Raw genomic sequence first — 54003 nt, forward strand, 5'->3', positions numbered from 1 at the left:
CCCCATAAGCTGTCCAGCTGCAGAACCTGCTGTGACCCTTTCCTGTCCACCTGAGCCGGCGGGATGCTGATTGTTCTGCTTTATTCCCTCGCTTGGCCTAGTCCACGGGAGTTCACTGCAGCCATCACCCAGCTCTAAGTCACGGCTTCTACAAACACCCCCGGCGGCTAGTGCAACCACTGGGTCCCCCTGCTCCCTGGCCCGCTGCCTTCCTCAAAGGTCACCTCCTCTCCGAGCTGGGAGCCCCGCTCCTGGAGTGGGTACCCCTCCCCCAGTTCACCCTGGGCACGCTCAGACCGCTGTCCTGCTCTGGCCTAGCGCCGTCAGCCCGAGGATCTCCTGGCGCTGTCCCCACATTGGTGGGTGATGCCCCTGGGAAGAGGGGCTAGGAAGCACCCTGCCTCCCCACACACTTGACACAGGTGGAAACTGAGGCACGGCGCGGTGAAGCCACTTGCCCAGCTGTGGCTGTGAGAGCCGGCGTGAGCGCCACATAAAGGGGGTGGGGCACACAGCACCGACGACTCAGCCTGAGAGAGGGGTGCAGCCCCTCCTGCAAGGTGCTGTCCCTGCCACCCATCCCGGGTCCCGGGGAGCTGTAAGTGAGGGTGCTCACCGGATCAGGCCCTGAGACTCTAAGCTCCTCGCGGGTGGGGACAACGGGCCCAGATCTACGTCCTTCGCCCCCACTGACGCCCTCGCTCAGTATCTCAGAGGACACCGCTCTCAGTGGGGATGGATCCCAAACCCACTGAAGCCAATGGGGGGGGGGTGTCTTTCCATTGACTGCAGTGGCCTTTGGCTCCTGGCCCTGTATGTCTGTTCATGCTCCCCCCAGCCCAAGGTTCAGTGATAACAAATCACGTCCCTGCAGAGCAGGCAGGGCCTTGGGTTCGAGGTTTAAGCCAGAAGCCCCCCACTTGGCCAACAGCCTGGAGCTCTGGAGCCTCACCAGCCAGTCATTATTATTTGCTATTCTAATTCGCTGAGTCCTGATCTAGTGCAGCCTCTTTCCCCGTTTTCCACGTGCTGCGAGTGATGCTAATAGCGACCCTCCGTGCCATATGCTACGCCAGTGAGGGCACGAAAGCAAAGCTACAACCAGGCAGAGGCAACAAGTCAGCAGCGCGCGCTCTGAATTCGGCAGGCCGTTCGGCCATTTCAAGCCACGCAGCCCTGTTTGTGTCTGGTTTGGCTCCTGTCCGGTATTGTTATAAAACCGGATGTGACTGTGTCTGGTATCCTGTACAGAGGTTGGCGTGCAGCACGCGCTGCTCCATCCCTGTTGGGGTCACCTCACCCCTCACACGTGAGGCCATGCAGCAGGGGCGGGAGGGGAGGGGAAGGGCAGGGGAGGCACGCTTAGGCATGACCTTGCATGCTCCCAGCATGCTCTGCACCCTCTGCAAAACAGCATCCTCCGTGCGGCACATGCCTCTGGCGCGCTCAGCAAACGAGCAGCCTTTGTGCGGTGTGATCTCGCACACACCGTGTGTGCCCGGTCACGCCAGCAGGGACAGAGTCACACACAGGGGCGAGGCTCAGGGCCGGCTCCAGCTTTTTTGCCGCCCCAAGCGTCGAGGAAAGGGGAAAAAAACAAAAAACGATAAAGCCGCAATCGGAAGCACTGCGGCGGCAATTTGGCAGCCGGTCCTTCCCTCCGAGAGGGACTGAGGGACCCGCCGCCGAAATGCCGCCGAAGACCCGGACGTGCCGCCCCTTTCCATTGGCCGCCCCAAGCACTTGCTTCCTGCGCTGGTGCCTGGACCCGGCCCTGGTGAGGATGACCAGGGGACATTGTCCTTCTGGGGCTGCCTCCTTGGCCTCCCTCCTTTGAGCGCTGCGTAGCACGCTGGTCGGAATCATCTCGTGGTTATCTTGGGCTCTCCTGGCTGATTGTTGTATCCACTTGCCATCTTAGACGTAGAGTCTGCACAGCCTGTCAGCTTCCAGGGGGCAGGGTCTGTCTCTGTGTTTGTGTAGGACCTAGCGCAACACCGATACCAACAAGAATGAGAAGCTGGGAATGGGCGACGGGGGATGGATCACTTGATGATTCCCTGTTCTGTTCATTCCCTCTGGGGCACCTGGCATTGGCCACTGTCGGGAGACAGGATCTTGGGCTAGATGGAGCTTTGATCTGACCCAGGATGGCCGTTCTTATGCTCTTATGTGACGAGAAAAATCAGCTGTTCCCTTCTGCTGTGGCTGCGAGAGCTGCTGGAGCTCTGTATAAGGGTGTGGCCAGGGCCGGCTCCAGAGTTTTTGCCGCCCCAATCGGAGCCCTGCTTTCTTCTTCGGCGGCACTTCCACAGCAGGTCCTTCCCTCCGAGAGGGACCGAGGGACCCGCCGCTGAATTGCCGCCGAAGACCCGGACGTGCCGCCCCTTCCCCTTGGCCACCCCAAGCACCTGCTTGCTGTGCTGGTGCCTGGATCCGGCCCTGGGTGTGGCAGTCTCACTACTTGCTGTCTCCAGTGCTGTGTTACTTGGCGAGGCAGAGGGCTAGTCCCATTTCCCTGTCATTTCCTCTTCAGGGACATGTGGGTGTGGGACCCATGTCCCTGTTACTGTACAGGATGAAAGAGAGAACCGATGTATTCAACAACGCCGGGAGCCTTTCAGGCTGAGCGCCCTGCTGCACTGCGATTGGCGCACCGGACGGTCCTGATTAACACCCATGCTTCCCTAAGCCTCAGCCGGACCCCTGTCCTGCATCACTGATGTCAGCAGATGTTTCCCCGTTGACATCAATGGGGACAGGAGCCGGCTCTTAGTATAATTAACGTTGTGCCTCTTATTCCGTACAAACGACTGAGGGCTTAGAGCTGAACCCAGATCACTGCCGTGGTGTCTGGGGATTGACTTTTAAAACCAGATTTGCCTCTTCGGTTATGTCCTGGGGGCCCAGTACGTGGTCAGTGAGCCGCATTCTCCTCCTGCTTATTCCAGGGGCCCGCAGAGCTCAGTTCCTGGCCCGGTGCTATTTAACCTTATCAACTCCACGTAATCATCATTGATAAAGGCTGCGGCTGATACAAAGTGGGGGGAGTGGGAAATAACGGAGAGGAGCCGTCTCTGATACAGAGCGAACGGGCTCGCTCGGTAAGCGGGGCACATGGTCCCAGTGGGATGTTATGGACTAATGAGATCTTGGGGTACAGACCCAGGGGAATCTCAAGGAGGAGCAGAGAGGTTATTTTAACCTCAGGCTTTGGCCCTGGGGTGACTGCTGCTGGAACCTTGTGTCCAGTTCTGCGGCCCACAATCCAAGTGCTAGGAGGATAACCGGGACAGACGGTGAGGTGCACAGATACCACAGTGAGGCGGCCCCTGGGAGGAGCTTAGAGAGAAAGCTAAGAACTGGCTTTCTGGTGCATTTTGATGGCGGGTGGAAGTGTGGGCCCATGAACAGGAGGCCTGGGTTCAGTTACTGACTCACTGCAGTATCTTGGATAAGTCACTTTGCAGTGTTGTGCCTCAGTTTCCCCATCTGTAGAATGGCGATTATAATATCTACCCACTTTTGATGCCTATAGCTGAAGCACTGTATAAGCTTTAGCATTACTTCTTGCTTGTCGCTGGCCTGGAAATGTGCTCTGGACAGCAACCTTCCTAGGGAGATTTTGGGCACTTGAAGTGCCAAAGAGAAGCTAGGAGTGCCGGCAACAACGGCCAAAGGACTGGGGAGAGGCTAAGGTGTGGGAAGGGGGAAAGGATCTTATCACCTCCAAACCTGTTTACCCATCCCAATGTCCACCTATTAATCCCTTCCCTGAGCCTCAGGTGAGACACCACATCCTAGTCTGGTCGCTTTCAATTTATACGGAGCGTGGGAGCATTTCCCGTCTCCTGCCTCCTCCTGGCTTAGCCACTGGGCTGTTCAGTCCCTTCGTGCTCACTTTGCAAAGCTGCTCCCGGGGGGCTCGGGGCTTGCTCGGGTCCTGTCACTTCTAATATCCTGCCTGGCTGCTCCTCAGAAGAGACGGAAGCCGCGGCAGAGGTGATGGCTGGGCTGCATTGAGGTCTTAGTGCCACCGTCACGGTCAGCTGGCGTTTTCTGGGCCAGGTTCAGCCGCGGGGGAAGTTGACACAGCGTCCATGCAGTTATTGGTCTGGCTCCCAGGTTGCATTTGGCCCTGGCCATTTCAGTGCCGGAGAGGCCATTCTGGAACGGTTTTCCCCTGCCTGATGCAGTGTCTGAGCCACAGACTCCCAGCGGCTGGGGGTTTCAAGTGCGGGAATCCAGCGCTGGGCTCCTGTGTCTGTGAGCGTCTGGGCTGTGCCACCCCAGGTTGGCAATGGAGGCCGGAACCAGGCCAGATTGACCTGGTTGCATTACGCACACATTGTAGCAAAGTCCAAAGTCCCAGCAGCCCTGGGTAAGCAGCTAAGGCCCCGACCCTGCAGGCTACTCCACCCAGACATTCCCTGCACCCACGCCCGGACCCACTGACATTAACCGGGCTCCGCCTGGGCGCAGGCGTCTACCCTTACAAAATGCATCACGGGCTGGGGACCTCAATCTGTGGCCCGTGGCACGACGTGAGCTAAAGGCCGTTTGCTGAGTTGCCGGGTGAATGGTTAGCCCGGACGTGAGCCCGTCTCGGAAGGTCAGGCTGCGATAACACTCTCTGCCCTAGAAACACCACGCCCGGGGCAGCGATTTGATACCACTGACCCAGAAGCCTGGAGGTAAAACTCTAACCAGCTCCCAGTGCGAGAAGGGACCTGATATCCAGCTGGCATATGCCCAGCCTGTCGCCCTAGGCTGCCAGCCCTGCCTCCACGTCTCCCTCCTCCGTCCCTCCATCCTCCCCCACTTGCCCTGAATTAACTTTTGCTGCTGCTGTTTGACAGGCAGCTTCTGAACCAACCCCCTCTGTAGTGCTGATCTAAAATAAAACTATCTCCAGCCTGCCGCACTCTGCTCCCAGCTCAACTCACTCCTGAGATCCACCCCAGGGGGGACTGGCAGCCAAGAAACCAAGGAGCCACCGGCCGGACAGTCAGATGCCTCAGCGGAAGGACAACTTGCAATTTCTTCCTTCCCACCCAACTTACAGTGCTGGGATCCGGATTTCCAAAGGAATCGTCTGTCCCCCTGCTTTGCCTCACTTCTGAGCTCCGGGCTGGTGCTGCATTGTGCCAACTGCTTGCCAAGGTCAGTTGCAGGGAAATGCATGTTCAAAAAGGAGGCAAGTAAATCAGGTCATTGTTAAACGACTTATCTGCATGGCACGAGCGCGCCCCTTCTTGCATTGTGTTTGCAACCCGTCCCTGGCACCGCGGCTGAGCTGAAAGTCTTGCTGTGTCTGTGGCCGGAGGCTACTGTTAACTGCAGTTGCGGTGGATGGGACATGAGGACGGGTTGCTTTCATTGGCCAGGGCGCAAGCGCTGTATGTAAGATCGACCGCTTGCAACAAGATTCAGCCACAGTGCAGAAGTGCCGGTAACGCAACCGTAATCTGTGGCCACCGCGTGCAAAGTGCACGTCCCCTAGCACGTCCGCACGCCTCCCAGGTGTGGAGCGGAGCAGGGAGATGGGCACGCTGAGCTACCTGTGCGTGGGTTTGTGCACTCACCTACCTGCAAAGAGGGAGCGGAGCCAGGGACAGGCACCCTGTGCTGTCGCAGAGGCCTGCAGCTGCAGATAGGGCAAGCGCTCAGCTAAATTTGGAAAGGGCTCCGTGTTCTGCAGACCGAGGCTTTTTCCCCACCTCGGCCTCACACCAGCTTCGGGGGCATTGCATTCCCGTTTACGTAACTTTGCTCCATTAACCTTCTCCCGCCCAGCCCTGCTGGGATGCCCTTGAAAAACACCCTGTAAGTGCACAGTGGCTGAAGTCGTGCTGAGTGGGGGGCCTGCTTAAAGAGACGTCCACAATGAGGAACAAAACACCAAGCACACCCTCCAAGTGGGTTAAAACTAGACAGTGCAAAGCAAAGACACTTTGATCATAAGAAGGGTCTTGCAGTGGAGGCAGGACGACACACAATGGGGCCTAGTGGCTAGTGAGCCAGATTGGGACGCGAGAGATCCAGGTTCTACTCCTGGCTCTGCTGCTGGGTGCGCTTGGGCAAGTCACTTCCCTGCGCCGTGCCTCGGTTTCCCAACCTGCAAAGTGGGATAGTGGTGCTGACCTTGGCGGGGCATGTTGAGCTGTGTGGCTGACAAGTGCAACGTAAGTGCTGACCCTGTCTCAGAAGAGAAAAGGCACAGGCCCCTAGTGTAATGATCCAGGCCACTTAGTGATTGCTGGGGGCCATCCAGCTGCCAATACGCCAGGTCTAGCTAGCAGCGGGCTCTGCAGGGTTCACAAGAACCATGCAGCACTAGTCAGTTCATTGTGATCACTGCAGCAGGGGCTAAAGTCCACCCTGGTTTATACCCATGCAACCTCCCTGGCAGCACCACTGAAGGCAGCAGGGGACCCCGGGGGACAGAATTGGGCCTGGATACCGTCTGACTCTCCCATAAGGGACAAAACTGCAAAAGCCTCACTGCAGAGTCACGGCAACCAGCGTTGGAAAACAGCTGCCGTGTTAGGGTGGTGAATCCCCCTTACTGTGCCCTCGGCTGTATTCCCCGGGGCTTTCGTCTGGTTGTGAACGTGCCCATCCCTTGGGAGACTGTTCCATCTCACTGCCAGGAAGCCCAGCCTGATATTCCAGCCGAATGCCCCATTTTCCCAGCCAGATACGTCGTTCCCCCCCTGCGGGATGCCCGGCCTTTCTTCATGGTAATTGTTTGGAGACTGTTAGCCCGTGTCACCCCCTGCAGAAACACACACTGAGTGCCATGAGGTGCCCCCGAGGCCAATGGCGACTTTCCCAGGAGCACAGCCTGGGAGTGAGTGTAGACGGCCTCCCATTGCTCTGGGAAGGAGGTGCCTGGGACTGAACCCAGGCTCCCAGCAGCGTCAGCCCAAACTGCACCGACTTTGCATCATCTCCCGTCAGCAGGTTCTTTGACTCCTCTTTCCTGTCTGGCCTAGGCACGGAGATGACCCTCTTCACCCCGCTATCCCCAGTTCGTTGCCCAGGGTTGCCAACTTGGTAATATTTAAAAACCGGACACTCCAGCAGGAGTGCTGGAACCTCCCCTGCCCCGCCTCTTCCCCTGAGGCCCCGCCCCCTTCCACTCCTCTTCCCCTCCCACCCCCAACCCTCCTGCCCGGGTCAGGAAGGACTTGCCTGTGGAGCTGGGGCTGGGAGCTGCAGCCTCCCAATGAAGGTAGGAGGCGGGCCCGGCTGAGAGGGGCTGGAGCAGGTGATGACCCGGTGCCTCCCCTGCTCACAGTAACCGGACTTTGGGGGTCCTGTCAGTAAATCTGACCGGACACTGTCAGGTCCCTTTTCGACCGGACTTTCCGGTTGAAAATCAACTGGCCACCCCATCGTTGCCACTATGCGCCTCCAGCTGCACACACGGAGCATCTCACAGTCTTTCATTCCTCCTCACAGCCCCGCGGGGCGGCAGGAAAATGCCACTGGCCCCATTTAACCGGTGGGCAGAGGAGCAAGGAGAGAGCAAGGGCTCTCCCCACAAGGGGACTCAGGCGTCCCAGCGCTCACTGGCTAGCTTCCAGGCGCCCCGTGGAATTCACAGCCCCGAGCTGGGCATCCCCAGGCATTGTCGGGGGACGCAGAATGTGCGGCACAGATGCCGGCGAGCTGAGGGGGGTGCTGCTGAAGCAAGCCAGTGGGAAATGCCCAGGCAATGGGTGGAGCCTAAGCACTGCTCCTCCAGGGTAGCTAAGGCTTTTAGCTCTGGGTGGGAGGGAGATACCTTCCTCCGCTTGGGCTTCTTAGCTGTAAACCCTCCTGAAGCTAGGAGCCTAAGCCAGATTGGTCCTGTCTCCCATGGGAGAGAGCCCTGCGCTAGCCCCTAGCCTGGTGGGTAGGCACTCAGTTGGGAAGCGGTGGCCCTGTTTTCCAATCCTGCTCCGCCTGATTTGGAGCCAGAATTTGAACCCAGATCTTCCAGCTGACTGCCCAAACTGCTGGGCCCTCAGGGGTGTGGGGGAGGAGAAGCCTTTCTCCATCTCTTCTGCTGAAGCTTCTCATTCACTATGCCTGGGGCGAGAGAGCGGGTGAGAAAGAGAAGGCAGTCCTATTGCCTGGGGGCTAGGGCACGCTGCTGGCATGCAGGAGAGTCAGGCTCACGGCTCTGCTCCAGACTGGGGCTTCAAACTTGAGTCACCCAGCTCCGAGGGAGTGCGCGAACCACTGGATACAATGGGATGTACGCACACAGCCCGCCTGCTCCCGAAATTCCTCATCTGGCTGCCCCCGGCAGCCTTTTTGCATGGCCTGTTCCGTGCTCTGAGCACACCTGCAGGCGAGAGACCCAGAGGAAGGCGTCGTTGGAGAAAGCCCATAGGCATGACCTCGGGTGCTGAGCGATGAGGCAGCGTCAGGCCTGAGGTGGCTTTGTCCAGGCCCATTAGCAGACACTTAGGTTGCCTAGGGGATGTTCCTGGAGGAGATTTAGGATTAGTTTAGTTTGCAGCTGAGCAGGAGTTTTGAGGAGCTTGGGGGCACTTAAATGTCGGACTGAGAGTGGCCATGGATCTAGCCCTGAAAGACTTGCCCAAGGCTACACAGGAAACCTGCAGCAAAGGAGGAACGGGTCTTGCACATTCTAGGCTAACCACTGGCCCATCCTTCCTTCCTCCGCATTTGGGCTGAATGGGAAGGAGGTTTAGGGCCAGGTCCAAAGACTCCCATGGACTTCACTGGGCTTTGGATTGGGCCCCAGGTGAACCCCTTCAGTCGGAAAGCCAAGCCGCAGGTTGACCCGCGCTTTTGGTGCAGTGAGTGATCTGCCTTGATTGGACCAAAGAGAGGCTCCAGCTTTTAAAAATTCAGTAAAATAAAATTAAAAAAAAAATAAACCCACCCGAGGCAAAAGCTTTACAAGTCAGACATTAAATCAGGGGCCGCCAGAGTGGGGTTTTTTATTGCTTACCCAGTGACTCTGCTAACTGGGTAAGGGTTTTTTTATAGACAAATTAGAGGATTGGGCCGAAAAAAACCTGATGAGGTTCAACAAGGACAAGTGCAGAGTCCTGCACTTAGGACGGAAGAATCCCATGCACTGCTACAGACTAGGGACCGAATGGCTAGGTAGCAGTTCTGCAGAAAAGGACCTAGGGGTCACAGTGGACGAGAAGCTGGATATGAGTCAACAGTGTGCTCTTGTTGCCAAGAAGGCTAACGGCATTTTGGGCTGTATAAGTAGGGGCATTGCCAGCAGATCGAGGAACGTGATCGTTCCCCTCTATTCGACATTGGTGAGGCCTCATCTGGAATACTGTGTCCAGTTTTGGGCCCCACACTACAAGAAGGATGTGGAAAAATTGGAAAGAGTCCAGCGGAGGGCAACAAAAATGATTAGGGGTCTGGAGCACATGACTTATGAGGAGAGGCTGAGGGAACTGGGATTGTTTAGTCTCCAGAAGAGAAGAATGAGGGGGGATTTGATAGCAGCCTTCAACTACCTGAAGGGGGGTTCCAAAGAGGATGGAGCTCGGCTGTTCTCAGTGGTGGCAGATGACAGAACAAGGAGCAATGGTCTCAAGTTGCAGTGGGGGAGGTCCAGGTTGGATATCAGGAAAAACTATTTCACTAGGAGGGTGGTGAAACACTGGAATGCGTTACCTAGGGAGGTGGTGGAGTCTCCTTCCTTGGAGGTTTTTAAGGCCCGGCTTGACAAAGCCCTGGCTGGGATGATTTAGCTGGGAATTGGTCCTGCTTTGAGCAGGGGGTTGGACTAGATGACCTCTTGAGGTCCCTTCCAACTCTGATATTCTATGATTCTATGATTGCTGCTCACACAGGCAGTCCCCTTCCTGATCCCCTTTAAAGTTCACTCAGCTAATGTTACTGAGTACACAGGATTAACTGCTCCTCTGCCGAGCTGTATTTTCTGCATCTCCCTGCAAGATAGCCCAGAGTGGCTTCCATCTAAGCACATCTCCCTGCCTGAGCCAGGAGCCTTTCGGCTCACCTGCCTATGGTTCATCAGGGTCTGGCTGCTGAGTCTGGCCCACATGCTCAGGGTTCAAATGATTGCCGTATTTGGGGTTGGGCAGGAATTTTCCCCAGATCAAACTGACAGAGACCCTGGGGGCTTTTTTCCTTCCTCTGCAGCAGGGGGCACAGCTCACTTGCTGGTTTGAACTAGAGTAAATGGTGGATGGATTCTCTGTAACTTGAAGTCTCTAGATCATGATTTGAAGACTTCAGTAACTCAGCCAGCGGTTCGGGGTCTGTTATAGGAGTGGATGGGTGAGGTTCTGTGGCCTGCCATGTGCAGGAGGTCCGACTAGATGATCATGATGGTCCCTTCTGGCCTTAAAGTCTATGAGCCTCTGAGCCTCTGCTGCTGTAATGGAGGCGTTTGAGTCACTGAACGAGTGACTCTGCTAACTGGGTAAGGCCCCTCCAGGGGAGAAATTCACCAGCTACTACTACTAATGGGCACGTCTACACAGCTCACGGCTCCCAGGCCGGGTTACCAGGCTTGGGCTAGCGGGGCTTGCACTGGCGCGCTAAGAAGAGACAAGTATCAGAGGGGTAGCCGTGTTAGTCTGGATCTGTAAAAGCAGCAAAGAGTCCTGTGGCACCTTGTAGACTAACAGACGTATTGGAGCATGAGCTTTCGTGGGTGAATACCCATGACATGACATGCATCCGAAGAAGTGGGTATTCACCAGTGAAAGCTCATGCTCCAATACGTCTGTTAGTCTATAAGGTGCCACAGGACTCTTTGCTGCTTTTAAGAAGAGACAGCACTTTGAAGTTGCAGCTCGGCGTCCCATTGTCGTAGGCACCGTGAGGAAGAGACAGTCCCTACCCCACAGAGCTTACGATCGTGGGAGACCAGCCACGCAAAGGGAGCGGAAGGAAGTACCCTGTGACAGATGGGTAACTGAGGCACAGAGAGAGGAAGTAAGTTGCCCAAGTTCACCGAACGCCGTCCTGCCTCTTGGACAGCTTTGACTGAACAAGCAACGCTGCCCTTAGCCATTCCCTCAGCGGCGTCTGCACAAATGATGCATGGAAGGCGATCATGTTATCAGACAAGCAAATACACTCAGAGCAGTCACTAAATCTCTCCAAGCCATTGGAAACCACATTGCAATCCTACCCGCCCCGCGAGATCCCACCCTAGCAGGCCTTAAAGCAAGTGCTGGGTAGATCAGCCATGGGGAGGGGGCGTGTTTAGATACAAATGTTCCAGTCTCTGATCCCAGAATAGAGAGTGGGGAATGCAACATACAGGAGTCCCACTTGGCCTTGATGGCTCTGGAAGCTCTAAGTCTAGCCCTGAAAAATGTGACCCTGTTTAACATGACAAGATACACATAAAAACACTCATCTCCTTCCCTAGACTAAATTGCTTCACAATGCAGAGGACACTACCAGGGACCTGCTGCACACAACACATTGTCACTGGTAACCATATGTTGCCTGTATATTGACAATGATACCAAGAACATTACCCACCATTCATTGCCAGCTACATACACTACACTGCCAGCGATGTAATAGCTTCTTGTCCATGACTATGTACTGCCAGTTACATCCAGTATCTAGCATCCAACACGCTGTGCAGTTATCAGCTACATACAGGACATAGAATCATAGAATATCAGGGTTGGAAGGGACCTCAGGAGGTCATCTAGTCCAACCCCCTGCCAATCCCCAGTTCCCTAAATAGCCCCCTCAAGGATTGAACTCACAACCCTGGGTTTAGCAGGCCAATGCTCAAACCACTGAGCTATCCCTCCCTATGTGGGTGTGTCTTGCCATGGGACTTACTAGCACAGAACCAGTCAATGAAGTGGAAAGGGAGTAGCAGAGCATAGTAGCTCTCTGCCAATTTCCCGATACAGCTTAAACTACCCAGACTTACGTTGTTTATTATTATTTGTATTATGGCATCTTCCAAAGGCCCCAATCAGAAATCAGGGCCCCATCCTTCTAGGTGCTGCACAGACACAGAGAAACACAGGCCCTGGCACAAGAGATTCAGACCTGTTCAGAGGGGTTTTACCCACCAGACCCTGACCCGAGTATTCCTGGGGAACCCCAGGCTAAGCGGAATGGGCAGCGTTTCCACATTTGATTGCCAATGTTAGGCACCAAAAAACATGCCTTTTTTTAGAATTGCTCAGCTCCCTCCAGCTCTCCCTGACTTCAGTGTTTAGCGCAAGAATCCTGCCTAGGTAAGGACTCTCTTGTATAATCCCTCTATCGTGCGCCAGTCACCATTTCCCATCTGTGCCTGCGTCACAGAGGATGGTGACTCTGTTACAGCTCTAGCCGAGAGCCCAGCTCTGGAGGTCCCAGGTTAAAATCCCCAGTGCTGGCCAAGATTTCAGCTGTCACCCTTTCACGCTCCATGCCTGTCTGCCCCTGTGGGGATCGGAGAACTGCAGTCCGCTTCTGGTGCTGTCCCTGTGCCAGCATGCTGTGGAAGGAGCATCGCCACAGGGCAGGGCCTGGACACACACAGTCCTACGTGCCTTCAAAAACAATGTCTGTGCCTAGACGATTTCCCAGCCACGGGTTTGTGATCTTTAGCTTCATTGTGGCAGCTCCTCTGCAAGGAAAAGCACCAACACAGGTGAGTAGGGGAGGGATGGTTTAAATGAAAGGAAGTGGCCAGAGGCCAAGCAATGTAATCTTCTGAGTCAGGGATTCCCAACCTATGGTTCTTTGAGCTACATGACATTCAAGGCGCCCGCAATATCCATCCATTAGATAGGTGTTCCATGTCCTCTGCCTGTATCACAGAAGTACCCAATACTCATAAGAAGGCAGAGGATTATCCACTAGGCCGGGAGTCAGGTGAGCTGGGTTCGGTGCCAGGGGAACGATGATACCTGCCCTCTAGTACAAAGAGCCCTGAGATCTAGGGATGAAAAGTACGGTACCACCCAGGGGGCAGTAAATGAGGTAGAGGCTGGAACTAGTCCACAGGAGGGGGGAGACAAAACAGGGGACCTCCTCCCTCCGAGCAGCTGGGAAGGGGTGGCAGAGAGGCTGTTACTTTGCAATGGCATAACGTGGCTGTATGGGGACAGCCCCACACATGCACGGTGGGGTTCTGCTGTGGCTCACTGCCTGGCCGTCCCCAGATGAGGATGCTGGCCTAGCCCATCAGCCCCGTCTTGCGGAAAAGGGATAACAGCCAAGTGCTCTGCAACACTAAGGCGCTGAATGCAATGTGCCACTGACCACGCTAGCTCCCAGCAGAAGGCAATGGGGCAGCATTGGCAGTGACTGACTGCAAGGGGATTTTGCAATGGTGAGGCGCATTAGAGTCGCGATATCATATCGGACAATGAGGTGAATCCCATTCCCTGGGATATTTAAAACCAGACTGGCCTGAGCGCTGTAAGGAGCAACGCTGCTCCGTCAGAAAGAGCAAACACATGACCGAATAACCCTTCTGATTTCTATGGTCACGTGCTCTGCTGGAGACGGAGTGGAATAGATGGACCATTCTTGTGTTGAGTCTAGCAGCTCCTGTGTTTGAAAAATAAAGGCAGGCTGGAATCACAGGGCTGAGGAAATTCCCCTTCTTGTTCAGGAAGGGTAGTAGAAGGATATGTCAGCCCATGGGTGGTAGATAAAGGAGCCCGTCAGCTGGTAGAACACTGCAGACAAAAGACGACAAAATGGATCCAATCCTCCAATTTCAAGTCATTCATGTGTAATGAGATCCCACACACAGTGTGGGTGTGAGTAGCTATGAACACAAAACGTTTCCTTTCGTTTTTTTCTCTGCCAGATCTGGAGACCCTTGGCTGTTGGGGTGGCAACCCACCAACATGGGTATTAAAGCAGTGTTACCGAGTTATGAGCTGGGTTTCTACGCTCTGATCTTGACTTGTGCGGTGGTGTATAGTGGAAATGGGATCTTCGACGCATCGAGAGGTAATTTTCCTAATCCAAGCTAGCCAGGTGTGGGTGCGTAAGTGGTAGGTGTATTCCAAACAGGTATTCTTACCATCCAGAATTCAGAAGGAGCCAATTTCCACTCATTTGCAATATCTTTTCCTATGATCATAAGTATAAAGCTCTTGGACTTGATTCTCTGCTGAGAATGACCTTGTGAGTCACTTACACCTGAGCAAAGTAGGTGTGAAATGCTGCCCAATCCGAGTGGAACTATTCCACGCTCACTGGGCACAGATTTAAATGGCGACATCAGGCGCAACGCAGTGGCGAAGCCCATATGTCAACGTCCTAGACAGGCCGATACATTATCTTCAAGGGCTCTGATTGTCAGTAATGCAGCACATCTTTTTATGGGACAACGGCACTGCTGACCGCTGGGTCCCCCTCCCCCTATGAGAGCTCCCAATTCTTCCTATCTACAGCATATCATCTCATGATGGTTCCTCAAACAGGGCAGGGGCAGGATGTTGGAGAAATCCCTGGTTGGAGGCTCTTTGCTCCTTTCCTCTGGTTTCTTTAGCAGTGCAAACAACCCGCATGGGGATGATCTTTCTGGGTTGAGTCTGAAGCACATTGGTGAGGTGATGCAGGTGACGCTTGGACTGCTGCTGCCTATGATGTATCTGTCTGGAGCATAAACAGGGGGCTTCAGGCTGAGGGTGGTCATGCCAGCCCCCTCCAGCTAAACCCTAAATCCACAGTTACCTGGACGTAGCTGTGAGTGAGACGAACACTGCCCCAATGGACAAAGGAGCCATCCAATCAGCTGACTGAGAACCTGCCCCTAAGCCCATTGAAATCAGAGAAGCTCTTTCTAATGACTTCAGTGGGCTTTGGATCAGGCCCATAGGTTTCAGAAGAAGGGCTCCACTCCCAAATCCCATGGGAGCCGCAGGCGGTCAGCACCTCCCATGATTGGACCCTTATGGGCTGGCTGAAGGGGTAACAGAGAAGCTGTCTGGGAGCCCCCAGAAGTACCCCACCCTAAGTGCTCAGGGGGTGACTCGAAAGAGCTGGAGTGATGGAGGAGATGGCTCCTTGGGTTGAGTGGGATTTTTCAGAGGGGAAGAAGAGCTGTAGCTACGCAACTCCCGTTCGTGCCAACAGAAGCCATGCAGTAAATCCCATGCCCGGTCACTTTTGAAAACCTCAGCTGCTTTATCTCCCCTCTGTTGCTTTTTCTCCTCCCATCTACCAGAAGGAGGCAACTAAGCCGGGGAAAACCCCTCCCCTGCTTACCCCGATGCTCGTCCCCCATGCTGACCAATCCCAGGGAAGAAGTGCAGCAGCATCACGGCGCAGGCCCTGACTCAGCAACGCCCTGGAGCGCATGCTTCACTGTAAGCGAGTGCAGTGGCTTGAATGGGAGCTGCACCTGTGCTCAAAGTTAAGCACGTGCCTAAGTGCTTGGCAGCCTTGGGCTGTGTACAGAAGACAGTCTCAGCATCAGAGTGGTTTCTCCCCGGGTAACACCTGTTCTTTTGCAGATAATGTGAACAGAAAAGCCTTTCGGCAGGGCATAAAGCCGGGCTGGCATTACTTCGGCAGGAAAATGGTAAGTAACCCAACAGTGGGACACTGGTTGCTTAAAGTACCACCACGAAGGCTGCCAGCGACAAAAAAGAGCCCTGACTTTCCCGCCGCTCGGGTCTCTTTGCACAGTCCGCGTGAACCTTTCTGCTGCAGGTCGGAACGACCGTGTCATCAATTAAAAGTTCACTCACTAAGGAATATATTATTTACGCAACACAGAAAGCGTGCCTGGCGTTTACGTGCACCTATAGACACAAGTGATCCCAGCAGAGCCCGTACAGGGTTGATAGAGCTAAGCTAATATGCTTTGAAATCCACAGATGGTAGAAAGGGCATGAAAATAACTTGAACCGTGGGCCTGATCCTGTGAGGTGCCAAACGCCCTCGACTCCTGTTGAAGTCAATGGAAGTGGAGGGCCTCCAGCACTGAGAAGGAGCAGGCGCTGTATCCGTGCTATCCGTTAGAGAAGGACATTTGGGGGAGCTGAAGGCTTGCGCGGGAGGAGGGTTACTAAGCAGGAAGTCAGCGATTAGGGGGCCTTGGAGCGACTGCAGTAGCCTTTCCGTGGCTTGTCCGTGCTGACGTGGCTCTGTTCTGACAGGACGGAGCTGACTTTGAGTGGGCGATGTGGTTCACCTCGTTCAGGAACATCATCGTCTTTGCCCTTTCGGGGCACATCCTGTTCGCCAAGATCTGCTCCATGGTGGCTCCTCAGGTGAGCAAGAGCCCAGACACAGCTTTAAAAGCACCAGGCCGCGCATGGTATTGCAGGGCAAACGCAGATCCCTTTCCTTGCTTAACTGGTGATGGCGTCATTTAAGATTCCAATAAACACTGTTCACGGGGCATATTCCTTGGACCTAGGGGACTTTTTAAAGGGCTGCAAATACCTCATGATCTGACCCGCCCTTGTAGGGCTCGGGGCTTGTTTACCCTCGAAACGCGACAGCGGCACAGCTGCGACGCATTAGCGCTTCAGTGTAGACACTACCTACGCTGATGGGAGGGGTTCTCCTGAGGGGAAGGAGCTAGAGTGACAGAAGAATTCTTCTGTCAACCTAGCACCAGCTACACAGGGAATTAGGTTGGCTTACTGACGCCACTCAGGGGTGTGGATTTTTCACACCCCTCAGTGACATAGGTACGCTGACCTCATTTTCTAGTTTAGACCAGGTCTAAGACAAAAGAACACAGCTGGGCCACAGACAATCCACAATCGCGATGGCATGGTGGGAGCTAAATACTTCGACCTTTGGACAATATCATAAAAACCATCTGTGTATATTGAGAATTTGACGAGAGAGGGGGCTCCCCCAATGAATGGCCTTCCAAGTGTGTCCCATTAAAAGCCTTTCAGGGCAGGGACTGTCTGTCACTTAGGCACTACCATAAAACTAACTAACAAGTGCTGTGGGTGATCAGGCCAGGAGTGGCTGTGACTGAGAGATGCTGAAGGACTCTTTGGTTCTCGACTTTCCAGACAATGTTGCTTTTTTCAATCACACTTTTTGGGGACGGTTTTCTACCTCTTCGTCCGTCTTTCATTTAATCAGGGCAGATGCATAAAAGCAGGATCATTGCTCATTATTTATGTAACCCTTCTGCCCCTCTGAGTTGGCAGCAACAAGGGCCGGGTTCAGTATCTAGGGGTTCTGTTTCAATAACACAATGCAAAACCAGCTCAAGCCCCAACCCAGTGACCTGGGACAATTACATCCCACCCCCCAGGCACCTCTAAGAGACAATACTTCCCCTCTCGCAAGCACAGAGTCTGAGTGTAGCAAAAGCCTTTTAATAAAGGAGGGAAACGATGCGGCATTATGTTGGGGAAACACCACAAACAGGATTCATAACACAAACCATGAGCAAAAGACCCACCTCCAAGTAAGTTTGGCAGTGTCCTTTTCCCCTCAAGGTCTTAAGTCCAATCACCCCAAAGTCCAACAACCCAAAAGTCTCTGTCCCTGGTCATGCCGCCCCAGATCAAAAGTTTATCTGCAGAGTTTCCCCCCCCCAGCCTGGGTGGAAATGGGGGGGGCACACAGGGTGTTAAGGGGTACCTTACATGGTCTGAGGCCGACTGCCCCGCCTCTCCGTGGAGTTCTGCTGCAGCTTTCACCACGAACGGCTCCGCTCTACCAACCGCTCCGCTCCGTTCCTCTCCTCCAGCCATCCCGTGAGCCGCTCCAGCCGTCTCCGGAAACTGCTCCGCTCTGCCAGCCACTCCACCAGCCTTCCCAGGAACCACTCCAGCTGCCCCCGCAAACTGCTCCACTCCACTCGCTGTTCCATGGGCCGCTCTAACCATCCCGCAAACCGCTCCGCTCTGCCAGCTGCTTAGTAATATATCTTCAGGTTCCCCCACTAGTTAACACAGCACTCAGTAATCTCAGCTGAGTAATTTTAGCTCTTTTAGTGATTTCAGCTCTTAGTGACTTCAGCTTGTAGTAGGGGAGTCCCAGTGCTGGTGCACTATTGGCCCAAAGTGAATTCAGCTCAGCAGCCTCTACCTAGACTCCTAATAGAATCAAAATTAGCTCTGATATTCCACAGTGGAGAGAGGAGACAGTGCAATTAGTGTTCCATGCCCTCAAAAGGAGCCCATACCTGTCCCCAACCTCTCTCAATTCACTGGGTTTTGGAACCCATGTCCCTTGTCTAGCGAGTGCTACTTAGGTGATGGTGAGACCCTCTGTCATAAAACAGTTTCATTGTCCTTGATTCACATAATCAGGGTAACAACACTTTATTCCTCCTGCCCCAATAACAGAGAAACTGGGGATCCCACAGCTGCCAAAGTGACCATGGCTGCCGTGGGCTCATGCTAGGCGGGGTGGGTGTGCCTATGCAAACAAGATCAGCCCCTGAAGTTCTTTTCCACACTCACCATAATTCACCACCAGATGTCAGGGTAGAGCTCATCCTGACTCTGCTTACATTTACTACAGCTGCTTGTGTGTGTGCATGGGGGGGACATTTCATTAAAATTGTTTTCCTTTCCTAAAAAGTGTCATAAAAAATCCACAAATCTGAGACCTCCTGGCTCAGTTATTGCAACTCAAAGAGGAGGGACGGTCCAGTGGTTAGCATACTAGCCTGCGACTCAGGAGACCTTGGACAAGTCAATTAGGGCCAAATTTTTTTAAGGTGTTTTGGTGCCTAACTCCTGTTGATTGCAACACAGGTTAGGTATCTAAATACCTTTACAATCTGGGCTTTCGTCTTGCTGTGGCTCCGTTCCCCACCTGGGAAGTGGGGATAACAGCACTTCCCTACCTCACTGGGGTGCTGTGGGGATAAAGACATTAAAGATTGCGGGGTGATGGGAGGCAGATAAGTACCTGAAAGAGAAATGTATCGGTTGAAATCCTGGCCCCACTGAAGTCAGTGTGAGTGTCACTGCTGATGTCAGTGAGGCTAAGATGGCACCCATCTAGGAATGGATGATCAGCTGGATAATCAGCTGAACACGAGCTCCCAGGGTGACGTAGTTCTAAGAGGACTAATGTGAACAAGGAGAGGGGCAGAAAACTCCCCTGTCTTGACTGAATGTAAAAACAAAAACAAAAAAAAGACGACATACACTGATCTGCTCTAGTGTAAATAAAACGGTTCCTGCTCCCCCTGTATCTATCTGGCACCCTGTATCTGTTGCCCGGGGGCGCTGGGTGTTAGACTCCCCAAGGGGCAGCCTGAGGCACGTTCTCTTTTCTCACAGCACAGATCTGTGGTTTACATGCTCTACGGGATGTTGGCCGTGCTGGGCACCATGGGACGCGCCTACCTGATGATTGTCCTCTCCCACTGTGTGGTGCTCTACACCGTTGCGCTGGCTAAGCAGAGGTGGTTGTGCTTTGCAGCCGGGCTTTGCAGCCTGGCCTCTTTCAGGCTGGAACCTTTCAGCGTGTGGCAGGTACGTGCGTAGCCGGTTTCTTTCCAGCGCACAGCTCTGTTTTGTTCCCAGTGCCGGGGTCGTGCCCTGGCCACGCACCGGTGTATTTGGGCCTATGATTTGATAGCTCATGTCAAACTGAAACATTTGAGGAAGAGCCACGTGTATGGAGGCATATCCTCTAGTGGTCAGAGCAGGAACCAGGCCTCTGGGGTTCTATTCCTGGTCCTGCCACTGATGTGCTAGGGGCCTCAGGCCAGGGGCGGCTCAGGCTGCCTTCGGCGGCTTACCTGCGTAGGTCCCCGGTCCCGCGGCTCCGGCGTACCCGCCGCCAAATTGCCGCCGAACCCACGGGACCGGCAGACCTCCCGCAGGCAAGCCACCAAAGGCTGCCTGACTGCCGCCCTTGCAGAGACCGGCAGGGCTCTCCCCCGCAGCTTGCCGCCCCAGGCACGCGCTTGGAGCACTGGTGCCTGGAGCCGCCGCTGCCTCAGGCAGGTCACTTAGCCTGTCTGTGCCTCAACATCCCCAGAGATTATAATTGTTTCAATTTAGCAATGCACTTAAGCACCTGAGCAGTCCCACTGAAGTAGTGATAGCCCCAGTGCAGGCTTGGTGCATAGCGTTCTGGACTGGAGGGGGGTGACTTTGAGTGCATCATTTCCCCTCCCCGTGCCTCAGTTTCTCCATCTTTTAAAATGGCATTGGCTGCATTGGTAAAGTGCTTCCGGATCTCTGGCTGAAAAGCTCTATGGAAGAGCTGGATATTATTATTAAATTATTGGTAGGCATATTCTTTAACTAGCTTGCTGACTCGGGACCAGTAATACTTCTCTGCCTTACAGGGGTATTAGTCCATCAGGGCTTGATTTTCAGAGGCGCTGAGCACCCGCAATTCCCGTTAGAGCAAATAGAAGCTCTGGGTTCTCAGCACTTCTGCACATCAAGCCGTAGCCCGTTTTGCAGACGTAAAGGTGATAGTCCAAGTTTCCTTGGCCCAGTCCCACCACTGGTAATTTCTTTCTGTCAATCTAAACGCCCCTTTGCAATTTCGCAGCTGCAATTTTCCATTCATGCCATTTGTATAGACCGGCTAGTGGTCCCATTCCACCCCAGAGGTGGCTGCAGCTCAGCGCTGGGTGAAGTCATCCCTGTGTGTGATATTCTAGAAGGGTGACATTCACATCTGTTCCAAAGACCAGCACAAAACCTACACACCACTTCAGTGCTCTAGTGAGCTCTTAGGTGCACCATCGGCCTTGTGCTAAACTCCTGCACGATGGTGAATTTCAGCTTAAAGTTTTGGTGATCCTTCTGGTTGTAAGAGCCAGATCATTCAATCTAGAAATAAGGGGCAGTTTTTTCAATAGTGAGGGTAATTGACCACTGGAACAACTTACCTAGGGAGGTGATGGGTTCTCCATCCCTTCAAGTCTTTCCATCAAGACTGCGTGTCTCTTCAAAAGATACGCTATAGCTCCAATGGAAATTATAGGCTTGGTGCAGAAATTAGTGTGTGAGGTTCAAGGGCTCATGTTATGCAGGAGGTTAGACTAGATAATCATAATGGTGCTTTTCTGGTCTTAAAATCTATGCAGCTAGGCTCTCAGAAAGTAAGGCGCCATTCATAGAAAAACATATCTAAAGCCAGACTCGGTCGTAGGAGATAACCACTGCAGGCAGTTGCACAGAAGAAGACCTTTTCAGCCATATGACATAGTAACTATTCTTTTTTGTTTAGAATGGATTTGTAACAAGAACTTTTGATCTTCAAGATGTTCTGTTTTATGGAGGAAGCGGCTTTACCATCATGCGCTGCATGAGCTTTGCGCTGGAGAACTCCGAGAGGAAGGACGGGATTTACTCCATCATTGACCTGCTGAAATATAATTTCTACCTCCCGTTTTTTTTCTTCGGACCCATCATGACCTTTGATCAATTCCACTCTCAGGTACTAGCTTTGTGGTTTTTCTCCTTACACCTTACGGGGCAGATTTTAAAAGGGACCCTCAGCCCAGTCTCCCACTTCGAACCTGTAGTTTTACTCCCACAAATAATTGCTGGCACGGTCGGTTTCATTTAGACATACGCTTACCTGATTTGAGGGCACAAGTCAGGTAGCTAGACACAGTGCTTAATTTAGCATAGAATCATAGAAGATCAGGGTTGGAAGAGACCTCAGGAGGTCATCTAGTCCAACCCCCAGCTTAAAGCAAGACAAAAAAGTTGCCGGGGCTCAAGCAATTTTTTACATTCTGACGTGGCAAGCCCAGAGGCTCTGGAGCTATGAACCGCCAAGCCCAGAGGTGCCGGGGCTCAGCCCTGGCACAAATTAAGCCGTGGCTAAACATCAAGGTGACGTCAATTGCACCTGCAATTAGATGATGGAACAAAATTCCGATGCAAAACAAGAAGCTGTTTCTAAAAATCAGCGCCACTGGGTCAGGTTTTCAGCTGAGCTGTTTCTGCCAACAATATGTGAAGAAGTGTGCTGTGGTGGTGAAGTCATTGGAGTAGGATCTTGGTTCGATTCCTGGCTTTTCCACTGACTCACTGTGCAACTTCGGACTTAATTTCTCTGTGTCTGTTTCCCATCTTCAAAATGGGGATGATAATTCTTCTTTACTTCCTAGGGGTGTTGCAAGAATAAATTCATTGTTTGTGAGGAGCTGAGGTACTATGGGGGCCAGATGACAACCTAGATGACAGACAGAAGTTGCACCTGCAAAGTACTCAGCGGTGTGCAGATAGTTAGCTGCCCCTACAAATTCCCATTTGTTACATGCAGTTATTCCCATGTGCACATGCTCACACATTCTGCAGCTGCCACGTGGGCCCCAATGTGGACTAGACACATTATATGTTTGCGTCCCTCTGTGTGTCACATCTTTGTGTCTGTCCGTCCTCCCACAATACTGCCCTCTAGTGGATGGAACGTCAGACCTGCTTAGGCAGGCTAAGACATGTGATCACGTCGCCCTCTAGCTGCTGTAGCTGACAGACACTATGAGCCTTCATACAAGAGAGAATTTCAGTCTAGAGAGACAAGGCAATATCTTTTATTGGACCAACTTTTGTTGGTGAGAGAGACAAGCTTTCGAGCTACACAGAGCTAAATTTTATATAGGCCTGATTTTCAGAGGTGCTGAGTGCCCGTAGCCTCACTGAAGTTAATGGGAGATGTAGATATTCTAAGGCTCAGAAAAATCAAGCCATTTATCTATATATAAATAAATTTAAAAAGGACAAAAGACTTTTTATACTGGGAAGTGGCTTGGCAACTAAATATACGGGTTCCTCCTGCTCCTTCTATCATACTCCTCTGTCTGTATATACGTACACGTGTGTACCTATATATACACCAACGCACATACATATGTTACATGTTGGTACAACACAGAACTTATGTTTGCAAATGTATGCAGTCATCCAGTCATTGGCTGATACTCAACTGTCTGTTCAAAAAGGAGAAACAGAACCCACAACTCAGTAGGACACCAAATAAGGTGGAAATGTTAAGCCTTGGAACAAGCATATGCTGTTTCCTTTTGCCTTTTTTTTTTTTTGGTCTTGAAACCTGAAAGAGACGATGAACTCCCAGTGCGGGAACCCAGCTGACATCTGTATAGTGTGTGATATTTAAATACAAAGCAACATAGCAGCACTGTGCTCATTTTCACCCTCCCTATCACAGTTTTGATTTTAAAATGATTCAAAACCTAAATATTAGCAAGGCAACAAAATGACACGCCAGGTCTTTTTTCCCCATTCCTCCCCCAAAAAGGCTAGGAAAAAATCCACTCACAAACACAAGAATACTAGCAGACCATGTAATATTAATCAGCCCCCTTTCATTTTCTTTTAAAGGAGCGCGGTCAACTGGCGGTCTAAAATTCAGGATCTGAACCCAGAAACATTCTATAAAACCTAACGCAAATAGAAATCTTTTAATTAATTCAAAACAATTTCAATGAAAACGTGGGGCTGGTAAATGCATCCCTGCAGGGATGGAAACTCAAATGTGGCAGTGTTGGTGCTGAGGCAGAAGAACTAGCAAGTGAAACCGACTAGTAAATACATTTTAAATTTTTAAATTAAATTTATGGAGATATCCTACCTCCTAAAACTGGAAAGGACCTTGAGTCCAGACCCCCACCTTCACTAGCAGGACCAAGTACTGATTTTTGCCCCAGATCCCTAAGTGGCCCCCTCCAGGATTAAACTCACAACCCTGGGTTTAGCAGGCTAATGCACAAACCACTGAGCTATCATTGCACCCTCATCTGCTAATGAAGTCAATAGGAATTGAGGATTCTCAGCTTGCATCTTAGGGCTGGGCCTTATCTGTCTCCAATAAGTGACACCCAGTGCAGTAAATAACTTCTCCAAGTTAATTCTAGTGTTCCTCCCAAAGCGTATGCTCCACCCACCTGACATCTACGGTCCATTCTTTCTCACCTGCGCACAAAGCAGACATGACGCCGACTGCCAGATACCAACAGGCCAACCTCACACATCCACTCATTCCTGTCCCTGGGGAACTCCCAGTCAAACGCCATTTGGAACCTGCACAGCTGCTGCCACATCAGTTCTCCTGTGCAAGATTGAAAATGTGATATGATGTGACATCAACACAGGGGACCACATCCTGCGCTTGTTTTCACGGGGTAAATCCAGAATTGGCTGACTGATCCCAGTGGAATTACTCCATCTGTGCAGTGGTGTCACTGAGAAGTTGGCCCAAGATTCCATGTCAGGCTGGAATTAAGCCTTTTAATTATTCAGTGCCACCAAACCGCGTGACCCGTACGTTTTTAGATTCAGACCATACTCACGCTGGCCTATGTCAATGCCTTTTTGTTTCATCCCCTGCAGACTGGTTCCCGGCTCAAAACCCCAAAGGAACCATTAAGATCATCTAGTCCGACCTCCTGCGTAGCAAAAGGCATAGAATTTCACCCAGTGCTTCCTGCACTAAGTCCAACACCTCCCTTTTATTTACAGAGGAAGTGGCCCTTCACCCCGGATCGAGTGCTCAGATATACCTCTCTCCGGAGCAGCCTCCTCTGAGTTCATGTCGCTTCTCCCCAAAGCCCCTCTCCAGTGGTATTGCCTTTAAAAACAACAAAAAAAGGAGGGATTATTAGAGAAAATAAAGGGGAATTCACAAGCAAGCCAAACATAAAGCAGGAGATAAACACAGCTGCACTAGCACATGCCTGCAGAAGGCATAGCTAGTTAGATCCTATGTATGTCTAACAAGCAAGGTCAGCGCATCTTCCACAGACTCTCTAGCTGTACCTGCAAGACCTCGATGCTAAATGGACATGCAACAGATTCTTCTGCCCTTCTCCTTAGGAGGCTGCTGAAAATCTGGCCCTGAGGGTCCTTATTACATTTTGAACTTGCTGTGGCAAGTTACACCCTTCATTACAGCGTTGATGATCGCAGGTCATTGAGGGCTATTTTGGGGAGGCAATGTGAGCTCATGGTTGGAGCCGAGAACGGAGACAGGACTTCTGGCCAGAAGCAGCCCCAGTTGCTTTGCTGGCCCAGGTGAAACCTTTTTTGGCACCCCTACTCCCCACCCCCTCGCAGCAGCAGAGAAAAACAAAAACAAAACGCAGCTGGCCAGTCAGAGGGGAGGGGAAAAAAAGACAAGTGGTATAGCTGTTCGGCACCCATCCTGCTTGCCCGTCCTTAGAACCAGCCCTGCTCCTGACTCTGCCCCTAACTGGCTCTGTGACTTCTGAAGAGTCACTTAGCCTCTCTGGTTCTCAGTTTATCCACCTGTGAATTGGGTTTATTGGTCATACCAATTAACTCAGGCCTGGTCTACACTGGAAAATTAGGTCGGCATAACTGCGTCGTTCAGGGTTGTGAAAATACACACCCTGAGGGATATAGTTAAGCCAACCTAAGTCCCTGTGTAGACAGAGCTAGGTCAATGGACGAATGCTTCCGTCGACCTAGCTACTGCTCTCAGGGAGGTGGATTACCTACTCCTGTGGGAGAATCCCTCCCTTTGGCAAACTCTGTCCTGTCTACACTGAAGTACTACAGCGGCGCAGCTGTGCTGCTATAGCATTGTAAGTGTAGACAAGCCCTCGGCCTAGATAGTCTAACGGCCCCTTTGAGCCTTTACATCTAGGGACTTTCAGGGATGCTCTGAGGCGGAATTGACTAATGTTTAGAAAGTGCGTTGACTGCTATGGACGTTTCCCTGAACAAAAACTGAGTACGGGCCTCAGGACTTGACCCGTTAATACATCAGCAACTTGCATCTCTGAAATCCTCCCATCTGCCCACCCCGCCTCATTATCCAAACTTGGGCCAGGCTTTGATGTGCATTGTTGCATTGAACGGTCCATTGAGATGCCACACCTCCCCAGCTCCATTCGGATGAATGAGATTGCATTGGGGAATATTCAGGGCCTTGCTTGCCCACAGAAACGAAGCCTGCTTTTCGACAGCCCCGGCAAACTCTGCTATAGGCCCTGATGCTGTAAAAGCTGCCAAGGCCTGACCTCATCGCAGCTTGTCAGAGCTGAACTTTCCTCTCCCTTATGACCTACTGCGCAACACTTCCCCTCCAGGCAATACCAAGCCCACCAGAATCTCCCAGACGACCCATTTTGATGATGCTTAAAACACAAGACATCTCCTCCCACCTCAGCCGCCATTTCCCCTTTCAGAAATGGTGGACTGCACAATGGCGCCATCTATGGGATGGAGGACCCTGAAATATTGTTGGTACAGTGTCTTGTTAATAACAAATAATATAATAATAATAATAATAGTAACAATTGCATAATACCCAAAGATGGGATGGGTGCATCAGAAAAATCAAAGAAAGACTCGGTCCCTTCCCCCAAAGAGCTCACAGGATAAAGATGTGTGTACACTAGGGGTTTTTAATTTCCCATGAGTGTTATCACTGGTACACCCGCACCAGTGGTAGGACTGTGCGTTACTACGTGTCTGTACAGCACCTAGCACAATGGGACTCTGACCCTGTTTGGGGTCTCTAGGTGCTACTGTAGTACACATGAATAATAACAACAATAGCAGTAGCAACTGTGAGAGCTCAGTGTAGACAAGATTTTAGAAGATCTGGTATTTTTACCACCATTTTAACTAAACCTGCTGAATGACGGCTTAGTTCATACAGTGCTGAAAACAAGGTCAGCTGCAGGAAACCTGTCTAAATTAGGGCTGCAACCAGTCCTGATGCTGGCTCAGCTGGACGGTGGAACCAGTGACATTTCCCAATGGAAAACAGGCTTTAGGGCTGACTCAGTGGGACTATTCAGGGGAGTAAATGCTAGTCAGCATGAGAGCATCAGCAGCAGTTTCTAACCTCTCTGAGGCAGGGATCATCTCTTTGGTCTGTATTTTGTACAGCACCTAGCACAGTGGGGGCCCGGTCCATGACCCAGGCTCCCAGGCAGCACGCTAATACAAATAACCAATAATAATATTAGAATTTAACACTCTGCAAACATTTCAGGAAAGCATTTATTTTAACCTTGGGCCAAACACATCCCTGGGGTAATTTCCCCGGCACAAGGAGGTTCAATTTGAGATGACTGTCCTATTAGGGTTTGTGGAATTATATATTTACTAACACAAACCCTAAATGGTGAGTCTATTTGTCAGGACCCATTGAAATAACTCTTAAAAGAAGGGTAACTTTAAAAAGTTGGGGTAATAAGGAGGCATCTAAATGCCCAAGAAGTCTCTGTAAGAGCCATTGGAACGTATGAAATGCCAGGTTGGATCGGACGAATGATCCATCTAGCCCTGTATCCTCTCTCTGACACTGGCCAGTGCCAGCTGTTTCAGAGCAAGAAACCCCAAAGGGGACAATTATGGACTAACCAGCCCACAGGAGAAGTTTATTCCTAACCTCCATCACTCAGGATCTGATCTAAAGTCCATTGAAGTCCGGGGGGGGGTTGGCTCAGGCCCCAAGAGGTTGGGTTATGCGCAGAAGCATGAGCGTCAACAGGAAGCCGTTGTATCTGTCACACACCCAAAAATCACGTGTGAAGAACATTACAACCCGAACAAAGACAAGCACACAAAAGTTAGGAAATGCCAGAATTAAGGTTGCCTGAGCAACTTAAATCTGGCCTCCTTGTGCGTATGTGTTATGACATGACCAGATATCATTACATATTACTAGACCTTGTACTCTTTCTCCGCAGGACCCTTCCTCATTCCATTCACAGGATGGACGGTGAGCCTGTGTGGGTAGCTATTCGATATTTCTGTTCATCCAGTGTGTGCCCTTTTCGCCACCCTCCCACCCCCCGGCCTTATTTACTGAGAACCATCCAATGCTGGCACTGAATACAGAACTGTTCATTTCCCCAGAGGTGTTGCTATTGCACTCAGCACTATAATATCTAAACGCTTCACTTTTCAATTAATGAAATTCTCTCGTATGAGATGGGGGGCTGTTATTCCCATTTGACAGATGGGAAACTGAGGCACAGAGAGAGGAGGGTAAAAGTTTCCACTAATTTCGGGTGCCCAACGTGGGACAGCGGGGGCTTGGGTTTTCAGAGTGCTTAGCGCTAAATTGCACTCTGTTTGTTCAAAGCACAACTCCCACTGACTTTAGCTGCTGTGAGCACTCAGCACCTCCGCATATCTAGTCCCAGCTGCGTCAGGCTCCGCACCCCGAAAACGAGGAGCCGAGAATTAGCAACCAGCTGACTTGCCCAGCATCACATAAAAACTCTCTGGCAAAGTGTCATGGTGTTCACCAAGCCCACACTGAGCACAGGCAGAAGGGAGGGATGAGTCTCTGCCCGCTCACAAGCAGGCAGGCCCCAATGCCGCTGCCACAACTGCCCATCCTGGAGACAGGCACCCACAGCTGGGCCCAATAAGGAAAACAAGCCCAGCTCTAAAGGACGGAGCCTGGAGAGATGAGGAGGCCGTCCCAATACAACAGAGGGCAGGAAGCTTGCAACTCAATGCCGATTTTCTGTCAAGAGAAGTTCCTTTGCCAGCCAAGGTCAGGCCTCGGCCTTGTGGAGGAGATGTAATGAGGTTTACAAACCCCATCCTGAGCATGGGCAGAAGGGAGAGGAGAATCTTCTCCACTTACAGATGTGAGGAACCCGGGTGTGGGTGGTGTAGTCTAGCGGTCACAGCTGGACTGGGGTCCACAGGTCATGGACGGTAGTCCGTGAGCAGGGGTCAGAGGAATTACTAGAGCCAGGTTCAATAAGCAAGAGTCAGAGTCAGGCCAGGTTCAGAGATCAGAGGTAGTATCAGCCTGCAAGAGTCAGGGTCAGCGCCAGGCTGGGGTTGGAGACCGGAGATCAAAAGACAAGATGAGATCTGAAGTCGCAGCGGGGGCAGAAGTCTGTGTGGCTGCCCAGACAACTTCCCGGGGCCCCTGCCGGGTTAAATCATGCACTTGGCCAATCAGAGGGCCGCAGGGTACTGTCACTCTGGGTACTTTGCGTGGGACATTCTGCGGTGCCTGCTCTCCACAGTGCTCTCGCGATGTGGCTCTGCAGACCCGCCGGGTGGCCTTGTGGGAACATCCGCTGTTCCAGGCTCTTACAACAGGCAACCAGGCTGACTACACCCCGGCGCAGCTGCCAGAACTGCCCATCATGGAGGCAGGCACCTACAGCTGGGACCAATGAGGAAAACAAGCCGAGCTCTAATGGAAGGAGACCAGAGAGAGATGAGGAGGCAGAAAGGCCTGGGATAGCAGACAGGCCACAGCCAGGGTCGCCGAGAGCGGGTTCGGGCCCCGGTGGAAAAAAAAATTCTGGGACTCCCAGCAAGGGCGGACCGGCTAAACAGGGCCGACGAAGCTGGGGAAGCCGGGCCCCCTTCTGGACTGCCAGGCCCTGGTCATTTGTACCAGCTCCCCCGCCCTCTCGTCGGCCCTGGCCACAGCCTCATCCCAGGCTGCCTCTGAGAAACTGACAGGGAGACAAAGGAAGACTGCAAGCCCTGGAGATTAAGGGCTGATGGACTGAGCTAATTTGAGATGGATAGAAGGAGACGGTTAGCAGAAAGCTGGGACCTGTGGAGAGACTGCCACAAGAACAGCTGACACTGAGGCAGGGAAAGAATCCAGTTCTCCAGGGTGGCATTCAACTGGATGGAAATTTCCTGGGCAGGGTCCGGTGGGAAAACGAGTAAGTGATCATGTAATTAAAGATCGGCTCATTACAGCTACATACAAAGGAGAGCTGAATGAAGGGCACCCTTAAATTGGTATTTTCTAGCTTTTCAGTACTTGACTTTGCAACCTTAACCTTAATTTAGGTGTTTTGTATGCAATTTTCTAAGCTGCTGAACAAGCAAACTGACCAAGTTCCAGCCTGTGGCAGCGTATTGACCCCCTCCATGGGTTGAGATTTTGAGAGCCACAGCCGAGGTGTCTGCCACTTGAGCTGACGGAGTCACTGGTACCACAGGCAGGCTGGTATTTTCGGTGTGGACCAGCCACTACAGGGGGATGCCGAATTTCCCAGTGGGCTTCACAATTATTTTGCTGACAGCAGAGAAATGATGATATTCAGGAGCTGTGGGTTAAGTTCCAGGTTGGAGGGAAGTGTTCTCTAGTGGTTATAGATTCTTCTGCTCTTGTGCCCCCAGCTTGTTCTCATTCCCCTCTGCTCTTATTGACCCTACCCCAGCTCCTGTCCTTGTACGCCGCTCCTCCTATCTTCCTCCCATCCAGGCTCCAATCCATCCCCCACTGTTCATATCCATCCCCCGTACCTCCTGCCCCCTCCACTTTTGCTCCTAGCCATTTCCTCTCCCTCTGTACCTATTCTATCCCCCCACTCCCGCCCCAAGCTCCTGCCCCCTTTCCTTTCTGCACCTATCCAACCCCCCATCCCATTCCTTCTCTCTCTCCATTGGTGTCCACCCACTGCCTCCCATCCAAGCAGCTGCTCCCCTCTTCTGCTCCTATCCAATCCCCACAACCCTGGCTCCTGCCCCTTTTCCCTTCTATCCAACTCCCCACAGTGGTTCCTGCTAGGGTTTCCAGGCGTCCGGTTTTCCACCAAAACGCCCGGTCGAAAAGGGACCCTGGCGGCTCCAGTCAGTATCGCTGACCGGGCCGTTAAAAGTCCAGTTGGCTGCCCACAGGCAGGGTGCCTGCCCAGCTCCATGTGGCTCCCAGGAAGTGGCCAGCACCTCCCTCTGACCCCTAAGCACAGGGGAGGCCATGGGGACTCTATGTGCTGCCCCCCGCCCCAAGCGCCAGCTCTGCAGCTCCCATTGGCTGGGAACCATGACCAATAGGAGCTGCGGGGGGGGGGGGGGGGTCCCTGAAGGCAGGGGCAGTGCACAGAGCTGCCTGGCCACACCTCCGCCTAGGAGCCAGACAGACATGCCAGCCACTTCCCAGGAGCCTGAGGTCAGCGCTGCCCGGAGCCTACACCCTGAACCCTCTCATGCCGCCACAGCCCCCTGCCCCAGCCCTGAGCCTCCTCCCACACCCAAACTCGAGCCTGGAGCCCCCTCCTGCACCCCAAACCCCTCATCCCCAGCCCCACTCCAGAGCCCGCACCCCCAGCCGGAGTCCTCACCCCTCCCGCTCCCCAACCTCCTGCCCCAGCCCAGAGCCCCCTCCCGCACTCTAAACCCCACGGCCCCAGCCCGGAGCACCTTTCTGAGGCAAAGGTCACGCTCCTGCCAAATTTCTAGTGCCCGCTCCAAAGCTGGGAAGTGCTAGAGCTTCTCAAATGAAAGATCACCGGAATTTTTTAACCTCGGGCCAAACAACGTATTTCCAATCTCTCCCTCTTCCCCCCGCCCCCAGCCTCATTTTCAGAAACAGCTGAGCCATTTGAGTTGAAACTTTCCAAAAATCATTCCGCCTGAGGGAGACGCCCAGTGTGGCACATTTCAGCCCAAAGCGAGTGAAAACAGGGTCTTTATCACAGAAAGCATTGGGCAACCTGAGTCACAAGCACTGCTACCACCTCCACACCGATCATCTACTTAAAGGGCTTCTATGGCCACAATTACCATTACCACTGCTGGCCTCACACTCTTTAATGCACTGCCACAGCGCCCCTGAGAGGCAGGGCAGGGCTACGATCCCCATTGTATAGAGGGGAAACCGAGGCACAGAGCGGCTAAGTGAGTTGTCCAAGGTCAGAGTGGAAGTTTGTGGTGGCTCAGGGAATCAACCCCAGTCTGCTACCTCCCACCCTCGAGTCCTAACCACTGCACCATCCTTCCTCTCCGCTTGGCTCTGCACTGCCCCGAGTGCAAAGAGAAGGCAGCTGACCTTCAGCCCGTGGTGGGATGAATCACCTGGAAGGATGTTGTGTGCGGCATCCATGGGAACGCTGAGTCAGGAGTTCCATCCATCCCCATGCCCAGCCCGGGACACTGCGTAGGGATGGCTTTGGAAATAGAGAGCTGAGCGGAGGCCCTTGTGATCCACTGAAGCCCCTTGCACTACGTCACAGATGCTTCCTCTTAGACCTCAATGTTCCAGAACCCGTTGTTAGAGGGGAGAAATGACAGCTGTCTGGGATAACCGGCCAGTAACAGCTGATCCCCACCGGATTAACCTCCGGTGGCTTCTCTGCTCCTATGTTTGGAAGCCTCTTCATTTCCTGACATAAGGGCTGCTTGCAGGCCGATATCAAAGGCTGTGTGAGAGTAACACACACAAGCGATGCTGGCCAATGCTTTAATCCTTGGAAATCATTTGTTTCTGTCGATGGGGCTATTACAGCCGCCGCCAAAGTGCTTTCCGAGAACTCCCACCCCGTGGGGAATAAAGAAATCATAGTGAATCTAAGCGGATTTCTTATTCAGCAGCAATTTTACGGCGCTGTTGAGAGCCAAGGCTGTCAATCTCCCCAGCATAATCCTAAATGCTTGCTAGGAACATTATTATATTCCGATATTGAAGGGAGGCTGCAGGTACTGGGAGGAATAGCAGTGATTGTTACTGCAAAACACACCCGTGAACCCCCGAAATCAGAGAGGGAAAAGAGCAGTGCCAACTGATGCAGGATTCTCCCCTGCTCTGGATTCCTGGGAGCCTTGGCCAGTGTGGTGACGGGGCTTTCAGCCCTTCCCTTCCTTTATTGCAACACTTGCTGTCAGGGAATATGCACACGGTGCAATGGCCATTCTAAAAAGCCCACTGAAGTAGGGGTCAGAGTGAAGGCACCCTGCCCCAGCAGGAAGACCAGCCAGGATTGTGCTTGCCAGACCAACTTGATGCACATAAGTATCAGAGGGATAGCCGTGTTAGTCTGTATCCACAAAAACAACGAGGAGTCCGGTGGCACCTTAAAGACGAACAGATTTATTTGGGCATAAGCTTTCGTGGGTAAAAAAACCACTTCTTCAGATGCATGGAGTGAAAATTACAGATACAGGCATAAATATACTGACACGTAAAGAGAAGGGAGTTACCTTACAAGTGGAGAACCAGTGGTGGCAAGGCCAATTCGATCAGGGTGGATGTGGTCCACTCCCAATAATTGATGAGGAGGTGTCAATACCAAGAGAGGGGAAATGGTTTTTGTAGTGAGCCAGCAACTCCCAGTCCCTATTCAAGCCCAAATTAATGGTGTCAAGTTTGCAAATGAATTGTAGCTCTGCAGTTTTATCAAGCATTCTTAAAACTACAAGACCAACCTGGGGAAGTGGGGAAATAGATTGACAGAGCGAGACAGGTACCCAGAGGTCACCTACTACAGGACAGGCCCAAGAAGGAAAATAACAGAACACCACTGGCTGTCACCTACAGCCCCCAGCTAAAACCTCTCCAGCACATCATCAACGATCCAGGGCCGCCCAGAGGATTCAGGAGGCCTGAGGCAAGGCAATTTTGGGGGCCCCTTCCATAAAAAAAAAGTTGCAATACTATAGAATACTATATTTTCATTGGGGCCCCTGCAGGGCCCAGGGCCTGGGGCAAATTGCCTCACTTGCCCCTCCCTCTGGGCGGCCCTGCAACAATCTACAACCTATCCTGGAAAATGATCCCTCACTCTCATAGATCTTGGGAGACAGGCCAGTCCTCCCTTACAGACAGCCCCCCAACCTGAAGCAAATACTCACCAGCAACTACACACCACACCACAGAAACACTAACCCAGGAACCAATTCCTGTAACAAACCCCGTTGCCAACTCTGTCCCCATAACTACTCTAGCAACACCATCATAGGACCCAACCATATCAGCCACACCATCAGAGGCTCATTCACCTGCACATCTACTAATGTGATATATGCCATCATGTGCCAGCATTGCCCCTCTGCCACATACATTGGCCAAACCGGACAGTCCCTACATAAAAGAATAAATGGACACAAATCAGACATCAGGAATGGTAACATACAAAAGCCAGTAGGAGAATACTTCAACCTCCCTGGACATTAGATAACAGATTTAAAAGTAGCCATCCTGCAACAAAAAACTTCAAAAACAGACTTCAAAGAAAAACTGCAGAGCTACAAAACCCCAGTGTAGCCAAGACTTCGGGCAGGCCGGGGAAATTCGACTAAAGATAACCAAAGATGGCTGTTTTACTCTCAGTTCATTCTCTGGGTGGCATAGCAAATGCGTCCCTTTCAAGTCAGCCTTCCCATGCTTGTCTTCCCAACAGGTAAGCACCAGTGAGCTGAGACGCAAAGACAATGAGATGTGGAACATTCGCGTCCACGCTTTGCTCCACCTGGGGGCGATCGTCGCGGTGGATGTGTTTTTCCACTTCTTCTACATCTTGACCCTTCCTGCGGACGTGAAGTTCGTGACTCGGCTCTCAGACTGGGCTTTAGGTGAGTGACGCAGAGAACCACCTTTCATTCCTGTCCCTTAGCCGCTTGGGCATTGGCAGTCTCTGATTTTAGCGGTTTAGAAACTTCTAGAGTCTGAAATGTTAACTAATATTTTTATTCAGGTGCCTGGATAATGTAATGTAATAAGGGAAGATAAATCAAGGCCAAAATGGTTAACCGTGGGTGCTTGAAGTTGGGCAACTAAATCATTATTTAGGCAGCTGAAGTAAAAAGGCCTGGTTTTTGGGAGCACTCAGCAGCTCCCATTGTTCTCAGTGGGAATCGTGGGAGCTCAGCACCTCTGAAAATCAGCCCCAAGGTGTCTCACGTGGGGCACCTGGTAACCCAGAATTAGTGGCCAGAGTTCTAAGACAACAAGACACACTGTCAAAGTATCGACTTTCATGTTCAACAACAGCTTCCCCACTGTTTATCATGACTCTGTATTCGCGGGACCAGAGTCTGAGATTCTGATCTCAGCCACACCAGCGTGAGCACAGGAGGCCACCAGAGGGTAAAACGCAGAGAACTTCAGTGGAGTGGCTCCACATCTGCACTGATGTAACCGGGAGCAGAATCTGGCCTACTATGCATGTGTGTGGACACAGGCAGAGGCGTCACAGGAGACAGAGCCTTGAATCAAGAGCCACGGGCAACAACCAGATAAAGAGAAAAGTTGCCGCTGTCTGAGCCTGGTTCATTTCAGGCGGAAGGTGTACTTGCCATGGTCCTTTCTGAGACCAGAATGTGCCCATAGCTCAGCCTCTGAAGGTTTGAGAATGGAATAAAAACAAACTTTGATTTGTTTTAAAGTGTGACGCCTGGGTTAACCGCGGATACCGGTGCTGAGACGGCTGGCCCATGCTACTATAGCCATTCTCCTCGATGGATCACATGCAGGAACTGAATCCAGGAGTTTTAGATCTAAAAGCACAAACCTCTACTGCTTGAGTTAAAAAGACCAGATCTGCTAGCTCAGAGGAAGCAGCAGTCCTAAGCCTATTATTGATGTATTATGGCACTGCCTAGAAACCCCAGTCACAGCCCAGGACCCCATAGGTGCCATACAGATTCACAACAAAAAGACAGTCCCTGCCCAAAAGAGCTCACAATCCAAGTTACTTCTATATGAGGTCCGGACCCCAGAGGAAAACGGAGCCCCCTTGTGTTAACCAGAGCGGGTTAAATGTGTATTTTGTTAGCATATGTAGTTGCATCTAGATGAAAATGCTTTGTGAAATTAGGTCAGTTTCACCGGAATTTTGGTTTGGAAGAAAACCAGAGGGGGGAAAAAGTTCTGACACTATGAAAACGTCCCATTTTGACACGTTCCAAACGAAACGTTTCAACTTTTTTGGTTTGAACCCACTTTTCATTTCCATTTTTTTATTCTGTAGGGTATCATACTAGAAAATTAAAAGGGCAATCTTGAAACACAACGTTTCAAATGACGCAAAACGATTTTTGTTCTGAATTTTCCTTCCCAGAGAATTTCAAAAACTCTGGGGTCTGTTCTTATTAAGAATGAAGCCAGATTTCGAAATCACAAAATCCTTCACTGAACGGAACTTCTGTCTTCTGCACGGCTCTCGTGTTAATATTAGATCATGCTGCTGTTTGCCTGCCTCTCACTGGGCTGTTCTCTTTATTCCCTTTGTTGATGCGCACCATACAGCCGGCCTGGCCTACTCTAACTTGGTGTATGACTGGGTGAAAGCTGCAGTGATGTTTGGAATTATCAACACCATTGCTCGGTTGGATCACTTGGACCCGCCGCAGCCCCCAAAATGCATCACCATGCTCTACGTCTTTGCAGAAACGTGAGTGCATCTAAAATGTTAACGGACTCAGGCAGCAGGAGACGGATCCAGTCAGTCCAAAGGAAATATACTGATAAGGAACACAGCTTTGTCATTTCTCTCTCCTTGCAACCAGTTGGTCGAATAGTCCCAAGATCTTATCGGATAAGGTTGCAAAGGAAGGGAGAATGATCATATGCTACATACTAGTTAGATGTGGCCATGGTCCCAGATCCTCAGCTGGTGTCAACAGTCATGACTCTGCTCAAGTCTATGGAGTTAGACTGATTTACACCAGCTGAGGGTCTGGCCCATTATCCCTGCCTACTGGTATCAGAATGGCGTAAGCACATAGGATGGAGAGAAATTTTTTAGCGTGGTCCAGGGGGATGTAAGCAGGAGAAATGGGATGGACGGAAGAGAAGGGACATGTAGGCTGAATATCGGGGAGAACTTCCCGACAAGGTGATGTATTATTGTGTGGAACAGTCTCCAAAGGGAGGAGGTGGAAGTCCCATTACTTATGACATTTTTAAAACTAGACACTAGGCAATGCAGGAAACCGTCCTTCCCCAAGAGGTACATTCAGTCAGTGAACTACAAAACCTTTCCTACCTCCAGCTTCAATGGTGGATCTGTCAGGACACCGTCAGATTGTTCCCAACTATCCATAGTGTTACAGTGATGTGAAAGGAGAATTACCCCCTTTTTCTGGCCCACTTCTGCTAAAAATGTAGCTTACATCACTATTTATATCACTGAAGTCAATGGCCCAGAGACGGCTCTGGAAGAGGCATCTGCTTATGCCCAGGTCCCAGTGTGGCCCATTGACTTCTGTGGCGTTTGCATAGGAATAACTCCAAAATCAGATGCTTTGGTGAAACAGACAGTTAAAGTTAACACTGGTATTCTGCGCCTGGCAGACAAACTGGTTAATCAGGAGTAAGTTCAATGGTGTTACACCAGTGAAAAATAGGTGCAAATGAGAGCAGACGTCTTTGAATGACTATGTAATATAGTGCAATTGTTACCACTTCCCATTTTAACATTTTTCTCTCGTTTTGCCTGTCTGTATTTTAGGCACTTTGATAGAGGGATTAATGACTGGCTATGCAAGTAAGTCTCCTTAGGAGATCTGTCATCTCCACTGGGGTTTGGGACCTTCTCTTCCATGGTATGACTGACTCCCTGAATGGCAACGTAACTGGAAGGATGTTAAGCATTATTCACTCTGGTCACAGAGAACCCTAAAGCATCTCAGTTTTCATCTCTTTGCTGATCAGCTCCCTAAAATGTGATCCAGCCAGTCTGTTTTTTAAAAAAGGGCTGGGCCAACTGGTTTGGAGACAACAAGAACCAGCCCGAACCACCACCCAGAACTCGACTCAAACCTTTTTGCTGAACAATTCTATCCCAGTTCCCCTCCAATCCAATTCTCTCTCGCTCCGCCGAATCCAGCCCCCCAAAATCTTTGGTGACCTCGTTCTGACCATATCCCATGGCTGATGCTGCATCCACATCTTCTTCAGCCTTTCAACTGTTTTCAGTAACAATAACATGCTAGTGACTGTGCAAGGAAAGTGTCAGGTGGTCTGTGATTAAATGTTTGTGCACCAGGGAACCTGGTAAATAGTTCATACATGGCAATGTGGTAGGGTTGCAAACTTGGTAATATTTAAAAACTGGATACTCCGGCAGGAGTGCCGGAACCTTCGCCACCCTGCATCTTCCCCTGAGGCCCCACCCCAGCCCCGCCTCGTCCCCCCCAAGATCCCACCAACATTCACTCCTCTTCCTCCCTCCCCCATCACTTGTTACTATTCCCCTCTCTCCCCTGCCGAGGTTGGGAGGGATTCATCTGTGGAGCCGGGGCTGGGAGCTGCAGCCGCCCAATGCAGGTAGGAGGCGGCCCTGGCGTGGGTAATGACCCGGCACCTCCTCACCACCCCCGCCCACAGTAACTGGACTTTGTGTGTCCAGTCAGTAGATCTGACTGGACACTATCAGATCCTCTTTTCGACCCACCTTTCCGGTCAAAAACCGGGCACGTGGAAGGAAGAGGTGTCACAATAAGTGTATATCGTAAAACCCGTAGCCTTGCGGGAGAAGAGCGAGAGGGGCTGTGTAGTGGCTTGTATTACAGTGATACGGTACATGCTCATTGCTGGAGGTTTCCCAGACATCATCCTTCCAGCCCCCCAAGTAACACTGCCCCGGCCCTGCCTGCTGCAGAATCCCGTCCCCAAGCCAAACCCCCTGAAACGTCTTGGGGTTTCCTACTGGCTCTCCTCCCAGTTGCCCTGCAGAAGGGTGTAACCCTCGCAGTGCCAGACAGCAGCCATCCCCACCATTCACTCCCCAGCAGATGTAACTCGTTCATTGCCAGGGGACCCCTACAAATTCTTCCTCCTCCCGTGCAATCGCCAGGAGATAAAACGCCTGCAGAAGACAGTCCTGGAGTAACTTGGTTGGAAGCCAACGCTCTCCATAGAGTAACGAGGGGAGGAATTCTCTGTTCAAGCTGCAGAGTTGCTGCTCTAGCCCAGGGGCTGGAGTAACAACAACAACTAGCTCTTACAGAGCCCTTTCCATCCATGGCTCCCAAAGGAGGGCCAGGATCACCATCCCCATTTTACAGATGGGGAAACTGAGGCAGAGAGGGGTCACAAGACTTGCCCAAGGGCAAAAGCACCAACGTTTAGTTTTTCCCAGCGGTGCTCCACCCCCTGCCCCAAGGCCCCTCTCCCACTCCATCTCCGCCCTCATTCCACCGCTACCTGGTCCCACTCTGCCCCCTCCCCAAGGTCCCTGCCCACCTGCCACTTGCTGCTCTCCACCCTTCCCCAAGTCCCTCCCTGGGCCACCAAACAGCTATGGCTGGTGGGTGCTGAGCACCCACTATTTTTTTCCCGTGGGTTCTCCGGAGCACCCATGGAGTCGGCACCTATAGCCCAAGGCCATCCAGCAGACCAGTGGCTGAACCAGGAATAAAATGCAGATCTCCACTAAACAATACCGATCCTATTGACCCCTAGGTACGTGTACGATCACCTCGGGGAGAACCACGACGATGTTGTGAAGGAGCTTCGGGCCACCATCTGCACCTTCGCTGTCACCACCCTGTGGCTGGGCCCCTGCGAGATCGTTTACATCTGGTCTGTCTGCAACTGCTTCGGACTCAACTTCGAGCTCTGGGTGCAGAAGTTTTTCCAGATGGAGCCCTTTGGCAGCATGGAGGTAAGAAACTCAATGGCAACCTGCCGTCAGGTGGGGCGGATCAGCTGGTTTGGGGTGACAGATCGATAAGAACATGTGCGACTTCAGTGGAGCTGCACCAGTTAACACCCAGGGGCCCAAAATGCTGGCTTCATTCAGCATTGCGTTGGAGCCGTAACTGAGGAACCTCAACACTGTCGCGCTCCCTGGCAGTCTGCCACAGAACTGCAGTTGTCCCTGCCTCGGTTTCCCTTAGTTTGTTCAGGGATGGAACCTATATCCATCAGTCTGCGTTTGTAACCCCAGTCCTCCGGCTGGGTGAGTTACTTGTGTCTCTCCCCTTTTAGGGCTGAAAGGAGTCTGGCCCCACCCAGAGTCCTTCCCGTCTCTTTAGTGGACCTTCTCTCAGTAGTCCCAGGAGTTTGGGCTTTTGGCCTCTCTTCTTATCCCTTCTTTTGGGGCTGCCCCCTTTACAGGTGTCTTCCCTTCTTTCTTCAACAGGGCAGGAATAAAGTAAGTTAAAGCAGGAACACAAAGGCAAAGTCGAGAATTCCTGTTATTGTTGCCATCCCTGGTCAGGGTTCTCAGCAGTCTCTGCTCCGTGCGGGGCTAGGAGGAGGATCGAGGGCTGCCCTCTCCTCTAGGTCCCAGCCAAGGGACCCTGGGTGATGCGGTTGGGGACTTGTTTTCATAAATCTTTTACTGCTTCCCTGGGCTGCTTCCTACCTCAGGGCCTTGACAGTTCCTCCTGCCTGATAATCTTTTCAGATCCCTTCTGGCAGAGAACTGGTTTTCCTGGGCAGCTTCCTCCTGTCTGACCCCATGGAGCCCCTGCCCTGGGGCTCTCTGGATCTCCAGCCCCCCTGTTCTGGCTGGGCTGCGGCCTTTGATTCCCCCCTTCCCCCCCCCGGCCGTAGCTGGCCCTAGGTGCAGCTGGGGAGGTGATCACTCCCTTTTTTAACTCTTTACGATATGTCTACATGAGCATCCCATCCTGGGGTCAACAGAGTCAGGCTCGCACTACCGTGCTAAAAACAGCTGTGTAAATGCTGTGTCTCAGGCTAGAGCTCAGTCTGACACCCACCCCCTCCGTAGGCTTCAGAGCCCAAGACACAACGTCTACACCGCTGATTTTAGCACAGTAGTGCCAGGTTGAGGCTGTTGACCCGGGCTAGGCGTCTCGCTGCCATGAGCTGTGTAGACGTAGCCTTAGTGTCCGTTCTGTCGTAGGGTCTATACACCGCATCAAAGGAACATTCCCCATCTTTGGTTGGGAAGGGGGGACAGCCCCATCCCTCTCACCTAAAGCCTTTTGGATACTTCAGATCACCCTCATTTTGGTTTAGAAAGGCTGGTAGATCTGAAGGGATCACCTCTAGGGCAGAGAGGGCTGCTTGGTCTCCATGGCCATAGAGTCCATGGCCCTTCTGCTGGGATTACCAAGGGCTCTGAATGGCAGCCTTTGTGCTCCAAGTCCTTCACGTTCACGAGCAGCAACATGCACACGCAAAATCCAAATTCCCTCCCCCCAGAGCCTGATCCAAAGCCCTCCTGAGCTCCTGGGTGCTTCAGGGGAGATTGATTCCAGCCAGAGAACTGGAGCGTCCCCTAGGGGGAAATGGAGAGGCCATCGAGGGACCCAGAACTACTACCCGTGAAGCACCCACAGCGACTCAGGTGGAAGTAAAGTTAAGGCCAACCAGAAACAAAGCATTGAATGTGTCCACATGGAATTTTTCCAGAACATTTTTTCATTCTGCATTTTTTTTTTTGACATTTCAACTTTTTATCCCAATTTGGGATGAAAACAAACATTGAAATACTGGAATATCCCACAGGTCTGAAATGCCATTTTTCGATCCGTTCTAAAGACCAGTGACCCCCATCTAAATCTGGGAGCTAGTGGCCGGTAGGAAGATGCTACCAGGAAAGATGCAAGAAATCACACCAGGGAAACATTTGTGTTGTTTTTTACCAACCCTAAACCATCAGACCTGACAACAACGCCCTTCAAAGAAACACTTCAGAGCTAACCATCCCCCTTGCTTCTTCAAATTGAACTTGTAACCAGATTATAGCACACAAAGCCAGAGAAATCTTATTGCTAAAGGCACCACAATTCTCAGCTCCAAGGGTCCTGGGATTTCTAGTTCTCTTTGAAGATTGTTATAAAAACCACTTCCCGTCTCCAGTCAATGCAGCGGCACTGAGGATTACGTGCAAGTGACGATCACATTCTGCCGTTGATTTTTTTAAATCTTAACAACCTCCAGCTAGTGCTAATGACAATCATGACAAAGGATCGTGCCCATAGCAGTGTGCCTCAAGGCAGCCTGTTATTACTAAGGTGCACAGGAGGGGCAAAAAATACCTCTCATCATCTAGTATGCACTTCGCAAACATTGGTCCATTCCCTGGTCTACCTGAGCGGAACTCAGTGCAGGACCAGAGAAGTTTGAACAACCCTTGTGATCCCCCAGGGCTGGGTTCCCTGGGCGCTAACAGGGCCTAAATGCTGCTGCATTCTACACATGGCTGCCCACGGCCCCCAGGAAACCATTCCAGCAACTGGAGATCAGCCACATGTAGCAACATCCCAGCCATGCCCCCTCCCTCAGGCCAGGCCTCCTCTCTGGAGGCCAGGAGGGGTGGTGGCCTGTCCCACCGAAGGAATCACAGAACAATGCAGCTATAGTATGGAGTGAACCTGGACTGTCTGCCTGCCTGATGACGGGAGATGCTGAATTCTTCCATTCCCATCAGCCTCCCTGTCCTGATGAGCCTACAGTCTCACTCAGGCAAGACAAATGAACCCAGGACAAGACCCAGGGGTATAATCCGGGCTAGGGCAGGGGTGGGGGGAGTCACTGAAGTGGGGAGGGTTTGCTTGGCAAGGTGGCTATGAGAGGTAGAGAGAGCACCCAGGCCCAGGCCACCACACAAGAGGAAGGAGAGAGGGGCAAAGGCAGCAGTGAGGCGGGGGAAGAGCGGAGGGAAAATGAGAGTGCCCACACGAGCCAGCGTGAAGCACAATGATGTTTACTTAGGATCTCTGCTCCCTAGGCCAGACTCCGCTGCCCCGGCTCTGTTGACTTCCACTCTGAACTGTGCCCTCCAGGGGCGCACGCCATCCCGTCCGGAGCCCCAAACGCCATTGCAGGCTGGTGCTCGTGGAATGGAAGATGGTGGCCTGGGGCTGGCTCAGCTCACGTGTTAGCCTAATGGCCCCACGCTACCGTCCATTAGCGAGGGGGATCCTCACTCTGCTATGGGCACTTCACACAGAGCCGATCTTTGTGAGCAGCAGCCCCAGTCCCAGGTAGGGTTGCCAATTTTGGTTGGACGTATTCCTGGAGGTTTAATCACATGACATCATCTTTAATCCAAGATTAATGAATTGAGATAGTCTATCTCCTAGAACTGGAAAGGACCTTGAAAGGTCATCAAGTCCAGCCCCCTGCCTTCACTAGGAAGACCAAGTACTGATTTTGCCCCAGATCCCTAAGTAGCCTCCTCAAGGATTGAACTCATAACCCTGGGTCTAGTAAGCCAATGCTTAAACCACTGAGCTATCCCTTCTCCCCTGGGAAACTTTAATTCCTGGAGACTCCAGGCCAATCCTGGAGGGTTGGCAACCCTAGTCCCAGGAGTGCCTCCCGGAAGGTGCTGAGCGTCCCCAGCTCCCATAGACTTCACAGCTCAACACTTCACAGGACTGGGAGCCGGAGCGTCAAATGGAGGGAGACAACGAATGGGCCAGAGAGAGGAGCGGACAGACTAGACAGGAAGGATGGTTCAGGTGGTTTGTACCTGGGTTCGATTCCCTGCTCTACCAAAGTTTCCCTGTATGATCTTGGGCCCATTGAATTCAGTGGGAGTGAGGCCCTAGTCTCTCCACACCTCAGTTCCCCATCTGTATAATGGGGGTAATAGCACAATTGTACCTCCCAGGGATGCGCTGAGGATAAAGATGGTGTGGTGTTCAGATACCACTGTCATGGAACTGGTGATAGAAAGATGGGCTTTTGGAGAACACAGCTAACAAAAATCCCACTCCCCTTAGCAGGCAGCGCTGTCCCCTTACGCTCCTGTCCCTCTGTTTCGCTGGGCAGGCCAACATGTCAGAGCCGATGTCTCGGCGGATTAGAGGGATCTTCGGGGCTGCAAACTTCTGGGCCATTGTCCTCTACAACGTCCTTGCCCTCAACAGCCTGGACTTCACGCTGCTGGTTGCCAAGAGAATCCTCCTGACAGGTAAAGGCCTTCTGTTCCCCCGGGGATGGGCAAGCCCTTTTTCTTTGCGTACAGGAGTCACTACACCAAACTCAAACCAACGACCCCACTCCAGCCTGGCACCCCTGACTTAACGGCAGGAGCGTTTGTGGTTAGCTTATATGCTCCTTGGGACAGGGACCATCATTTTTTTGCCATGTTTGTACAGGGCCTATCACAGTGCGGCCCTGTCCATGGTTTAGACCTGTCGATGTAATTGCAATGGAAATAATAACAACAGGGATTTATTTCCCCGCTGCCTCCTTCTTCCGTTACGGCTGCTATTCCCGTGTGGAGCTGAGATTGTCAGACACGCGCTCTCCTCACCAGCCTTGTATTTCTAATAGCTTCTTAGGCAGCTGTATTGGATCCCTTCTGTTATTAAATCCCATTTATTCTCCCATCCCCTAATAACTTACCCTGACTGTGTCTTTCTCACCGAGAGGTGGCAGCAGCGTGTTGAAACAGCCTGCGCTGTAAGTGGCTGACTGAGTGGTGCCCAGTCCCCTTCCGGCCTTCCCCACGGGACTGACCGGGGCTCAGGAGGGGGATAACGTGTGACCTGGGGGGTTCAGAACGACAGAAGTTCCTGACGGCTGAGTTCATTGTCGGAGCTAGTCATGTTACTCATTCAGAAGTCCTGTTTTAACAGGTACAGAGCCTAGATCTCTCTTTCTCTGCTATGGAAATCGTTGTGGCTTCTAACACTGCCAGACACCTGCCCAGTGGAATTGCGGCCCTGTACTTGAAGCTGCTTATCTTCTCTATTATTGATATTCTAAACGAGGGCCTGTGAATGGACTCCCCTGTTATCTAGGACAGAGAGATTGATAGTTGGGGTGGGATCTCCAGAGGGCAGTTCCAGGCCCCATGTTTATAGAGGGACTGGATGTGAAGATACATTGCATGGGGCTGGCTAAGAGCGAGTCTACACTACCACACTACATCGGCACAGCTGCACCGCTGTAGCGCGTCTAGTGAAGACACATATGCCTATGGGAGAGAGCGCTCTCCCGTCGGCATAATTACTCTCCACTTCAACAAGAGGCAGAAGCTATGTTGGTGGGGAACATGTCCCACCAATATAGCGTAGTGTGGACAGAGCTTTAAGTTGATGTACCTTACGGCGCTCAGGGAGGGTGGCTTTTTCACACCCCTGAGCGCCCTAACTTACATCAACTTACACGGTCTTGCAGGCAAGCCCTAAGTGGGACGAAAGAGTCCGTCTGAGCTTGGGGAGCTGAGAAAGTCTTTCCACGGGATTCAAAGCTGGGAGGGCCTCACGGTTTATAGAAGACCCTGCTACTTTGGCAGATCTGGACCTACCCCTGGAGAACTCCGCCCCAGTGGATGAGTGCAGATGGGGTCAGATCCAAAGTCGATGGAAAGACTGCCATGGATCGCTGTGGCTCATGCACAGACACGGTTCCCCGTGTTTATCACCTCTCAGGACCTGCCCCACACCAAGCAAGGATGCTGAGTTGCAGTCAGACTAGCTTTGGAGAAGACCCTCACCCTTTTCATTAGCGCCCAAGCCAAGCTGACTTCTGTCCCTCTGACTCGCAGGTTTCCCACTGAGCACCTTGTCCATCTGGTTCATCACCTACTGCGGAGTGCAGCTGATCAAGGAGAGGGAGCGCCTCCTGGCAATAGAAGAGGAGAAACGAGACAAAGAAAAGGCAGCGTAGAGATGAGAAGAGGATTGGCCCAGACACCTCAGCGGCAGCATCACTTCCTCCCGGCCTTCCAGGCCAAGACCCCTGCAAATTGGGGCTCTCCAGCATTATTTGCAGTCAAGCTACTGTATCTCTCCCATGTACAAACCACCTGTAATAAAAATCTTCTAGCTTAAATAAAGATTTTCCATAAGACTTTAATAGGCTTTTAATATGCTAAGAACATATGGCAGGCTAAGTTCTGTTAGATCCATTTAATAGATTCTAAGACCTGGTCATCTCGTCTGACCTCCTGCATAACACAGGCAGTAAGTTTTCACCCACTGATCCCAGCATCTCAAGCCCATAACTTCTAGTTGAGCTAAAGCATTCAGTCCTTTTGCAAGACACACTTGGTGTTTCAGAAAAAGGCATTTCTGTAATGCACCGGGCTAATGGTTCTCCCCATAGGAAGGGAAGGATTCCTTCCTGTTCCCAAGAAGAGAGGAACATCTTATACCCTGAAGCATGCAGTTTGGCTACTGTTTTCTTATCCTATCTAATTATAGCTTCGTAGTAGGGATCGAAAAATTACCCAGCCCTTCACTAATGCATTCTGGGTGCTATGCATATGTTTCAATCTAATCTCTGTATAACATAGGGTGACCAGATGTCCCAATTTTATAGGGACAGTCCCAATTTTTGGGTCTTTTTCTTATATAGGCTCCTATTACCGCCCCCACCCCCCCGGCCCTGCCACCACCACCACCACCCCCATCCCCGTCCTGATTTTTCACATTTGCTGTCTTGTCAACCTAGTATAACAACAGAGGCCAACATTAAATCTATATAACCCCTCCCCCACATTTTTAAAGCCCCTCAAATGATTAGGACTGGAGAAAATGCTTGACAGTGACAGAGAGCTCAGCCTTCAGCTTGCAAGAAATAAAACAAAGGTGACTTGATTGCGGTATATAAGTACCTTCAAGGGAAGAAAATACCAAGTACTTAAGGGCTCTTTAATCTAGCAGAGAAAGGCATAACAAGAACAAATTCAAGTTGGAAATTAGGCACAAATTTTAAACAGTGAAGGTGATTAACCATTAGAACAAATTCCCAAAGGAAACAGAGAGACAGGATGAGAAGAAACATTGCAGGGATTCTCCATCACTTGATGTCTTCGGATCAAGATGCCTGTCTGGAAGGTGTGCATTAGTCAAAATCAAGTTATTGGGCTCAATACAGGGGTAACAGGGTGAAATTGAGAGATTTGTGCTATACAGGAGGTCAGACTAATGGTGCCTTCTGCCCTTAAATTCTATGACTCTACGAATGAATACGGCCAGCAGCAGCGCTGGAAAGAGCAGGGGTTTCCAAACATCTATGCTGAAGATGGATGCAAAGAAGTCAATGTCAGTGAGGGCTCAATTCTTCTGCAGAACAGGCCCTGAGCCTCTCTTTTTAAGTTCCTCTAACATCAATTACATTTGTAAGTCTATTTAGTGCTGGTGAATCATAGAATATCAGGGTTGGAAGGGACCTCAGGAGATCATCTAGTCCAAACCCCTGCTCAAACCAGGACCAACCCCCAGACAGATTTTTACCCCAGTTCCCTAAATGGTCCCCTCAAGGATTGAACTCACAACCCTGGGTTTAGCAGGTCAATGCTCAAGCCACTGAGCTATCTCTCCCCCCCAAAGGTGCCTGAATGACAGCCTGGGAGAGCGAGGCTTTGTACTGACCTCCCGAATGTTCACTTACAAGCAACCATAGTGCAAACGTCTCACCCAACGTTCCACCAATATGCTTCGAGCCTGACTTGAAGGGCGCCACCTATAGGGCTAGGAGAGTAGTGCGACCTCCATGACATTTCTGGTGTTGGTTTCCGTGACACAGATACCGGTCCCCTAGGAATCAAACAGAGACCCACTTGTTTACTTTGTCCTGCCCACTGAAAAGGCTTAGGATCAAATTCATACACGTGACTGAGAAGTAAGACACTCCGACCACTCAGCCGTTGAGGTCCTCCATATAATGCTTGAGTGATTCCGACAGATTCACAGTCTGAGCCAGTGATGTGAATGGATGAGCAGATGCGCTCACAGAACCAAAGGGCAAATTCTGAGGTTTACTGTGAATGACGTTGATGGGCAAACACACACGCCGATCCGCTGAAAAATGTTGTGTGGCTTTGGGAAACTGCTCCCTTGAAATATACTGGATTAGTACATGTGGGTGTGTTTTATACATACAGATACGTCAGCGGGGAGGATGATCCTGGAGGAAAACATAAAATCATCACCGATAAAGTTTGTAGATGACACCGAGCTTGCGGGAGTGGCAAACAACGAAGAGGCCAGGTCACTGATGCAGAGTAATTTGGATCGCTTGGTAAATTGGACACAGGGACACAATAGACCTTTGTAATACGGCCAACTGTAAATGTAGTCAACCAGGAACAAAGGATGTTGGCCTTGCTTACAGGATGAGGGACACTATCCTGGGAAGCAGTGATGCTGAAAAAGATCTGGGGAGTTATGGTGGATAATCAGCTGAACATGATCTCCGAGTGCAATACTACAGCCGAAAGGGCTAATGCAACAGTTCCCAAACTTTGGGTCGTGACGGGGGTCACTCCGTCAGCGGATGGGGCTGCAGTAATCCGGAGCATGCAGGATTGTAAAATAGCATCCTTTGCACAGCATGACCTTGCACGTATGGCATACGCAAGGTCACGCCGCATGGAGGACGCCATTTTGCTCGACAAAATGGCATCCTCCGTGGAGCATGACCTCGTATACATGATGTGTGTGAGCTCATGCTGTGTGGAGAACGCCATTTTAAAAATGAGTCCTCCAGGCGGTCTGGGGTCACAGGAAGCAATACGTCTAAAAATGGGGTCATGAAGGGAAAAAGTTTGGGAATCACTCGGTTAATGCATAAACAGGGGAATCTTGAGTAGGAGTAGAGAGGTTATTTTACCTCTGTATCTGGCACTGGTGTGACCACTGTGGAATACTGTGTCCAGTTCTGGGGTCCACAATTCAAGAAGGATGTTGATAAGTTGGAGGGGGTTCAGAGAGGTGCCACAAGAATGATTAAATGATTGGAAAACCTGCCTTACAGCGACAGACTCAAGGAGCTCAATCTATTTAGCTTTACAAAGAGACGATTAAGAGGTGATGCTAGACAAATTCTAACTGGAAATAAGGCATACATTTTTAACAGGGAAGGTAATTAACCATTGGAACAATTTACTGCGGTCGTGGTGGATTCTCCATCATTGGCAATTTTAAAATCAAGAGTGGATGTTTTTCTAAAAATTATGTTCTAGTTCCAACAGGAATTTTTTCAGGGAAGTTCTATGGTCTGGGTTATACAGGAGGTGAGACTAGACAATCACAATGGTCCCTTCTGGCCTTAGAATCTATGTATCTTGTAGTTAAAGCATCAGGAGTCAGGAGATCTGGGTCTTACTCCTGGCTCCCTGATATAATCGCTTGGCTTGACTCTACATTGGTGTAGATGCCAATGACCTCTATGGTCGTACTCCCGATTCATATCTGTGTAAGTGATACTAGACTGTGGACCACTCTGTGATTTTGGGCAAGTCACTTAATTTCAGGGCGGTTCAGATTCCCCATGGACTATTCCTATCCCTCTCATTCTCAGGCTGAATTCATTAATATTTCTGGAGCAGCTTTGTGATCCTCAGGGGGAAGGGACTTTATGAAGTTCCCACAAGGTGACGTGATTAGACACACACAGGGGGGCCTGGCCGCTGGTGTAACTCCACTGATGCATCAGGGTAAAACCACCATACAGGAGAGGAGAACCAGCCCACAGGCCCTCTTTCTCCACTCACACCCGTTTACACAAGATATAACTCCACATTACTGGAGTGACTCCCAATTGACACCAGCAGGCCCGAGAGGACAATCAGACCCCATGGAGTGACGCATAGGTCTGACTCAGATACACGCTCTCTGTTACTCCAGTTTCATGCTGCTGTAATGCCACTGAACTCAAAGGAGTTACACTGTCATAAAACTGGAGTGACGCCTGCCCGTAGTGTCAGGATATCTTTGTAAGACAATCAAGGAGCCAGGCTGATGTGCTCCAGTTGAGGATCTGGTCCAAAGTCGTGGGGGATGGGACGGGCACTGTCTTTTGGTAGAGCCTTTCCTTTGTATAATCTCATAAAACCCACTCAGATGCCAGCCCCTACCCGAACATAGGTTCTGCTGCTGGGCATCCTTGGTACATGTTTCTTGGCACAGCCAGCAACCCCAGAGATGCCAGATTTACCCATCAGTAACAGCAACATAGTCAGAAGAGTCACGTCTCCTCTTTGTGAAATGCAGGTCTCCTGCAGACGGAGGCTGAAGATGTATCGAGTTGCTTCGTGCTGATCCTTTGGACTGGCCCCAGGAGGTTCGAGCCAGGGCGCAGACTATTCAGAGCAGTCAGAACTCCTCCAGCCACGGGTGTCAGAAGGAATGACTCAAGTGGCAACGCTCTGTGTGACAGTGCAGGGCAGTACTGCCTTCGGTGCACTTGGAGAAAAAATAATCCATTCCCTAAGAGTCTAAATTTATCCCGCAGCTGCACCTGCTGGAACTTTCAGCCGGAGCTAATCTTAGAAGCTGGCTGAGGGAACAATCTGCTGGAGAGACACTTAATGAAAGAGCTGGTACTTTCCCCCCCACACACATGAGGTTAACCCCACTCCTTGCTAAGCTACTGCTGATGTTAGCCGCTAGCCTGGTTTGGGGAAAGCGCGAGGCAGGCCTGAGTTCTAATCCCGGTTCAGGGCCCAGTTTGGGGCTGAACAATCTTTCATTCACTGGCCATTTTAAAATCAAGATTGGATGCTTTGCTAAAGGATCTCCTCTAGTTCAAACAGGAACCATTTCGGGGCAATTCCCTGGCCTGTGTTCGACAGGGGGTCAGACTAGATGATCACAATGGTCCCTTCTGGCCTCAGAGTCTATGAATCAAAGTCACAGTTGGTCCTAGTTTCCTCACCTATGCAATTCTGTGGGGATGGGGAATTCAAGCATTTGCCCATCTCCCTCCCAGAGGTGCTGTGAGGCTCGCTTACAGGTGTCAATGCTAAGCATTATCGTGTTTCACTCCTCCCGTGATCAGGTTCTCTGGAAGGACCGAGAATGGCAGTCTCCACCAGGAGATGTTGTTACAAACAATCGTTGCTTTAATTACATGTGGCCAAAATCCAAAATGATCCCAACCAATTCCATCATTGCACAATCATCAGAGGACAAAAACTTTTCACAGCAGTCAGATTATCCCATTAACACCACTATTCTGCACTGATGTAGGGACCAATCCAAAACCCACGGAAGTCAATGGAAAGACGCCTGTTGACTTCAATGGGTTTTGGATTAGGTTCTTACACCCTACGCAAATCCACTGAAATCAATGGAGAATTCAATTCGGCTTTTGGTCCGGTGTGTCGCTGTGACCCCATGTGGGACTCCAGAGTGAAAGAAACCATGACCTATGTATATTTCAGGATCATTTTACTCCATATTTACTCATTTACTCCTTCTCATAACACAAGAACTAGGGGTTACCAAATGAAATTAATAAGCAGCAGGTTTAAAACAAACAAAAGGAACAGAGGGTCCTGTGGCACCTTTAAGACTAACGGAAGTATTGGGAGCATAAGCTTTCGTGGATAAGAACCTCACTTCTTCAGATGCAAGTAATGGAAATTTCCAGAGGCAGGTATAAATCAGTATGGAGATAACGAGGTTAGTTCAATCAGGGAGGGTGAGGTGCTCTGCTAGCAGTTGAGGTGTGAACACCAAGGGAGGAGAAACTGCTCCCTTTGGAACTGCTTCTGTAGTTGGAATGGCTATCCAACTACAGAAGCAGTTTTTCCTCCCTTGGTGTTCACACCTCAACTCTCCTTATGCTCCCAATACTTCTGTTAGTCTTAAAGGTGCCACAGGATCCTCTGTTGCTTTTTACAGATTCAGACTAACACGGCTACTCCTATGATACTTGAAACAAAAGGAAGTATTTCTTCACACAATGCACAGTCAACTGGTGGAACTCCTTGCCAGAGGATGCTGTGAAGGCCAAGATTATAACAGGGTTCAAAAAAGAACTAGATATATTCATGGAGGATAGGTCCATCAATGGCTATTAGCCAGGATGGGCAGGGATAGTGTCCCTAGCCTCTGTTTGCCAGAAGCTGGGAATGGGCGACAGGGGATGGATCACTTGATGATTACCTGTTCTGTTCATTCCCTCTGGGGCACCTGACACTGGCCACTGTCAGGAGACAGGATACTGGGCTAGATGGACCTTTGGTCTGACCCAGTACGATCATTCTTATGTCCTGCTCTCTGGAACTGGGTTAGGTCCAGTCTCAATGAATTGCTTCACCTTATGACCCGGAAGCATAAATAAATAACACACTAATAAAACTGAGATGATACCATTCAAGAGGGACAAAGAAAAGAACAGGATCTAGAGAGATTAAGGGCATGAGTAAAAAAGGAGATTCAGCTTGGCAAAGTGCAGACTAATGCATCACGGGGAAAATAATCCAAAACCCAGATATTCAGTGGCAGGGAGAATTTGGATCCTGGCTTTGACCAGCCCCAGCCCCCAGCCCCAAAAAGCAACACTACAGCCGACACGCGGCTTACAAAATCAGCTCCTAAAACGTTGCTGTTTAAAAGCCACAGAAGAAGCTGCCTGAAAAAGACAATCACAGTAGCTGAGCAGTGACAGCAGGGTAAGGGCATTCTAAGGGCCATGTTCCAATCTGTCACTCACCCACTGCTGGGCATGCGGGAGTCAACAAGGCATCAGATATGTTGTGTGTATAGTGGCCATGCAGCCCACTCCCAGCCGGCTAAAAAGCAAGCCCTGCATTGCCATGGGTTGTGTCTTTCTTGAACTCCAAGATGCAAAAATATCCAATAGAACCAAAGAAGATGAAAAGCTCTAGCAATGATGCCCTCTTTCTCACTGTACAGTTGTAGGAACTTGCTTGCATAGCTTAAACCCATCTGAGCCAAATGGATCCAGTGCTCCAGCAGCAGATGAGACACATCCAGATGAGACTCCTTGAGCTTCTGCCAGTTCACTGACGGCCCTTAGGACAATGTGCTGTTTCCATCAGCTTTGGTGCATGAGCAGAATGGGATGCAGCTGTATTTGGGCTGCAATAAAAACTGGTTGTCAGTCAACTAGACAGACAGGGTAATATCTGAGACTGTTGTTATCACAAGCTCACTGTCACTTTGCAAGGTTCTAGTATCTTGTAGCGTCTCTGTTGTCTTCCATTCATTTCAGATCATTAAACAATTGGATGTTTTCCCCCCATCTTCTAGATGGACAAATTGTTCCACATATAACAAGATGGAGATCTGGGCTTAATTCCTGGCTCTTCCTCAGACTTCCTGTGTAACCTTGGGTGGGTCACCTAGTCCCAGATTTTCACACTCACTCAACCACCCAGCTGCTCCCTTTCTGAATAATGGGTCTGGTGTTTGAATTCCAGGCCAAACCAGGGCTTGGCTTTGATGGCACCAAAGTCTCAAGAGCTGTTCTCACAGGCCTCCATCCCCAAATGACAACACTTTGTTGAGATCAGTTGCTCTTAGGTGGCTTCCACCACCAATGATGGAAAACTCAGGAGAGCTCTGCCTCCTTTAACTGCACCCAGATTAAATCTAGATGAAGAGGCCCTTTTCGGTCTGGAGCCATCCAGAGCCCAAAACAACAGTGGTAAGTTCAAATCTAAAGCCCAGTGTATGTGGAAATGGCACCGAGTTACGAAAACCTGTCTCTACGTAAAATTAGTTAAATCGGTGCACTCTTTTTGTGTGGACACTCTTAAATCATTTTAGGCCTGGTCTACCCCAGTTTTTGTATTGGCATTACTATTTCGGTGAGGGCTGTGATTTTTCACTGAAATTGTTATACCAGTAGCATGGCTGTAGTTATTCCAGGATAGATAGTTGCCCCCCTTCCGGTAGGAGAATAACCATAAGGCAATTTTATACAAATATAACAACGCCCACACTGCAGGGAGTGGGTTGTATCATTTTAACTAAACCAGTAAGAGTGGCTGATATCTTTGTGCTGATTTAATTACATCGATTTAATTAAATTGGTGCAATTTCTGTGTGTAGACCGGCCCTGAGGCTAATATCAAGGGAAGAAAATAAAAGAAACGTATGTACCAATTTTACAATCGCTACGAATTGTTATGCTGTAGTTACTCTGCTCACCTCTGTCTGTCAAAACTAATTTACCTCATCACAATCTTCAGGTACAGAGCAATTTTCCTTCTATCTATCTTTGTCTTGTTTACAGATTGTTATTCCATTACAAGAACTGCTTGGAGGAGCCAGCATGTATCCCTGTGAGTTTCAATCCGGTGTTTTTCTGTTCCCCTGATATGACAATGCCAGGTACAGTGACTGAATGATGTTCTGCCCCAGTGGAGAAGACCTAGCACAAGTGAAAACCAAGATCTTCTCTCCTCTCTGGGCCTGTCTATACTGGGGGTATTTGTACTGATTCATAAACATAAAGTAAGGTTAGAAAGTAGGAGCGGCAGAAGCACCCTAAAAGTGGGGGGACCATAGGTGCCCAAATCGTGGCCCTGCCCCCCCATGCTGCGCTGCCCCCCAAGGCCCTGCCCTTGCACCACCCCTTGTCCCTGAGCCCCCGCCCCTCATGCTGCCCTTTCCCCCAGGCCCCACCCATGTGCCGCCCCTTCTCCCCAAGCTTCTGCCCTTGCTCCGCCCCTTCCCCTAAGGCCCCGCTCCCTCCCCCCACCATCGCTCGCCCTTACGG

General features: G+C 51.0%; 1 protein-coding gene across 2 annotated transcripts; it reads left to right on the forward strand.

The window, feature by feature from the left end:
• The first annotated feature begins 4875 nt into the window (after window positions 1–4875).
• On the forward strand, window positions 4876–45378 carry HHATL (hedgehog acyltransferase like). Of its 2 annotated transcripts, none has more exons than XM_008170753.4 (12): window positions 4876–5163; window positions 13811–13956; window positions 15468–15535; window positions 16116–16229; window positions 19233–19427; window positions 21148–21357; window positions 34043–34214; window positions 35890–36034; window positions 37094–37129; window positions 39049–39250; window positions 43342–43483; window positions 45068–45378. In XM_008170753.4, the coding sequence occupies exons 2-12, from the start codon at window positions 13851–13853 to the stop codon at window positions 45187–45189; spliced, it is 1512 nt and encodes a 503-aa protein (XP_008168975.2). In that variant the 5' UTR covers window positions 4876–5163; window positions 13811–13850; the 3' UTR covers window positions 45190–45378. The 2 variants fall into 2 exon arrangements, 1 of the variants encoding a protein (XP_008168975.2); XR_010598190.1 differs by having other exon boundaries at window positions 4970–5163; window positions 43342–44153.
• Window positions 45379–54003: the final 8625 nt, after the last annotated feature.

This window comes from Chrysemys picta, chromosome 2 (assembly GCF_011386835.1).
Source record: "Chrysemys picta bellii isolate R12L10 chromosome 2, ASM1138683v2, whole genome shotgun sequence".
Taxonomy (NCBI): domain Eukaryota; kingdom Metazoa; phylum Chordata; order Testudines; family Emydidae; genus Chrysemys; species Chrysemys picta.

What these genes read in the sequence shown, in the direction of transcription:
- HHATL (XM_008170753.4), top strand. Translation starts at nt 13,851, where the DNA reads ATGGGTATTAAAGCAGTGTTACCGAGTTATGAGCTGGGTTTCTACGCT. An exon ending in GCTCCATGGTGGCTCCTCAG is followed by an intron (nt 16,230 to 19,232) that starts GTGAGCAAGAGC and finishes CTTTTCTCACAG; the next exon opens with CACAGATCTGTGGTTTACAT. An exon ending in AACCTTTCAGCGTGTGGCAG is followed by an intron (nt 19,428 to 21,147) that starts GTACGTGCGTAG and finishes TTTTTTGTTTAG; the next exon opens with AATGGATTTGTAACAAGAAC.